Raw genomic sequence first — 72,089 nt, 5'->3', positions numbered from 1 at the left:
TGGACACCAAACCGAAAGTCCTCTCAACTCAAGGACAAAAGGACCCTGACAATGACTATTCTGAGGCTCTTTTTGACACTAAATCTGACAGTACTTTCCCTAATGACAATGATAAGCCTTTAACACATACTCATATGTATGAAATAACACCATGTACTCATTCTCCTTCACGACAAAGGCTTTCTGGATTGCTAGACTGGGACATGAAAAACGAGTCCTTTCTAGCATTCACTACATCACACCTGGCCTTAGCCAAACAAAACCTTGCCAGATATAAGCTCCAAATAGTTGAGCCACCTGACCCTAATAAAGATGGTCCAGATTTTGAGCCCAACATATGGATATGGGTAAACCCCAACCTTGTGTTCCCCCCTGAAAAGCTAAAAGTCAATTAAACCTGAAGATAGCCATACAAAAGTATTTCAAGGACCTAATGAAGCCTATGGTAATTTTTTAGCGAGATTGAAAGTTGCTATTTCCCATAATGTTATCAAAAAAGAGACCAAAATACAGCTAAAAAAATTGCTTGCTTATAAAAATGCAAACCAAAAATGTTAAAAAGCTATTGCTCCAATTCATGAGTTTGAGACTATTATTGATTATTTAAAGGCTTATCACAATTTAGGATCAGAAACTCAAAAAATATAAATGTTAACTGAAACAGTGGTTGCTACCTTTAAAAAGAGATATAAAAGATGTTTAACTTGTGGAGATAAAACTCATGGGCCAAAGAACTAAACAGACATTTCTCCAAAGAAGACATACAGATGGCTAACAAACACATGAAAAGATGCTCCACATCACTCATTATCAGAGAAATGCAAATCAAAACCACTATGAGGTACCATTTCACACCAGTCAGAATGGCTGCGATCCAAAAGTCTACAAGTAATAAATGCTGGAGAGGGTGTGGAGAAAAGGGAACCCTCTTACACTGTTGGTGGGAATGCAAACTAGTACAGCCACTATGGAGAACAGTGTGGAGATTCCTTAAAAAACTGGAAATAGACCTGCCTTATGATCCAGCAATCCCACTGCTGGGCATACACACTGAGGAAACCAGAAGGGAAAGAGGCACATGTACCCCAGTGTTCATCACAGCACTGTTTATAATAGCCAGGACATGGAAGCAACCTAGATGTCCATCAGCAGATGAATGGATAAGAAAGCTGTGGTACATATACACAATGGAGTATTACTCAGCCATTAAAAAGAATACATTTGAGTCAGTTCTAATGAGGTGGATGAAACTGGAGCCTATTATACAGAGTGAAGTAAGCCAGAAAGAAAAACACCAATACAGTATACTAACGCATATATATGGAATTTAGAAAGATGGTAACAATAACCCTGTGTACGAGACAGCAAAAGAGACACTGATGTATAGAACAGTCTTATGGACTCTGTGAGAGAGGGAGAGGGTGGGAAGATTTGGGAGAATGGCATTGAAACATGTAAAATATCATGTATGAAACGAGTTGCCAGTCCAGGTTCGATGCACGATACTGGATGCTTGGGGCTGGTGCACTGGGACGACCCAGAGGGATGGAATGGGGAGGGAGGAGGGAGGAGGGTTCAGGATGGGGAACACATGTATACCTGTGGCAGATTCATTTTGATATTTGGCAAAACTAATACAATTATGTAAAGTTTAAAAATAAAATAAAATTAAATTAAAAAAAAAAGGATTCTCCTAAAAAACACACACAAAACAATTAAAACTATTAAAAAAAAAAAAAACCTACAGAAATTTGCTGTCATTGCCATAAGGGGATATTTTGGGCCAGAAAATGTCAATCTAAATGTGATATTGTAAGGAAGCCTATTTTGGGAAACTCAAAGCTGGGGACTTCTCGGGTCCTCATCAACAAAAACCAGGGACAAACTCCATCTTTTCCCTCAAACCCTCAACATCCAACAATGCTACCATTGATATGCCAGCCCTAAATGATTTTCTCCTTTTTCCTCAAGTAGTCCCTACTGAAATACCTACTGGAGTTTTTGGACCCCTACCCCCACAAAACTTCGGTCTTTTATTTGGCCAATACTGTTCACCCTAGAGTAACTGATTCAGATTATAAGGGAGAAATTCAAATTATGATGTCATCTCAGATATTATGACAATTCAAAAAGAGAGACAAAATTGCTCAATTACTTCCTTTATCTTACATTTCTATTAACTCCTCTAATGATGTACAGACGGATGGATTGGACAATTCAGATCAAAAACAATCCTTATGGACATCAATAATATCTGAATATACCCAACCAAATGTAAATATCAAAATTAATGGCAAAAAATTTTCTGGTCTCCTTGATACTAGATCTGATATTACTATTATTTCCAAACATTTATGCCCCAAATCTTGGCCTATGTAGAAAATTTCTTGCCAAATTACAGGAGTTTCTCAAACCAAAATACAAGAGGTTTATCAAAATGTCCAAATTTATCCATATGAGGGACCAAAAGGCCAGCCTACAGCATTATGACCCTACATTATAGATGCACCTCTTAATTTAATAAAAAGAGATTTACTTGTGCAATGACAAACTCAAATATGCATCCACATTTTTCCCAGGGGCCACTGCTCACTTAACAAACAATACAATTATTAAAATAACTTGAAAAGGTGACAAACCTATTTAGACAAAACAATGGCCCCTTAAAAAAGAGAAACTAAAAGCTACTAAGAAGCTTATTGATACACATTTAAAATTAAAACATATTAAAAAATCTTGTTCTCCTTGAAATTCTCCTATTTTTGTAATAAAAAAACTGACAAATGACATCTTTTAACAGACCTTCAAAAAGTTAATGCATCTATAAAACCTATGGGTACATTGCAGCCAAAAATTCCATCACCTACATTTATTCCCCAAAACTGACATATTATTATTATAAATGTACAGGATTGCTTTTTTACTATACCTTTACACCTTCTAGACTGAGAAAGATTTGCCTTCTCTCTTCCTTTTCCTAATCATGTTGGGCCCCATAAATGATATCAGTAAACTGTATTGCCTCAAAAACTGGTGAATTCTTCCACCATATGTCAATATTATGTAGCCAAAGCTTTTGAACCTGTGAAAAAACAATTTCCTGACTTTCTTGTTATTCATTATATAGATGATGGTGGCTCAGAGATTAAAGCGTCTGCCTCCAGTGCAGGAGACCCGGGTTTGATCCCTGGGTCGGGAAGATCCCCAGGAGAAGGAAATGGTAACCCACTCCAGTATTCTTGCCTGGAGAATCACATGGATGGAGAAGCCTGGTAGGCTACAGTCCACGGGGTCACAAAGAGTCGAACATGACTGAGTGACTTCACCATATTGTTTTTGGCTCCATCTGTTTTAAAAACTCAACAAATTTTTGACATAGCTCAACAATGCTTAAAAGATTCTAGATTAATAATTGCCCCTAAAAAGATTCAAACCTCTAGACCTTACAATTACTTAAGATCTATTGTTAATAGACAACATATTACTCCCCAACTAACACAGATTCATGTTGATAAATTATCAACCTTGAATGATTTTCAAAAACTTTTAGACAATATAAACTGGATTAGACCCTCTTTAAAAGTGCAGTCTTTCAGTTGTGACCGACTCTTTGCAACTCCATGGACTGTAGCCTACAAGCCTCCTCCATCCATGGGATTTTCCAGGCAAGAGTACTGGAGTGGGTTGCCATTTCCTTCTCCAGGGGATCTTCCCGACCCAGGGATCAAACTTGAGTCTACCGCATTTCACGCAGATGCTTTACCATCTGAGCCACCAAATACTTTAAAAGGAGATCCTGATTTAAATAGCCCTCGCTCACTTTCACAAGACACACACACACACACACACACTCTGTTTAATACAAAATAAATTATACAAAAACAATTTCTTATTCATATTAGACTTGAATTACCTTTAGAGTTGTTTATACTCCTCTCTCTCCATTCTCCCACAAGACTTCTTGCCCAACAAGAACACCCAATAAAATGGATATATACCCATTTTGGGAGAAGGCAATGGCACCCCACTCCAGTACTCTTGCCTGGAAAATCCCATGGATGAAGGAGTCTGGTAGGCTCCAGTCCATGGGGTCACTAAGAGTCGGGCATGACTGAACGACTTCACTTTCACTTTTCACTTTGGTGCATTGGAGAAGGAAATGGCAACCCACACCAGTGTTCTTGCCTGGAGAATCCCAGGGACAGAGGAGCCTGGTGGGCTGCCGTCTATGGGGTTGCACAGAGTCAGATACGACTGAAGCGACTTAGCAGCAGCAGCATACCCATTTTGAAGAGACAAAGTCACTTATGCCCTATCTTGATTTGATCGCTCTAATAATTATCAACAAAAAATATATAACTAAGACTTTAATTGGCTCCTATCTTCACCAAATTATATTGCCTATTAATAAAGCTGAATTTAAAAATACATTACAAACTTCTACCGATTTCCAAATAGCCTTCTCAGACTATTTTTTTTTAATTTCATTTCATTATCCCTCTAATAAACTTTGAAATTTCTTCAAAAATATTACATTTATTATCTCTCACATTGTTGCATCACAACCTATACTTCAAGCTGATGTTTTCTATATAGATGCGACTAAAAACACCAAAGCCTCATTTTGGCCTCTCAAAAAATATAGTCTTTTATACTAAATGTCATTCTACTCAACAAAATAAATTATATGCTCTTATTCAGGTTATTCACCTACATCCTTATCCTATCAATATAATTTCTGACTCCTCATATTCAATTTTTGTATTTAAAAAATATAAAAACTTCTACAATAAATTCTAATCAATCTAGTATTCAACAACTTTTCCTTGAATTACAATCTATTATTAGGGACCACACCTCCCCCATTTCACACACCAAAACTACAAATAAAAACATTAAAAAAGGAGGAATACACAGGAACAATTCTATCTTCTCTATCCAGAGCAGACTTCACTAGATTCTAAATACAAGATATTCTTTAATCCTATAACTGTTGTTAATACAGCTTTATTTGTTTTAAATTTTTTTAAACTTATCACAAGGAGGCATCTTGACATAAGCAGAAACATTTCTTAGAATTGGAAGACACTTCTCTCCCTCTGCCTGGTTGGAATCAAGATGGGCTAACTAAACAATAGAAATCTAGGAAATTAATCTTACAGGGAAAGGGGTATGCCTGTATTTCTCCAGATAGGTCCAACGAAATCAGTTGGCTTTCTCTTTGAAAGATCCACCCCAGGGGAGCATCTGGTGTTCAAAATAGAGGGAGAAAACGGCTAAATTCCCGGGAAGAAAAAAATTCCAATACAAGCCATGCGACTCTAAAAAATCTGCAAGGAACACCGCCCTCAATGTCATCGACCTTATGATCTCCTTACCTAGGGATAAACAAAAACCCTTACCAATCAAGCTAGAAATCTGGTTTCTCAACAGGGAATGCCTCGGAATCCAGAAAATACTTTTGTTGCTATGCTTGCTTTGCTTGCTTTGCTTCCCCCGCTCAAGCTGAATTAATTAATCATACTTATTGGACCTATATACATAACCCCCTTTTTTACTACAGGTATTTTAGACAATAGACTGGTGAAACCCATCCTTATTATGAAAATGTCTCAGAGCAACCGATGGCTGGTGGTTGACTTTCTCTCTTACAAGCTTTCCCAGAAAGGATACAGCTGGAGTCGATTTAATGATGTGGAAGAGAACAGAACTGAGGCCTTGGAAGGGACAAAATCAGATATGGAAACCCCAATGCCATCAATAACAACCCATCTTGGCACCTGGAGGATAGCCCTGTGGTGAATGGAGCCACTGGCCACAGCAGAAGCTTGGACACCTGGAAAGTGATCCCCATGAGAACAGTAAAGCCAGCCCTGAGGGAAGCAGGCAATGAGTTTGAACTGAGGTAGCAACAGGCGTTCAGCGACCAGACGTCCCAGCTCCACATCACCCCAGGGACAGCATATCAGAGCTTTGAACAGGTGATGTATGAACTCCTCCAGGACGGGGTGAGCTGGGGTCGCATTGTGGCCTTTTTTTCCTTCGGTGGGGCACTGTGCATGGAAAGCATAGACAAGGAGATGCAGGTATTGGTGAGTCAGAGCACAACTTGGATGGCCACCTGCCTAAATGACCACCTAGAGTCTTGGATCCAGGAGAACGGTGGCTGGGACACTTTTGTGAAACTCTATGAAAATAATACAACAACCGAGAGCCAAAAGGGCCAGGAGCGCTTCAACAGCTGGTCCCTGACAGGCATGACTTTGGCTGGTATAGCTCTGCTGGGCTTGCTCTTCAACTCATAGTAACTATTCCTTTCATTATAATCACTCATATTTTATACAAGCTTGTGTTCCTCTTCCTTTTGTTATAGCTATAGAGAACTTACAATTTAATAAGCCTCTACGCTTTGTGACTTGTATAGATTACAAAATGTATACTTGTCTTAATTCCTCTGTTTCTTTGAAAAATGAATCCCTGGAAAGAGGGTCCCATGGCAGGACTTGCCTCCCAGCTGCTCACAAAATTACTCTGGCGATCTAAACAATTCATTGGATGGTTAAGTCTTGGCATTTTGGAATTAATAGCTATTTGCATTACTGCGGTTGTTGCAGACATCACTTTACAAACCTAAATTCAAACACAAAACTTTATTCAAAATTGGACCAAAGATGCTCATATTATGTGGGCCACTCAGGCTCAGATGAGGAAATTCAAGATGAAATACAAGAACTAAAAACAGCCATCCAATGAGTCAGAGATCAATTAATAGATTTACAAAAATAAGTAATACTGAAATGTGATTTGAATTCTACACAATTTTGTATCACTCCTGTTCAGTTCAACTATAGTTCTTACAACTGGGAACAAATTAAATTTCACTTGCAAGACATACATGATAATGCTTCCCTAAATGTACAATTATTGCAAAAGAAAATCTTTGAAACCTTCTCTAAAAGTCTTCCCTCTTCCAATAATTTGGAAACTTTAGCTGAATAGCTAGCTGATCAATTATCTGGGCTAGATCCTCAAAGATGGTTCCAAAGTATTACTCATAGTATTGGGTCTGATGCTGTAACATTGGTAATTGTCCTGGTAATTATATTTGTTGCATAAAGATGCCTTTCAACATAAATTGTTCCCACTAAACAAATTCAATAGGTCAGGGCCTTTTTCAAAAAAATAATAAAAAAGGGGGGAATTGTCAGGGAACGTTTAATTCTAAGGAAGCCTATATGTTGTTTTCTGTTTCTCAAGGGCCCTCGGTTCCTTATCAGTTCCTGGAAAACAGGACCAAACAGAGCTGCACGCAGTTCTCAGGACTGAGGTCATGAGGCAGAACAAATACATGGATTCCTTTCAGTAACCTTTTACTTTTCTGTAAAACTACTTAGTCTTGTTCCTATTTCCAATACATGGATTGTCTTCTGGCCCCATGACTATTGTTATTCCCTTAGTTACTGTTGTTATGCATCTGGTTATGGTGTTTTTCACTTTATTTTTTGCCTAAAGCTTCCTTGTATTGCAATATATAAGCACACACTGCTATGAATAAAGCACCCTTGTTCCACTAGAGACTTGAGTCCCCCACATCCTTCTTTTCTTCACCTTCTTTTCATTGACTCCTATCCCCAGGTTCTGGTCTGTCAAGAACACCGTAACATATGTATTAGCAAATCATCTCTCTTTGCACGCTTTGGGCCATTGAGTTTTTCTGTTTTGTTTCTGCCGCATTCTCCTGTCTAGAAGCCAGAGCTTCCTCCGTGGAATGCTTTCATGGTTGTTTCATAATCCACTGCTAAACCCATCCCAGTGTCCTTGACTGAGACAGACAAATCTCTGCTCTGGGTGGGCGTTTTCAACCTCTTCCGTAGCCCTGAGTTGTCTGGTTCACCTCTCACTTCCTGATGGTCCACCGGCAGCTCAAGGAAGGCCCTGGACAGGACTAAGCTCTGGACATATCTCAAACCCTGATCTTTGCACTGTGCCGCAGCTCTCTTCTGGGAGCCCTCCGAATTACCCACCAGAGGCAGTCCTTTGCCACTGCTCTGGTTACCTACTGCTGCATAACTATTTACCCCAGATCTAATGGCTTAAAGCAGTGACTCTTTGATTGTAATTTACTTTTTCTTTTCTTGCAGGAGGGCTCTAGGAGTAGCTCACTGGGTGCTTCTTCTGTTCTATGTGGCATTGGTGGAAGTCACTCATTGCAACTGGAGGATGGGCAGGTCTTGTGTCTAAGACTTAAATGTTGGGTGCTTTGACTGGGAAGTTGGCTGTTATCCAGAGTGTTTGCCCAGGGCTTCTCTAGGCTGGTGGTCTCAGGGTGGACAATTTATTACAGGCAGGGCTTCCAAGGAATGTTCTAAAAGAGATAAAATGGACCAGAAATTGGCACTGAATTATTCCTGCTGTGTCCCAAAATGGTCACAGAGCTTACCTGAATTCAAAGGGAAGGCATATAACTATCTCTATGTCTCCATGGGAGGACTGTTAAAAAACAATAATAATTGTGATCATCTTTGGCCACCATAGCCATTTGCAGGCTCTGTGAGAACAGGTCAAACTCCCGCACTATTTTCGTTTTGTTGCTGAAGCACTTTTTAGTTTTCTCTTCCAAGAGTCAAGCTCGTGTATGCTGCATCGCTCCACTACGTAGAACATATTTCAAAACTCTCCATGTGACCCCATGAAAGTCTGCATCACAAAGCTCCAGGTGGGAGTGGGGTACAGGGGCGGGACTCAATAGGAAGGCAGCTGTCTCTAAAGATATCCCCTGGCCCACCTTCCCCTCTCCCCACGCTCAAGCCTGCTGATACCCTCGAACTGGCCGTGGGTTCCTGGAGTTATGCAATGGTTCTGACACATTTCCTTTGTAAACTTTGCATGTGGGGATTTGTCTCACCCTGCATTTGGTCCATGACATACACCTACATGAATTGGCACCTTGAAACTAAAACAGAAAGAGTTTCATTGTAACTTGAGTGGAGTTTATATTTTGGATGATCGTCAAGGCAAAAATGGACGTGGGCCCAATTTGCTTCAAGTGTGCCAAGGAAAAAGAAACCCTACCATCCCCAGGATATGGGGGAGAGGAATTTGAATCTCTTCTCTCTTGATTCAGCTGTGGCCTAAAAATAGGGTTGTCACAGGGCAGGGCAGCAGTGGGGGTTTGATCACACTCTCCAGCTGCAACGTGGACCTGGGGCTGGAAAGACGGCAGTTTTCTGGGGTGTAACATCAGAGGTGGGGTGTCCGGGGGGTGGGGCGGGCTGCTGGGAAGGATTCAGGCTTCACTTGGGTCCCATGGTCAGGTGACTTGAGGAGTCCATCTCCAAGGGTCTTCCATTGCTACCGGGACTGAAGGATGGCTGGAAAGGTGGGCAGTTCCAGAGGGAAGGTGTCTGTGTCTGCTGACCTTGGGGAGAACACGGCTTGTGGCTGAAACTGATCATAGCCTGGTCAGGAGTGAGACCCCCCAAGAGCCAGCACACGTCACAGCAGATGCTTGCTAAAGTGACTTCTGAGTTGTGTAGACTTAAATGACTTCTGGACTTGTGTGGCTGAAAGAGGTATCTAAGTGGCCATTAGAGCTGAACTGGAGAAAGTTTCTTTTCTTGCAAATGTTTGTGTTTACATAGTGACTTCCTTTTAAAGAGAAGATCACAAAAAGGGTGAGAACAAGTTAAACGTGCAGTGGAGAAATCTGACAAATAGCTTTCTCAGCCAGGTGGTCAAAGTTAACAGCATCGGCGACAAGTCAGGTTGACAGCAGGTGCCCTTGATGTGATGAGAAATGGGATTTTACCCCCATGACCTTCCATCTAATCATGACCCAAATCCAGCCTAATCGAGAAAAGCATCAGCCAAACTCTAGTTGAGGGACATCCTGCAAAATATGAGACCAGTACTCCTCACATTTGTCAAGGTCTTTAAAAATAAGTCTGACAAATGTCACAGCTTAAGAAATGGTGACTAAATGTAATGCAGTATCCTGGACCCTAGAACAAAAAAAGGACCTTAGATAAAAACTAAGGAACTATGCAGTGTATATGGACTTCTATTAATAGTTATATGTAAACATTGGTTTACTAATTGTAACAAATGTACCATACTAATGTTAGATGTTAGTAGGGGAAACTGAGGCAGGCTATATGCAATCTCTCTGTACCATATTCAAAATAGTAATTTTTCTGAATTCCAAGTGTTCTAAAAAATAGTCTATTAAAAATGTGATGTGTGTGTGTACCACTTGTAAATAGAAATACTAAATAGTTGATTCAGTTCAGTTCAGTTTAGTTGCTCAGTCGTGCCCGACTCTCTGCGACCCCATGAACCACAGCACACCAAGCTTCCCTGTCCATCACCAACTCCTGGAGTTTGCTCAAACTCATGTCCATTGAGTCAGTGATGCCATCCAACCATCTCATCCTCTGTCGTCCCCTTCTCCTCCTGCCTTCACTCTTTCCCAGCATCAGGGTGTTTTCCAAAGATGTCAGCTCTTCGCATCAGGTGGCCAAAGTATTGGAGTTTCAGCTTCAACATCAGTGCTTCCAATGAACACCCAGGACTGATCTCCTCTAGGATGGATGGGTTGGACCTCCTTGCAGTCCAAGGGACTCTCAAGAGTCTTCTCCAACACCACAGTTCAAAAGCATCAATTCTTTGGTGCTCAGCTTTTTTTATGGTCCAACTCTCACATCTATACATGACTCCTGGAAAAGCCATAGCCTTGACTAGACAGATCTTTGTTGGCAAAGTAATGCCTCTGCTTCTTTATATGCTGTCTAGGTTGGCCATAGCTTTTCTTCCAAGAAGCAAGCGAAAGAGATCTAAGTCATTGGCCTGCCTGTGTTACTTACACAAAGGCCCTGTAACAGTCCTCCCCGCCCCTTCGCTTTCTGCCCTCACTCAGGCCCCGAGTGTGCTCCCTGAGCTGCTGCCGCCTCCTGATGAGTCCCTGTGCTTCAGCTTCTCCTTCCTCCTGACCCTGCACCCAGCAGTCACTTCACAATTCAGTTTCTTTCTGGTAGTTCATTTTCTGGTTTAAAAATCTCCTGGAGACCTCACCATTGCTCTCTGTGTAAAAGGCATTCTTCAGGGCATTTAATACCTTCCAGGATCTGGCCCCAAAGTTCTGACTGCTTTTCTATTATTCCTTATATGGCATCACCGACTCAATGCACATGAGTTTGAGTAAACTCTGGGAGTTGGTGATGGACAGGGAAGCCTGGTGGGCTGCAGTCCATGGGGTTGCAGAGGGTCGGACACAACTGAGCGACCAACACTTTCACTTTTCACTTTCATGGCTTAGAGAGACCTATGGAGAAATGTGTCTTGAGGGTTACTACACTGATTTCCCCACCTCTTCACCCCATGCTCTTAACACGAAGTCTAGTCCAATGCTTGGGCCATCATAGGTATTCGGCTTGTGTCTATTGGCTTATTGAATGCTTGAGATTGATTTTGGAGGACAGCATTTTCTTTTAAAGCCAGAGCTGACCATGCTGTTAGCCTGTAGAGTCAGCGGCTTCACCCAGGGCTGCAGCAACCTACCCGTGGATTGCAAGGACTCTTAACACTCTTTGACTTTCCAAGTCAGATCCCAGGCTGCCAGCTTGGCGCTACAACTCAGCACTCTTATCTGTAAAGGATTCGTCACACGTGTGATTTAGCCCGGCTTTTCCCTTGAAAGCTGTTTCTGATAATGACTTACACCTGTTTATTCCCAATAGAAGCGTTGGAGAGGAGACCCGTGTGTGACTGATCCCAGATGCCGCAGTCATTTCTGGGTGGCCCTGGGTGCAGCCACGGAGACCGGGGCGGCTGTGCCTCATCAGCCGGCTCAGTGAGAGAGCGTGCTTGCTTGGTGGAGTTTCCAGCAGTGGAGGTTTGAGGGTAAGGAAAAGTAAGATATTGTTTTTGGCCTGAGTGCTCACCTTTAAAATCATATGAAGGTCGTACCCTGAATTTCCAAAGTCATTCACCTGTTTTCCCGGCGATACCTGGAAAGCAGAATGCACTGTCACATACCCACGGAAATAAAGGAATTGAAAATGCTCGTTTCTTGATTTAAAATTATAAATACATTCATTGTAGAAGATTCAAATAAAGATTAGAATAGTGTCCAAAATATACTGAAGACAGTGGAGACTTTCCCTCTCATGCCCAGCTTCTTTCCTAACTGGTAACTACACTTCCAAGTTTGCTGGTCATCTCTCCAGTCCATTTTACACACATATCTACATCTTCCTTTGTGATTTTATTCTGATATATATTATACATTTTATATATATATATATATATATATATATATTTAAAATCAGGATTTAATTTGAGCTTAAAGTTCAAAAATAAATTAACCACTTAAGTATTTGCTTTCATCAAATAGCAAAACGTCCAAGACTGCCAGGAAGTCTGCAGTGCTGTGAGGAGCCCAGGCTTTTTCTGTTTTTCTAATTCTATCCTTATTTGTTGCTTTTGCCCACATACTTTTTACCTCAAGACTTCAGAATCGTTGCTACTTAGCATTTTCCCACATTCCATACGGAAGGAGGGAAAAGGGCAAAGAGCAATGGCTTTTCTTTGGGCGCGTCCCCTGGGAAACCAGCGCGCGAGAGGAGCCCGAGACCCACAGCTGGCACCACCTCCTAGCGCCTGAGACGCGGCCCAGTTTTGCCCCCTGGAAGCCAAGTCCCATCAGGAGGTAACAGTCAGAATGGAGTCAGCTCCTTGTCTCTACTTTTACATAAGCTGATATCAATAGTTTGTTTCCCAATTCTTGTTCTTTCTGATCCAGCTTCTTTCCTTTTGAGGTAGTAGAATTTATTTTACTCTTTTATTTTGAAATAATTATAGATTCAAAGGTGTTTCTAATATACCCTTGACCCAGTCCTCCCCAGTGGTTCCATCTTTCATAATTACAATGGAAAAACCAGCAATTTGGCATTGGCACAGTATATGTGTACAGAGGTAGCAGATTTTTGTTTTCCTTACTGTCTTCTTAAATGTTTCTTGTAAGATTCACAGTTTCTTGCTGTGATTAATCCCCAGATTTGGCTGACATTATGTAGAAGCCACAGTAGTTCCACATGTGTTCTGTGCCAATCTTTCTTGGGCACAAATTTTCCAAGATAAACATGTCTCCAACATCAGGAATCCTTTCTATGTAAATATTGATGAGACAGTTACACATGTACAGTGCATATAGAAAATGTGGTTTGATTAGGAAAGTCTCAAAATATTTGGTAACCTTGAATGCATTTTTGCCTTTTTTAATTTTTATTTTATATTGGTGTGTAGTTAATTAACAATGCTGTATTAGTTTTGGATGTACAGCAAACTAATTCAGTTACATGTATACATGTATCTATTTTCAAATTATTTTCCCATTTAAGTTATTACAGAATATTGAGCAGACTTCCCTGTGCTACATGGTAGATCATTGTTGGCTATCTGTTTTAAATATAGCAACATGTACATCAATTCCAAACTCCCAATCTCTTACCCTACTTCCTCTCTGGTCATCATTAGTTCTTTCTCTAGGTCTGTGAGTCTGTTTCAAATAAGTTCATTTGTACCATTTTTTAAGATTCCAGATATAAGCAATAGCATATGATACTGGCCTTTCTCTGTCTGACTTACTTCGCTTAGTATGATAATCTCCATATAGAATATCAGATCAGATCAGATCAGTTGCTGAGTCATGTCGGACTCTTTGCCAGCCCATGAATCACAGTACGCCAGGCCTCCCTGTCCATCACCAACTCCTGGAGTTCACTCAGACTCACGTCCATCGAGTTAGTGATGCCATCCAGCCATCTCATCCTCTGTCGTCCCCTTCTCCTCTTGCCCCCAATCCCTCCCAACATCAGAGTCTTTTCCAATGAGTCAACTCTTCGCATGAGGTGGCCAAAGTACTGGAGTTTCAGCCCCAGCATCATTCCTTCCAAAGAAATCCCAGGGCTGATGTCCTTCAGAATGGACTGGTTGGATCTCCTTGCAGTCCAAGGGACTCTCAAGAGTCTTCTCCAACACCACAGTTCAAAAGCATCAATTCTTCAGCACTCAGCCTTCTTCACAGTCCAACTCTCACATCCATACATGACCACAGGAAAAACCATAGCCTTGACTAGACGAACTTTTGTTGGCAAAGTAATGTCTCTGCTTTTGAATATGCTATCTAGGTTGGTCATAACTTTGCTTCCAAGGAGTAAGCGTCTTTTAATTTCCTGGCTGCAGTCACCATCTGCAGTGATTTTGGAGCCCCCCGAAATAAAGTCTGACACTGTTTCCACTGTTTCCCCATCTATTTCCCATGAAGTGATGGGACCGGATGCCATGATCTTCATTTTCTGAATGTTGAGCTTTAAGCCAACTTTTTCACTCTCCACTTTCACCTTCATCAAGAAGCTTTTTAGTTCCTCTTCACTTTCTGCCGTAAGGGGGGTGTCATCTGCATATCTGAGGTTATTGATATTTCTCCCGGCAATCTTGATTCCAGCTTGTGTTTCTTCCAGTCCAGCGTTTCTCATGATGTACTCTGCGTATAAGTTAAATAAACAGGGTGACAATATACAGCCTTGACGATCTCCTTTCCTATTTGGAACCAGTCTGTTGTTCCATGTCCAGTTCTAACTGTTGCTTCCTGACCTGCGTACAAATTTCTCAAGAGGCAGATCAGGTGGTCTGGTATTCCCAACTCTTTCAGAATTTTCTAGTTTATTGTGATCCACACAGTCAAAGGCTTTGGCATATTCAATAAAGCAGAAATAGATGTTTTTCTGGAACTCTCTCTCATTTTATTTTCAACATAATTATGAAAATAAAATGAGAAAATGGATATAAAGGTACCTTGTTAACTGCAAAGCATTCCACAATGCTTTGTAAACACAATAAAGTAAATAAAATAACATTACCATATTTCTTATTTTATTTTCATAATTATGTTGAAAAGGAAATATTGTTTTTCCTCCTTAACAACTGTAAAACCATGGTGGCTTCAGTTCAGCTCAGTTCAGTCGCTCAGCCGTGTCCGACTCTCGGCGACCCCATGGACCGAAGCATGCCAGGTCTCCCTGTCTATCACTGAATCCCGGAATTTACTCATGGTGGCTTAGAGACAATAAAGAAGATGAGTGGAATGGGGGAGAAGATGTTTAATTCTATGATAATTTTGCCCAATCCCCAAATTTACTAATTTACCAATTCTACTTTTATCTGAATATAAGCAATCTGGTTAAGAACTGGGGTGTGGTTTAAGTGTGAGTCCCGACACAAAGGTGCCTGTCCGCACACCAAGAAGGGGGCCCTGGCCAGAGAACTCTGACTACAGCCCAGCCATGTGGGCAGCCTGCTCGCAGACCTCCAGCCTCCTGAACCATGTCCTTGTTTACACTACCCATTCTATGATAGGTTGTTATCGCAGCCCAGCCTAACTACCGCAACCTCTGAGGTTTGGGGATAGTTGCCTCCAAATTACTATAAAGCCCAATGGAAAGCTCATGGACTCGCCTACTTTCTGATGTCTATGATAGTCACAATTCTAAATATTCTTGTTTCTTGGTTCGGGAGCCACAGAAGAGAAGAGAGATAGGCATCATGAGACCGGAGCCCCTGACTGAAACCGTGACGCTACTTGAAAGACACTAACCCTAGTTTTTTCAGGTACAGTTGATTTACAGTATTGGGTCAATTTCTCTTATATGTGACACATATACACTTTTAACACTGTGTATTAAGTAGATAACTGGTGATAGTGTATTATACAGCCCAGGGAACGCTGCTCAGCGCACTGTGGTGACCTGATGGGAAGGAAGTCCGAAAGGGTGGAGATCAGATCAGATCAGATCAGTCGCTCAGTCGTGTCCAACTCTTTGCGACTCCATGAATTGCAGCACTCCAGGCCTCCCTGTCCATCACCAACTCCTGGAGTTCACTCAGACTCACGTCCATCGAGTCAGTGATGCCATCCAGCCATCTCATCCTCTGTCATCCCCTTCTCCTCCTGCCCCCATCCCTCCCAGCATCAGAGTCTTTTCCAATGAGTCAACTCTTCGCATGAGGTGGCCAAAGTACTGGAATTTCAGCTTTAGCATCATTCCTTCCAAAGAAATCCCAGGGCTGATGTCCTTCAGAATGGACTGGTTGGATCTCCTTGCAGTCCAAGGGACTCTCAAGAGTTTTCTCCAACACCACAGTTCAAAAGCATCAATTCTTCAGCACTCACCCTTCTTCACAGTCCAACTCTCACATCCATACATGACCACAGGAAAAACCATAACAGGCAAATTTGGCCTTGGAATACGGAATGAAGCAGGGCAAAGACTGATAGAGTTTTGCCAAGAAAATGCACTGGTCATAACAAACACCCTCTTCCAACAACACAAGAGAAGACTCTACACATGGACATCACCAGATGGTCAACACCAAAATTAGATTGATTATATTCTTTGCAGACAAAGATGGAGAAGCTCTATACAGTCAGCAAAAACAAGACCAGGAGCTGACTGTGGCTCAGACCATGAACTTCTTATTGCCAAATTCAGACTGAAATTGAAGAAAGTAGGGGAAACCACTAGACCATTCAGGTATGACCTAAATCAAATCCCTTATGATTATACAGTGGAAGTGAGAAATAGATTTAAGGGCCTAGATCTGATCGATAGAATGCCTGATGAACTATGGAATGAGGTTCATGACATTGTACAGATCAAGACCATCTCCATGGAAAAGAAATGCAAAAAAGAAAAATGGCTGTCTGGGGAGGCCTTACAAATAGCTGTGAAAAGAAGGGGAGTGAAAAGCAAAGGAGAAAAGGAAAGATATAAACATCTGAATGCAGAGTGCCAAAGAATAGCAAGAAGAGATAAGAGAGACTTCTTCAGTGATCAATGCAAAGAAATGGAGGAAAACAACAGAATGGGAAAGACTAGGGATCTCTTCAAGAAAATCAGAGATACCAAAGGAACATTTCATGCAAAGATGGGTTCGATAAAGGACAGAAATGGTATGGACCTAACAGAAGCAGAAGATATTAAGAAGAGATGGCAAGAATACACAGAAGAACTGTACAAAAAAGATCTTCACGACCTAGATAATCATGATGGTGTGATCACTGACCTAGAGCCAGACGTCCTGGAATGTGAAGTTAAGTGGGCCTTAGAAAGCATCACTATGAACAAAGCTAGTGGAGGTGATGGAATTCCAGTTGAGCTATTCCAAATCCTGAAAGATGATGCTGTGAAAGTGCTGCACTCAATATGCCAGCAAATTTGGAAAACTCAGCAGTGGCCACAGGAGTGGAAAAGGTCAGTTTTCATTCCAATCCCAAAGAAAGGCAATGCCAAAGAATGCTCAAACTGCTGCACAATTGCACTCATCTCACACGCTGGTAAAGTAATGCTCAAAATTCTGCAAGCCAGGCTTCAGCAATATGTGAACCGTGAACTTCCTGATGTTCAAGCTGGTTTTAGAAAAGGCAGAGGAACCAGAGGTCAAATTGCCAACATCCGCTGGATCATCGAAAAAGCAAGAGAGTTCCAGAAAAACATCTATTTCTGCTTTATTTACTATGCCAAAGGGTGGAGATATACGTGTGCAAATGGCTGATCCATTCTGCTGTACAGTAGAAACTAATAACATTGTAAAGCAAATATACTCCAATAAAAATTAATTTTTTTCAATTTCTGCTGATTCGGTTCTATGTATATATATTCTACCTCATGTTTCCTCTTGTGGTTTATGACAGGATATTGAACATAGTTCTCTGTGCTATGCAGCAGGACCTTGTTGTGTATCCGTTCTGTATATGATAGCTTGCATCTGCTAATTCCAAACTCCCAACCCATCCCTTGCCCCCTTGGAAACCACAAATCTGTTCTATATGTCTGTCAACACATTTTTAATATTCCATTACATTGGACAAGGAGTTATACTTAGGATTTTAGGGAAACAAAAACTGAAGAAAATGACTATGCCACTAAATTGTTGGCCTTATGCCTTGGCCTTCTTTTTTTTAATGCCTTAATCATTTCACATTTAAGTTCCTTCATTTGTAAAATATAGATAATAACAGTATCTATTCCATGGAATCTTTGTAAGGACCAAGTTATTTATACACTAAGGCATGTAGAACAATACCCAGTACTTAATTATATGTATTAACTGTTATTAATAATGATTGTTATATCCTCTTTGGATAATGTGACGTATCAACAATTAAAATATGAAATAAATTAACTCAGAAATTTAGAAAGCAGTAGAAATATGGATATTGTCAAATATTTAAGAATAAATCCTAGGTGTTGTGAGGCTTGAAACTTACACAAGCCTCAGAAAGAGGCACTCCTCATAAGAAAATAAATACGAACTCACAACTATAAAATTAGGGATAAGGATGCTTACATTAGCAGAACTCAGAAAGTTAAAACCAGGTGTGTGGTCAGCAGGTGAGGTGTTAAAAAAAATAGTGGGACATTCAAACAATAGAATGCCAAAAAGTCATTTGTAATAATGAGGTTTGCACTAACATGGGAAGGGCTGAATATTAAGTGAGAAAAGCAAGGTGCATTTTAGCAGGTATGCTAAGTGGTCTAGCCAACATTCCTTGCTTCAATTTTGCTTACTAAGAGATCTTAGTATTCCTTAGTTGGAAGGCAATGTGCAATTTTTCTTTAAGGAAAGTTAGACAAATACCACAGATAGGCCAAGCAAAATCACAGGTAGACGTTTGGGTGGAAAACTGATATACCTTTCGCTGGAAAATACCTTTCTTTCTAGAAAGGGCAAAGAAAGTTGATTCTCTTGAGTTGTGCCTGTTTCCACGTTTCGTCTTTCTGTGATCGTACTGAGGTCAGTGAACAGGACAAGAGGGGTCAAGTAAACTAGACGGAGGGGAGGACACCTCACAGCTTGTTCCTAAGGCTTCAGGAAGGGCGAGTTCATACTAAGGGAAGGACACCTCCCAGATCGTTATCATGGATTCAGGAGGGGCAAGTTCATGTTAACAGAGTTCTGTGTCACAGACTCGAAGTAAGACCTTTATATTCCTATTGCACGAAAATTTTTTTCCATCTGTGACTTAAAGAATATTTTGTCATCTATTCTTGTTACTCTCTATTCTCTCCCCATGGAAACTGTAGAAAGAAAGAAAGTGAAGTCGCTCAGTTGTGTCTGACTCTTTGCGACCCCATGGACTGTAGCGTACCAGGTTCCTCCATCCAAGGGATTATCCAGGCAAGAGTACTGGAGTGGGTTGCCATTTCCTTCTCCAGAGGCCCTTCCCAACCCAGGGATTGAACCTGGGTCTCCCGCATTGTAGGCAGATGCTTAACCATCTGAGCCACCAGGGAAGTCTATGGAAACTGTAAGCTGCTTTCAAAAAAAATTTTTTTTCAAGATGAGTGCTTTAATCTTTCCAGTTAACATCATTTGTATCAGTAAGTACAATATTTTTAGATCACACATTAGTCAGTAAAGATTTATTTTTTTGAGGGTCTGAATAAGAACAGGAAGACAGGAAATACAGAATGTCAGACTTCACACTTGAATCAAAACTTAAAATTGTTTCCTTCTTTGCAGCAAAACTGTACTACAGACTTGTGTGTTTTAGCTTTAATCCCATGACTCATCATGGATTGGATTGGGACTTTGTGAAAAAGAAAATCTTGCTACATTCAGAGTGCTTATGCCCTGATAATTCTTTTCCATATCATCAGATGCAAACACATTTCCTCTTGTAATGTCACTGAAGCCAGGAAGACGTGTGCTCAAGGCATGTTCTTCCAGCCGTTCAGAGCACCCTGATGAGCTTCTGGAAGTACTTTCATTGGAGGCTGTGCCGCGTGGTTATCTGAGCATCAAAAAAGGAAATAGCTCTGCAAGGGTTCTCACGTTCACCAGTACACCAGATTCAATGAACACATTCATCAGCAGATCATCAGAATGGATAACAAATCAGACACTTTCAATATCCAGCTTCTGTAGTAGCTGCAAGAACTGGGCACTTTCCACAATGAAAATCCCCACGTTTGCTCTCTCTCTGTTCCAGGTCACCGTGAATATGTATGGTTGCTGCTTTTTCCTGGCAAAGAAAAGTTACAGTAAAATCTTCTTTCTTCTCAGTCTCAACAAAAGCCATAGTTTTTTTTGTTTGTTTGTTTTTAATCACCTATGTTTTACAGAATTTCTACAGGTTTTTCTTATTTTGAGTACTAGCCAGCTGGGAGAATGGTCTCTTGCTCTACTTGCTTATCCAACAGCCACAAACAAATAGTTTAACTTCCAAAACCCCTCAGCTAAGCTTTGAATTTCCTCTGGGAAAACTGCACTGAACATAAGGGTTTGATGTTCATTCAATTGCTGGGCAGGAAATTCGATTTTTATTTCTGGTCCAGAATCCATATCCAGCATGCAATCAGCTTCATCTAAAATTAAATATTTAAGTTCTCTGAGACTGGTGTTTTCTTTATCTATGATATCTGTTAGTCTTCTAGAAGTAGCACATAATAATCTCAGCCTTGTAATGTCTGAGAGAGACAGGGGCCACCATTCATGATTCAGGCACTCTGTTAGACAACCAACAGACTTCTTTGCTTTTATCCTTGCACATAAACAGAGATAGGGACTACTTTTTCACTTTACATACAATGAAACAGAGGCCTGGAGAGGTTAGATAATTTATCTTCTAAGTAGCAGAAGCAGGAACCATCTGGGATTTTATGGACAATGCTAATCTGAGAACTAGAAATGCTAACAGGAATCTTTATAAAATGGGTCTGCATTTTGAAGCATTCCTGTCTCTTGTGCCAAAGAGAGGTTGCCCCAACCTTCCTATGAAGTGAAAATAGAAACACCGCGCTCCCCTGTTTCTGTAGTTAGGATGGGCTTTAGTTAAACCCAAAGGCAGGCAAAGTGGGACTCTGGGCCTTCTCCATCTCTGCACTTGGCAACCTCTGCTTAGCACCATCCATGTGGTCACCCGGAACCTGAGTCTGGGCCAGCTTCCAGAATTAACTCCACTTCCCTTGTCTTAGCTGTTGGTCCTGGAGGGAAGGTAATCGCAGAAGAGCATTGTCATGAGGAAGTTTAGTTCATAGAATTTGGAAACAAACAGACTGGGTTTGAAAAACAGGTCCTCCACTTCTCAGTTCTTTCACTTTGGATAATGCAAGTACTCATTCCAAAAATTTGGAATATGGAAAGTTCCTCACATGGTTGTATAAGCATTAGAGATGATGTAGATGAATGATGAGGCTCACAGTAGGTACCATTAAGATATAGCTGCTACTCACAGTTGATAGCAGAAGTTTGGGTAGATATGAAACCAAGGAAAGAAGAGAAGGGAAAAGCAAGGGAGAAAGGGAAAGGTATGCCAAACGGAATGCAGAGTTCCAGGGAACAGCAAGGAGAGGCAAGAAGGTCTTCTTCTATGAACAGTGAAAAGAAATAGAGGAAAACAACAGAGACCTCTTCAAGAAAAATGGAAATATCAAAGGAACATTTCATCCAAAGATGGGTACAATAAAGAGAAGAAATGGTAAAGACCTAATAGAAGCAAAAGAAATTAAGAAGGGATGAAAAGAATACACAGAATAACTGGATGAAAAAGATCTTAATGACCTGGATAACTAAGATGGTGTAGTCTCTCTCTCAGAGCCAGGCATCCTGGAGCGTGAAGTCAAGTGGCCTTAGGAAGCGCTGATGCCAATAAAGCTAGTGGAGGTGATGGAATTCCAGCAGAGCTATTTAAAATCTTAAAAGATGATGCTATTGAAGTGCTGCACTCAATTTGTCAGCAAATTTGGAAAACTCAGCAGTGGCCATAGGACTGGAAAAGGTCAATCCTCAACCCAGTTCCCAAGAAAGGTGGTACTAAAGAATGTTCAAGCTACCAGACAATTGCACTCCTCTCCCATGCTAGTAAGGTTATGCTCAAAATTCTCCAAGCTAGGTTTCAGCATTATGTGAACCAAGAACTTCCAGATGTTCAAGCTGGGTTTATAAAAGGCAGAGGAACCAGAGATCAAAGTGCCACCATTTTCTGGATCATAAAGAAAGCAAAGGAATTCCAGCAAAACATCTACCTCTGTTTAATTGACTACACTAAAATCCTTTGACTGTGTGGATCACAACAAACTGTGGAAAACTCTTAGAGAGATGGGAATACCAGACCACCTTACCTGTCTCCTGAGAAAGCTGAACACAGGTCCAGAATCAACAGTTAGAACTCTGTATGGAACAGCTGACTGGTTCAGGATTGAGAAAGGAGCATGACAAGGCTGTTTATTATCATACTGTTTATTTAATTTATAGGCAGACCACATCATGCAAAATGCTGGGCTGGATGAGTTACAAGCTGGAATCGAGATTGCTGGGAGAAATATTAACAACCTCAGATATGTGGATGATACCACTCTACTGGCAGAAAGCGAAGAGGAACTAAAGAACCTCTTGATGAGGGTGAAGGAGAGTGAAAAAGTAGGCTTAAAACTCAATATTTAATAAACTATGATCATGCCATCCGATTCCATCAGTTCATGGCAAATAGAAGGGGGAAATGTGGAAGCAATGACAGACTTCCTCTTCTTGGGCTCTAAAATCACTGTGGATGGTGACTGCAGCCATGGAATTAGAAGGCGATTGCTTCTTGGCAGGAAAGCTATGGCAAACCTAGACAGTGCGTTAAAAGTCCAAGAAATCACTTTGCAGACAAAGGGTCATAAAGTCAAAGCTACGGTCTTTCCAGTAGTCATGTACAAATACGAGAGCTGGACCACAAAGAAGGGAGAGTGCTGAAGAACTGATGCTTTCAAACTGTGGTGCTGGAGAAGACTCGAGAGTTGCTTGAAAAGCAAGGAGATCAAACCAGTCAATCTTAAAGGACATCAACCCTAAATACTCTTTGGAAGGACTGATGCTGAAGCTCCAATTCTTTGGCCATCTGATGCGAAGAGTTGACTCATTGGAAAAGACCCTGATGCTGGGAAAGACTAAAGGCAGAAGGAGAAGGGGACGACAGAGGATGAGATGGTTGGATGACATCACTGATGCTATGGACATGAACTTGGGCAAACTCCGGGAGATGGAGAGGGACAGGGAAGCCTGGTGTGCTGCAGTCCATGGGGTTTCAAAGAGTTGGAAATGACTTGGTGACTGAACAACAACAACAAAATGAAGCCAATACTTTTCCAACAAAAAAATAAAAGAAAAAATTTAGAGATTTGTGATGTTACTAGAGTCAAAAGCATATCCTTAGATAATTTATAGTCACCCCAGTTTAAAATGAAAAATATGTACATTTGGAACTCTCTCTCAACTTGGGCTTACCTTGCCTACTTCGTATTGTCACCTTCATTTGCTCTTCTTTGGAGATTTTCTACCTTGAAAACGAGATTGCATCAGCCTCTCTTTAACAGATGTCCCTTTTATTGGCACTGAGGTCGTATAAAGTGAGAATGGGACACTGTCCAATGTCTGTCCTTCTCCCTCAACTTGGAAACAGAGGGAAAACTCCCATGCAAGTGTCCGGAGACAGTTCCCTATGGAGCTCTTGGGTTTCTGCAAAATTCATAAGCAGAACTAACTGCCCTTTCATTCTCATTTTAGAGGGAAAGCCTTAAGACAGCATTGGTGTTTCCACGTGGAGCAAAGCATGGGCTTGCTTATTGTCCTGTGTAAAGATAGAGCTTCCCTCAGGGACTAAAGTTGTCGGGTTTGCTCTGAGGCCATCAATAGATTCAGATTCTCTGTACTCCGGATTCCACTGCCTGCTCTGTATCCGCCTGGGCTCTCTGCCTCCACAGCTTGGGGCTGAGGAACAGGGAGAATCAATCTGAACATAAATCTTGGGTTGCTTGCTGTGCTGTGATTAATGAAGTCATTGTCTCTAATCCAGGACTCTCTTGTCTTCTGCCAGCATGAAACTGACAGGCCAACTTGTGAGCTTGAGAGGAGATAAAAATTTGCAGTTCTTGGACAGAGCGTGTGAAACTCTGAAATGTGCCGTTGTCAGCTCAGAGGACTCGGGAATTTCTTCTGCTTACGGAGTACGAGTGGCTGAGGGCAACTGCCGCAGGAGAGGTGACACCTGAACCACATCTGAAAGATGAGAAGTTGGCCAAGTGGGAGGAACACCAAGAAGAAGAAATGAGACATAGGTATGCACGCGTTTTTGAGAAACTGGAATGTTTGAGTTCAAATTGCAAGGGAGTGGGCATGGCAGGAAGTTATCTAAAAAGCAGTCTGGGATTACTCTGAGTAAAGAAAGAAGAAAGCCTGATCTCTAGATTTTCTGCTCTACTGAACAGTCTCGTGTGAACAGTCTCACTTTACTAGCACCGCAGCTTTTTTAGGTGTTACTTGCCTGGAGAATCCCAGGGACGGGGGAGCCTGGTGGGCTGCCGTCTATGGGGTCGCACAGAGTCGGACACGACTGACGCGACTTAGCAGCAGCAGCAGCAGCCTTTTTGAAGAAATTAAGTCTCAGAAAGTTTAACTTCTCCAAGAATAGTCAGTTAATAAATACTAGAAGGATGATATAAAACCACTGTTCTTTCTTTCAGCCACTCAGTGAGGAGCTTTCGATTCTTACTCCGTAGGTAACATCAGGAACCGCCTGTTTTCTGTTGCTGTTGTTTGTTCACTTTCCTTTTTCTTTCAGGTCAGGGTGTCCTAATCAAGAACATCATAGTTGGACAATTTAGAAGCAGCATGAGGCTTTTGAATAGGGGTAATCTGGCAAGAGTAGGTAGTTACAAGATAATTTTAATGATGCACTTGAGTATTTTTAAGGGGTCTGGAACTGGGTATATGGAGAAGAGAATAATTAATGGACTTTGGAAATGTAGTATATCAGTTCAGTTCAGTTCAGTCACTCAGTCATGTCCGACTCTTTGTGACCCCATGAATCGCAGCACACCAGGCCTCCCTGTCCATCACCAACTCCCGGAGTTCACCCAGACTCACGTCCATCGAGTCAGTAATGCCATCCAGCCATCTCATCCTCTGTCGTCCCCTTCTTCTCCTGCCCCCAATCCCTTCCAGCATCAGAGTCTTTTCCAATGAGTCAACTCTTCGCATGAGGTGGCCAAAGTACTGGAGTTTGAGCTTTAGCATCATTCCTTCCAAAGAAATCCCAGGGCTGATCTCCTTCAGAATGGACTGCTCGGATCTCCTTGCAGTCCGAGAGACTCTCAAGAGTCTTCTCCAACACCACACTTCAAAAGCATCAATTCTTTGGCACTCAGCCTTCTTCACAGTCCAACTCTCACATCCATACATGAGCACAGGAAAAACCATGTAGTATATAATAAAGATGAAATGATTTTAAAAAGGCACAGAGTTTATAGCTGGAATGACTGTATAATTTCAATTAACTGAAATAGGTGATTGTAGTTAAGGAATTTTGAGGGACAACATTACTAAGTTCATAGAACAAGGGAAATGACAAACAGTACATTTCTTTATTTTTAATTAATTAATTTTAATTGGAGGCTAATTGCTTTACAATATTGTGGTAGTTTTTGCCATACATTGACATGAATCAGCCATGGGTGTACACATGCCCCCCCATCCTGAACCCCCTCCCACCTCCCTCCCCATCCCATCTGTCAGGGTTGTCCCAGTGCACCAGCTTTGAGCGCCCTGCTTCATGCATCGAACTCGGACTGGTGATCTATTTCACATATGGTAATATACATGTTTCAATACTATTCTCTCAAATCACCCCACCCTCGCCTTGGACACCCCACAGAGTCCAAAAGTCTGTTCTTTATGTCTGTCTCTTTTGCTGTCTCCCATGCAGGGTCATCGTTACCATCTTTCTAAATTCCATATGCTAATATATTGTATTGGTGTTTTTCTTTCTGACTTACTTCACTCTGTATAACAGGCTCCAGTTTCATCCACCTCAATAGAACTGACTCAGATATGTTCTTTTTAATGGCTGAGTCATACTCCATTTTGTATATGTACCACAGCTTTCTTATCCATTCATCTGCTGATGGACATCTAGGTTGCTTCCATGTCCTGGCTATTATAAACAGTGCTGTGATGAACACTGGGGTACACGTGTCTCTTTCCCTTCTGGTTTCCTCAGTGTGTATGCCCAGCAGTGGGATTGCTGGATCATATGACAGTTCTCTTTCCAGTTTTTTAAGGAATCTCCACACTGTTCTCCATAGTGGCTGTGCTAGTTTGCATTCCCACCAACAGTGGAAGAGGGTTCCCTTTTCTCCACACCCTCTCCAGCATTTATTGCTTGTAGACTTTTAGATAGCAGCCATTCTGACTGGCGTGAGATGGTACCTCATTTTGGTTTTGATTTGCATTTCTCTGATAATGAGTGATGTTGAGCATCTTTTCATGTGTTTGTTAGCCATCTGTATGTCTTCTTTGGAGAAATGTCAAACAGTATAAGTTTTGGAATAAGAAATGTTCAGTTTTTCATTGAGTAGACAAGTTATTGTTTCCATTGGTAATTACAGTCTAATAATTAAAATTATTAAATCTTGCAGAGACAGCATTTAACAAACGTGTTTACCTCCCAGCGAGAAACAAAAACACATGAGAAATGTTACTGAGTTAGTTGCCTGGACCTGTGCTGGGGACCTAACCAGGGCTGAGACCCCTTGTTTCAGCCATGGAGGTTCTTTTTCTGCTCAGATTCACACCGCCAGTAATGAAATGAATGCTGAGACTGAAACAGCACAAGTTTTATTCAATGTTGAAAGAATGCTGAATCAGAAACTTAGTTTGCAAATTAACTTCTCAATTCAGTTGGGATAGAGGTACTGCATGAAAATGAGGGTCAAGATAAAGGAGAGGGAACTGGAAAAAGTGGGAGGAGCATTCCTGACCTATCTGAGAACAGAAGTGTGGTTTGGACCTGGAACTGATGCAGCACCACTCTTGTCTTTGTGTGAGCTTCTCCGGTTGTCATGGATTCAATTGCCAAGCATTACGGCGCTGGTGGGTGCCTCATTCAGCATGCTCACATTATTACATTGAGTGCATAATGAGGATGCAATCTAGTGGAAGCCAGATCTTCCGCCGCCTTGGTCCTATTTGGTTCTAACTTCTTGTTGTTCAGTTGCTCATTCATGTCTGACTCTTTGTGACCCCATGGATTACAGCATGCCAGGCTTTCCTGTCCTTCACTATCTCTCAAAGCTTTTTCAAATTTATTTCCATTGAGTCAATGATGCCATCCAAACATCTCATCCTCTGTCTCCCCCTTCTTCTGCCTTCAATCTTTCTCAACATCAGGGTCTTTTCAAATGAGTAGGCTCTTCGCATCAGGTGGCCAAAGTATTGGAGTTTCAGCTTCAAAATCAGTCCTTCCAATGAATATTCAGGACTTATTTCCTTTAGGATGGACTGGTTGGATCTCCTTGCAGTCCAAGGGACTCTCAAGAGTCTTCTCCAGTGCCACAGTTCAAAAGCATCAATTCTTTGACACTCAATCTTGTTTATGGCCCAACTCTCACATCTGTACATGTCTACTAGAAAAACCGTAGCTTTAACCGTATGGACCTTTGTCAGCAAAGTGATGTCTCTGCTTTTTAATATGCTGTCTAGGTTTGTCATAGCTTTTCTTCCAAGGAACAAGTGTCTTTTAATTTCATGATTCTAACTAATTCTTGTTTTTCTCTTTGCAACTTCCTCCTGAAACTTAGATAAAAGCAATTGGTTTCCATTTGAGGGAGGAGCATGATTGCAAAGCAACAGAGTTGGTAACAAATAGACTTTGTAAGAAGGATTAGAATGCTAATTTACCCACTCCACCTTTTACTGTATTTCATTAAATACAACTAGTAATATTATTACCTGGCTTGTGGCTCAGGCGGTAAAGAATCTACCTGTAATGCAGAGATACAGGTTTGATCCCTGGGTCTGGAAGATCCTCTGGAGGAGGAAATGGCAGCCCACTCCAGTATTCTTGCCTGAAGTATCCCATATTATTTCAGTTTTTCACTGAAATAATGGTTTCTCTCACCAACTAAACAATTTTGACTCAAAACAATGGAGGGATTTTCTTCTTTTTAATACCCTCTCATCACTTCTCTCTGAAACTCCCTGCAAGAGTTGAGTTCTGGAAAATATCTGAAGTAAGGATTTCTTGTGAGGAGGAAAAAGACCAACATTTCTGTAACTTTGGTGATTGACTTTAGTTATTTTTTAAATAAAGCCTGAATTATTCATACTACCTGTGGATTTAAATGTATTTCTCTTATAATTTTTAAAAATGTAGCTTTTCTTTGAAAATGAAAAGTTTTTTTTAACAAATCTTGTTGTCAAGTCCAAAGAGTTTGTATATGCACACAGTAAGTTTTAGATCACTGTTTAATCAGTGCTCCAGTTAACTGGCTGATTCACCACCTCCACTAATGCCAGGATAAAATTTCTCACTTTTTGATAGGGACAACTGGCTGAATGTAAACCAAAGTTCATTCAATCTGATATATTGTTAAGAGCTGACTCATTCTCAAGTATTTTTTTCCTCTGTGTGTGTAAACCACAAACAAATATAAGAAAGAGAGAGAAATAATAGCACAGTGGGAGCTATTACATGGTGTGTATGTTAGTCACTTAGTCATGTCCAACTCTTCATGAGGCTCCTCTGTCCAAGGAATTCTCCAAGCAAGAATACTGGAGTGGGTTGCTCTTTCCTTCTCCAGGGGATCTTCCCAAACCAGGGATTGAACCCAGGTCTCCTGAATTGCAGGCAGATTCTTTTCTGTCTGGGCCACCAGGGAAACCCTGGGGGGTAGAAATGAGCACTTGAAAGGGTGATTTCTTTATCACCCTGCAATGCAATTTACTCCTCAAATTACTGTATACAAATATTCTTGATGATGGTTTGAATATTTACATTTGAAAGTAAGAGTATTTCTTTTTTACATTATAAGCTTAAAATTAGCAGTGCTAATGTCCTCAGTAGAATGGTGATTTCCTCAGTTCTTGTCCTCTTGAGGGAAAGAATTCAGATGAGAGACATAGAAGAATTTTAGGTAGCAAGAGTTTTAAGCAAAGCAAAGGTATGCTCCTGAGAAAGGACGGGAGTGGGCTGTATAGAAATGAGAAGCAGCCTTGCAGTGGGGCAGGATTGGGTTTTTTTAGAGTGGTAGTCCCTTCCTGTGTCCTGTTTCATTTGACTGACAACTTGATTGATAACTTTAGGTTATATTGTATAACTTTTCTCCTAGTGCACAGGTGCTTACCCATAAGCACCCAAGTGAAACAGATGGTTGGATGGGGGGCAAAAACCATAAGGCTAAGTTATTACAAATATGGTTAAGGAACCCCAGGTTTGAGTTACCTTTTAGGCCTTGATGCACCTGAACCAACCTGTCCTGGTGATTTTATCTCGCTTGGTCCTTTTATGGCTGCAAACTTAGTGGTGGTCCTCAGCCACAAGGGGACGTCTCTGGGTATGTTCTGATCACGAGTGTCCATGTAGGGGAGGGAAAGATGACCCCATCCAAGAAAGGGCGGGACCTGCTTATGTCTGACTAACTACTTAGTAATCTCCCCTTGGAGTTGGGACCCTAATATCTCTCCCTGGGAGTTGGGACCCTAATATCTTTGGGAAGGTGAATGTTGTCTCTCTCTGTCTACTTCCTGCTGAAAAGGATTGTAGAGGGGTTTAGGGTCGCTCCTCTTGTGACTGTTGGGTCCCTGTCCACTTGTTCTAGGGGCTGATCCACGGTCCCACATAGAATGATGCTGTCTCTTGGGTGTTGATAGACCAATACCCTTGACTGAGGACCATCTGAAGTCATTGCCTGCTATATCCAAAGTTGCTCCAGGCTCTGTCCTCTTGATGATGGTCCTTGATTAGGAAGCTGGCCAGAGCTGAGGGGCACTTTAGCTCAAGGCCAGCCTTCAGTCAGTGGCTGACCCAAGGTCCCTTTAGACTAAGGGCAGTCTCTCTTCCAAGGGCTGAACTTGTTTGGTGCCGTGGCTTACAGGGCTTCTGTCTCCAGCCGGTCTGTCTTCCAGTGTCCCGGTTTCCCACAGGGATGGTTCTTGCCGACGGAGCCTTCTGGGGGCACCCAGGAGTTGAGTGTCAGGCTTATAATGTTGCCAACAGTTGGGCCTGCCTTTTATCCTTGTGTTTCTCCTTCTCCTTCTCCCTCTCCTTCTCCTGTCTCCATTGTACAGAGATGGGTGCCCTAAGGAGCTCTGGGGAGGCAATGTTTGGTCCCAAGGTCATCTTTTGTATTTTCCTCCTATGTCTTGGGCAGCCCACGAGATGAAGCAGTCAATAATCCAAGTTAATATACTTTATGAGTGCTTCTCTCACTCAGTTGTAGGTGGTGAGATTTTCTTGTGGTCCTTGGTCTATAGTGGCCCGTTGCCTATAATTAACAGGTTTTAATTAATTTAAATCAATTAGTTTACATTTACATTGTTTATATTTACTTTACATTGTTTTAGTCCCTCAACCAGGCAGAAGAGAAAGTGGTCCATCCAGGTTAACTTGAAGCAGGAGATAGACGCAAGGCTAGGCATTTACAACTAGCCTCCTGTTTTCATTTCTTGGGGCAAGAAAAAGATAGTTTATCCTGGACACTTGTAACTAGACTCCTGTTTGCATTTCCTGAAACAGGAGATAGGTGGGCCCCAGGTTAAATATTTACAACCAGCCTCCTGTTTGCTCTCCAAAATGGAAGTAACAACTAAAGGAGGGTAAATAGCCAGGTTTTGTCTCCTACAGAAACCTTAAGATAACAGTTATGCCAGGTGAAGAGGGGATAACCCTCGTTTGAGTAAAGGATCAAGAGGTCATACGTTTCCCATGCTTGGGGCAAGGGAGACACATGGGGTCCAAGGAGTCCAACACAACTTAGTGACTGAACAACAAGAAAGGCTCCTTGAGGGTGGAAAAGGAGGGGTTGCTGTTCAGTCCCTAAGTCATGTCTGACTCCTTGTGGCCCTGTAGACTGCAGCACACCAGGCTTCCCTGTCCTTCTCTATTTCTTGGGCTTTGCTCAAACTTATGTCTATTGAGTTGGTGATGTCATCCAACCATCTTATCCTCTGTCATCCCCTTCTCTTCCTGCGTTCAAACTTTCCCAGCATCAGGGTCTTTTCCAATGAGTCAGCTCTTCACATCAGGTGGCCAAAGTACTGGAGCTTCAGCATCAGTCCTTCCAATGAATATTCAGAGTTGATTTCCTTTAGGATGGACTGGTTAGATCTCCTTGCAGTCCAAAGGACTCTCAAGAGTCTTCTCCAGCACCACAGTTTGAAAGCATCAATTCTTTGGCTCTCAGCCTTCTTTCTGGTCCAACTCTCACATCTGTACATAACGACTGGAAAAACCATGGCTTTGAGTATATGGACCTTTGTCGGTAAAGTGATGTCTCTGCTTTTTAACATGCTGTCTAGGTGTGTCACGGTGTTTCTTCCAAGGAGCAGGCATCTTTTAATTTTGTGGCTGCAGTCCGTCCACAGTGATGCTGGAGCCAAAGAAAATAAAATCTATCACTGTTTCTATTTTTTCCCCGTCTATTTTTCATGAAGTGATGGGACCAGATGCCATGACCTTAGTTTTTTTTTTTTTAATATTGAGTTTTAAGCTGGCTTTTCCACTCTCTTCTTTCACTCTCCTCAAGAGGCTCTTTAGTTCTTCACTTTCTGCCATAAGGGTGGTTTCATCTGCATATCTGAGGTTATTGATATTTCTCCTGCAATACTGATTCCAGCTTGTAAGTCATCTAGCCCAGGGTATTGCATGATGTGCTCTGCATAGAAGTTAAATAAGCAGGGTGACAATATACAGCCTTGACATACTCATTTCCCGATTTTGAACCAGTCCATTGTTCCATGTCTGCTTCTAACTGTTGCTTCTTGTATTGCATACAGGCTTCTCAGGAGACAGGAGGGGGCACACCTCATAATATGTGATGCTAATTTGTGATCCCATAGGCCTTTTGGGCTAGAATCCATCTTGGGAAAAAAAGTTGAGCTCAAATGTTGGGAAGGGTCCTAAACTCAAAGGTCATGGTTAGATGCCTAAATTTGTCTAGCTATGTAAGACAAATGTCATAAAAATTATAATCATATTTAGCAATTCATTTAATCCCATGTAGTTAATTTTTGTTCTCTTTGAGTGCAGTTTTTCCGTTAGTTTTGTTGACCTTGTCTGGTGATTGAGAATGATAGAGACAGTGATGACTTAAGAACTTTGTGAGGTTTTGTTAAGGCTTATGTAATTGGCCCGGTGAAGTGGTTACCTTGATCACAGGAGATTGTAGAAAGTACACCCCAAGTGGAAAACATATTTTATAGCTGTTTCTTTTTCTGTGTGAGGGCATTGATAGTTTCCAGTGAATGGTGTTGGATTCGTGATCTCCAAAGGAGAAGATGTACCTTCGGGACCAGAGGCCTGGCTTGATCACTCAAGAGCTTTTGTGTAGCAGAGTTTTATTAAAGGAAGAAAAGGGACAGAAGAAGCTTCTGACACAGACATCAGAAGGGGGATGGAGAGTGCCCCCCTCACTAGTCTTATCAAGGTTTTATATACTTTTACCAGACCCACTCCCACAACATACATCTTAAATTAACAAGATTGAAACTAACAATAGAAAGACCTCACCAGATCTACTCTAGTCAGAAGGTTGTTGTTAAGGAGAAACATGTCCTGAACAAGATACATTGTAGGGACTTCTCTGGTGGTCCAGCGGCTAAGGCTCTGTGCTCCCAACACAGGGAGCTTGAGTTTGATCCCTGGTCAGGGAATTAGATCCCAAATGCTGCAAAAGACAGAAATAAAAAATAAATATTTTTTTAAAAAGATACATTGTTATATTGACTAAGACAAAGCAATGTAGAAAAAAAGCATGTCCTTTTCTTCTCCTTGAGAACTCCAGACCCTATCTCCTCCTTGAGAGCTCGGGACCCCTTTCTCCTCCTCAGGGACCCCGGACTTCTTATCAAGTTGCCTAGGGATTGACTCTCTCATTATTAGCCCTACAGCCAAGGAAGGCTTTAACTCATCAAATAAATAAACGACGTTTGCCAGGGAGCCCGGACAAGCGAAGTGGCCATCTTGGCTTTCCCATACCCCTGGCTATTTGATTTACAGTTCTTGTTTACATGTTCAAATTCTCTGATTTAGGAGTAGACTGTTGCCATGCTACAAGGACATCAGGATGGCAAAAGTCTGACAATAAGGGGTTAATCTTTTCATAGAAGTGTCAAGAAAAACTTCCTTCTCTTAACAGAGAGAGAAAAAAGTCAAATTCCAGCATTGTATTAGCTCATTATTAATAACAAAATTCAATTACCTAATTAAATTCAATCTAGTCTTAATCTTGAAAATGTACAGATTTTTTCCTCAAAGTTCCTTATTCACAAATTGTCTTTACTTTCTGGATCCTTATTAATTTGTCCTAGCTTTTCCCCATGCATAGGGTTTCCCAATAGCTGAAAGCTCAATGGGTAAAGAATCCTCCGGCAATGCAGGAGACTCGGCAGATGCAGGTTGGACCCCTGGGTCAGGAAGATTCCCTGGAGGAGGGAACGGCAACCCACAGCTGTATTCTTGCCTGTGAAATTTCATGGAAAGAGGAGCCTGGTGGCCTACAGCCCACGCGGTCACAACGAATCCGACATGACTGAATGACTGAGGACACTCACTCACGCACACGCACACAGGCAACCAGCTATAGGACAAGCTCTTTTTTCCTAAACAAAAGTATCTCTAGTCTACATACTTTCTCTCAAGGACAACATATCCTAATAGTTTGAAACACTGAAATGCTTCCCTTATCATTTAGCAGCTTTAATTATGTATTATAATTTTTTAAACTTTAAAAGACCTTAACAAGACTGGGAAACAAGTAACTGAACTATTATATTAGCATTTTCTGATTAGCAAACTTAAGAAAAGACACTTAAAATTTGTATTTGACTTTGACAACTCAAGTGTTTAATTATCTACCCCACTTTTTCTGAGGAATTGATGCTTTTGAACTGTGGTGTTGGAGAAGACTCTTGAGGGTTGCTTGGACTGCAAGGAGATCCAACCAGTCCATCCTAAAGGAGATCAGTCCTGGATGTTCATTGGATGGACTGCTACTGAAGCTGAAACTCCAATAATTTGGCCACCTGATGCGAAGAGCCTGCTCATTGGAAAAGACCCTGATGCTCACAAAGATTGAAGGCCGGAGGAGAAGGGGATGACAGAGGATGAGATGGTTGGATGGCATCACTGACTTGATGGACACGAGTCTGAGTAAACTCCGAGAGTTGGTGATGGACAGGGAGGCCTGGCGTGCTGCGGTCCGTGGGGTCGCAAAGAGTCCCACACGACTGAGTGACTGAACTGAACTGAACTGAACTGAACCCCATTTTCATAATTTCATTTTGAGAAAAAGATGGGAAGGTAAGGTTTCTGGAAGACTAGGTAGGACATTTGCATTTCAAAAGCATAGGAGGAGAAAGGCAACTTCCCTGTAGGAAGGTGTCTTTGTGTCCTAAAAGACAAAAATTGTTTGTTTGTTTTTTCTTAATACTTACAAGCCTCTTAGATAAGTAGGAGAGATTGTAGGAGTAGTAAAAATGTTGGTGAGCTTTGATGAGTCAAGGAGAGGAACAGGAGCCAGTGGGAAAAAGCTTCCTGAGCTCCAGGGCCTAAATTCTTCAGAGAGGGAGGGAGGGGACCTAAGCACTAAGCCAACAAAACAGATTTTTGTCTTGGAAACAAAAGGAAGAAAAACAAATAGAGCTGAAGGGTAGGGCTGGACTGCCACAAGACCGTGGTAACAAGGGAAAAGCTTCCCTCAGTATATGGTTTTTGTGACACTGAGAAGGGCTGCTCTTTGAAGAAGTAAAAGAGGCAACACCTGACCTGCTGGCAGAGTTGTCAAGGAGGCTTATGATCTATCCACAGTCTAAGGGGTTAGAAGAGCAGGAAGACACAGGGGAAATCCAGGACAGGAGCGAGGTGTGCCCTGCCAGGACGCTTCCTGGGCCAGAGGTTTGTAAGCCTGCTGAGCCTGACCACTGAGGACTGGGGGGTAAATCTGCGGGAGGGTGCACTGGGCCCCCCATTTTGGGCCTTCAGTGCTATTCCAGAATCCTGAAACGAGACTGGGAGTAAGAGTGAGTGGTGATGCCGAAAATTTGATCCAATCTAGGGGAAAAAACTTTGGGTGCAGCAGAAATGAATAGGTTTAATTGCTTTCAAAGGGGAGACACAGTGCCACTCAAAACTGTTTGGTCCCTTCTGGGAGAATGTGGTGTGGGAGCTTTGCAGCAATGAAAAGACCCTGATGCTGGCGAAGATTGAAGGCAGGAGGAGAAGGGGATGACAGAGGATGAGATGGTTGGATGGCATCACCGACTCCATGGACATGAGTCTGAGTCAACTCCGAGAGTTGCTGATGGACAGGGAGGCCTGGCGTGCTGCGGTTCGTGGGGTTGCTAAGAGTCAGACACGACTGAGTGACTGAACTATACAGCAGTGATTCAAGGGTGGGGTTGCTGATCAGGATCAGGGGACTCCTCTGCTTTAATCTGGTCTTAGATAGTCTCCTAATAAAAAGGCTTCCCGAGTAGCTCAGTAGGAGATGTGGGCTCAATCCCTGGATCCGGAAGATCCCCTAGAGAAGGAAATGGCTACCCACTCCAGTGTTCTTGCCTTTGGAAATCCCATGGACAGAGGAGCCTGGAAGGCTTTAGTCCATGGAGTCATTGAGGGTCGGACACGACTGAGCGACTTCACTTTCAATTTTCACTTTCCACTTTCATGCATTGGAGAAGGATATGGCAACCCACTCCAATGTGATTGCCTTGAGAATCCCAGGGACGGGAGAGCCTGGTGGGCTGCCGTCTATGGGGTCGCACAGAATCGGACATGACTGAAGTGACTTAGCAGCAGCAGCAGCAGGTTGGTCATACCTTTTCTTCCAAGGAGCAAGTGTCTTTTAATTTCATGGCTGCAGTCACCATCCACAGTGATTTTGGAGCCCAAGAAAATAAGATCTGTCACTGTTTCCACTTCATGATGCTTAAGTCTTCCCATATCTTGTTTTGCAATGTGTCTAATTATCCATTTATTTGTTTCTGGTTGCGATGGATCTTCACTGCTGTGCGTGGGCTGTCTCTAGTTGCGGCGAGTGGTGGCTAGTCTTTGCTGTGACGCATGGGCTTCTCCTTGCGGCGGTGGCTCCTCTTGTTGCAGAGCACAGGCTCTAGGAGCTTGGGCTTTGGCTGCTCCACAGCTTGTGGAATCGTCCCAGACCAGGGCCTGAACTCACGTCCCCTACACGGGCAGATGGACCCCCATCCAATGTACTAATTCACCCTTCCTCCCCCTCTTTTCCCTTTGGTAACCCTAAGTTCGTTTTCTATGCCTTTGAGTCTGTTTCTGTTTTATAAATATGTTCTTTTGTGTCATATTTTAGATTGTACTTAAAAATGATGTCATATGGTATTTATCTTTCTTTTTGTGACTTCGCTTAGTACGATAACCTCTAGGCACAGGCGTTCGTGTTGACACACATGGCATCACGCAGTTATTTTCTATGGCCGAGCAGTATTCCATCGTGTACAATGCCATACCATTTACCCGTTAATCTGTGATGCACATTTAGGTTGCTTCCATATCTTGACTATGGTAAATAGTGTTACTATGAACATAGGAGTGCATCTATCTTTTCAAATTTTAGTTTTTGGATATATATCCAGGACTGAGGTTCCTTGATTATATGGCAACCTTTAGTTTTTTAAGAAGCCTCCATACTGTTTCCCATAGTGGCTACACTAATTTATATTCCCACCAGCAGTGTAGGAGGGTTCCTTTTCTCCACATCCTTTCCAGCATTTGTTATCTGTACACTTTTTATGATGGCCATTTTAACCAGTGTGAGGGGGTGCCTCATTGAAGTTTTGGTTTGCATTTCTCTACTAATTAGTACGGTTAAGCATTTGAGCATGTTTTTATGTGCCTGCTGCCCATCTTTATGTTTTCTTTGGAGAAATGTCTACTTAGTTTTTCTGATATCTTGACTGGTCTCTCTGCTAGTAAATGGACCTTCCAGGGTGAGGGAACTTTTCCTCTTTTACAAGTTCTCCCAGAGATGGAGGTCCTATCCTGATTCCTTTTTCCTTTCACCCTTCCCAGTTACATGATGATCTTTCTTGCAACTTTGGATATATGAGATCTTCTGGCACCGTTCAGCAGGTGTTCTGTGAAGATTGTTCCTTGAAGAGTGAGAGTGAAAGTTGCTCAGTCGTGTCCGACTTTTTGCGACCCCATGGACTATACAGTCCATGGAATTATCCAGGCCAGACTACTGGAGTGGGTAGCTATTCCTTCCTCCAGAGGATCTTCCCAACCTAGGGACTGAACCCAGGTCTCCTGCATTGCAGGCGGATTCTTTACCAACTGTGGATGAGCCTGTGGATGTATTTTTGATGTATTTGTGGGAGGAGGTGAGGTCCACACCCTTCTATTCTGCCATCTTGATCTTGCCCTTCTAGGATCATCTTATATTACACACACACACACAACATTTTTGGTTAAAATTATATTGATAGATAAAATTGCTGAAAATTTCTATCATTAAAATATGGAGTTTTTTCATTTATAAACATTACATCTCTCTCCATTTACTTAGGTCTCCTGTTACATATTTTAATACATTTTCAGATGACATAGCTACATAAAAAGGATATGCTTCAGTTATTTTTGGTTATCAGTTCAGTTCAGTCACTCAGTCGTGTCCAACTCTTTGCAACCCCGTGGACTGCAGCACGCCAAGTGTCTCTGTCCATTGCCAACTCCTGGAGTTCACTCAAACTCATGTCCATTGAGTCGGTGATGCCATCCAACCATCTCATCCTCTGTTGTCCCCTTTTCCTTCGGCCTTCAATCTTTCCCAGAATCAGGGTCTTTTCAAATCAGTCAGTTCTTCACATCAGGTGGCCAAAGTATTGGAGTTTCAGCTTCAACATCAGTCCTTCCAACGAACACCCAGAGCTGATCTCCTTTAGAACGGACTGGTTGGATCTCCTTGCAGTCCAAGGGACTCTCAAGAGTCTTCTCCAACACCACAGTTCAAAAGCATCAATTCTTCGGTGCTCAGCCTTCTTCACAGTCCAACTCTCACATCCATACACTACTGGAAAAAACTATACCTTTGACTAGATGGACCTTTGTTGGCAAAATAATGTCTCTGCTTTTTAATATGCTATCTAGGTTGGCCATAACTTTCCTTCAAAGGAGCAAGCATTTTTCAATTTCATGGCTGCAATCACCATCTGCAGTGATTTAAGAGCCCAAGAAAATAAAGTCTGTCACTGTTTCCATTGTTTCCCCATCTGTTTGCCATGAAGTAATGGGACAGATGCCATGATCTTAGCTTTCTGAATGTTGAGCTTTAAGCCAACTTTTTCACTCTCCTCTTTCACTTTCATCAGGAGGCTCTTTAGTTCTTCTTCACTTTCTGCCATAAGGGTGGTGTAGCTTTATGGAAACACATCATAATTTCTGTGTGACTTTACTGCCGGGACCAGCGTGAGGACTCCGCCCGTGGCAACGGTCATGAGGAAGGAGGCTCTGCATATGCAAAGGTGGGATCGAGCCTCAAGAGTTCCCCCTGGAAATTCTCGAGCATCTACCCCCGAAACCAGAATCTGCCTACTTTCTGCTTTGTGCTCTTACCTACACCTCTGACTTTACGGGGGGCTGTCCCCCACTACCTCTCTCTGAAAAAAGAGTTAGCTTACAGCTCCAGTTAATAATTCCTGGGTGTGACAGTGCTTCAACCTACAAACTCCTTTGGAAGTCCTCTAGCCTGCCTGAATAGGTTTTTCCGGCCACATGTGATTGTTCAGAGCCTCCCAACTGTGAGAGGCATGAGATGTTCTAAACTGTCTAAATACAGATTCCTTTGAGCAGTTAAAAAATTGATTAGAAATTGTATTGGTGAAGGGTTTTTCACTTGTTGGGCCAATGTTTGCTGCTAAGTCTCCATATCCCTTATCTGCTGTGTCCCTGGCAGTGTATTGATTAATATAATTGGTGTAAGAAGTAGCTTTAATGTTTGTAACCTTGGACCCTTGAGTTAATTCTTTTTCTTGTTGCAGCCCACCACACCTTTGCCCTATAGGAATGCAACTTTATCTAATGCTTTTGGAGGGTGGCGCCTGACTAATCACCTTTAGAGAAAAATAAGTTTTCTGAAGAAAGGGTCTTAAAATGTTAACAGGCCTCTGGGCCAGAAGATGATGCAAATCAACTAAATTTTTGCATACGATAAGTTTGCAGGAAGAAAGCCTGGCTTACTGCATGACTCTACCCCTTCCCCCATTATCCTCTATGCATAACTTAAGGTATAAAAACTACTTTGGAAAATAAAGTGCAGGCCTTGTTCACCGAAGCTTGGTCTCCCCATGTCGTTCTTTCTCTCACCTTCTGGCTGAATTATTCAGCCTCTTTTCTCCACTGAATTTCCTCACTGAGCTATCCTTATTTCAGCCTCTTTTCTCTGCTGAATTTCCTCACTGAGCTATCCTTATTTAACCACTCTTTATATCCTTAATTAACGTTTAATTAAGCAGTTGTTTCCTGATCCTCGCCTACACCGTCCCCGCTTCGAATTCCCTGGATCCACCGGGGCTGGACCCCGGCAAGTGACGCCAGGACAGGCTTTTTGAAGGTAGGTCCCTCAGAGCAATTAGGGTCATCAGCCCTGTTGCTCCCCCCTCGGAACAATCTGGGTCATCAGCCCTATTGTTCCCCCTGTGTTGAGTTTTCGGGACGGCTAGGACCCCACTCAGGGTGCCGCGGACCCCCCTGTAGGATAGACAGGGCGAGAGGAGTGGGAAGTATTGAAAGTGTTAAAGGGTTAGAGAGAAAACCCGGTTTCTAGAGTTAAAAGGTTGAAGGAAAACCTGATTTGAAAACTAAAACTATATCTTCTACTATACTTAATTTTCTGACATGGGTAACACTGAATCAAATGAAAGACCGCTCTTTATAGGAGTAATTTTTCAGTTATTAAGAGAGGAATCAAAGTTAAAAAATCTACCATTCAATCATTTTTTTTCATTTGAACAAGAATAGTGTCCTTGGTTTCCAGAAGAGGGTACTGTTAATTTAGATACTTGGGTGAAAGTAAAAACAACAACAACTAAAAACTTATCCTACAAATATGATTAAAAATGTTCTGGACCCCTGTCATGAGGCTGTTGGATAGCCTATGGGAGAGGCTATAGCGGTGGATGGTAGTGGGTCTCCACCTTCTGATCAGATCATGTTTTCTGCCATTGAAAAGGAGGGAGACTGTGCTCTACCTCCCGAGGAGTGAGAGGGCTTGCAGGACGCTGCGGCCAGGTGCCCTGGAGAGCCCCCTCCCCCTCTACACAAACCTATAAAATTTATCCAACAATTTCTGATTTAAGGCAGCTAGCCCACCTCCGCTTGCACCTCCCAGGGCCTAGGAATTCCCCAGTTTACATCCAAAGCCTCCCAGAGCATTGCCTAAGTCTGAAAAAGATAAAAAACAGTTTTCTTTTAAACAAAGGAGCTTTTAAAGAATACGCAATATACAGAGCCTGCTCCTTGCAGAAAACCCCCTGGGGGCGGGGGGGGCCTCACCCAAGCAAAAAAAAAAAGAGAGAGAGAGAGAGAAAGAAAAAGAAAAAGAAAGTGAAAAAGAAAAAAGGAAAGAAAATAGAGAAAGATCTAAAGATAGAGAAAGAGCTAAAGAGTGAAAAGGAGAGGAACAGAGAAGGAAGGAATCAGGGAACGCAGCAAGATAGAGAAAGGAAGTTAGAAAAAGAGATACAGAGAGAAAGAGAGGGAGGAGGGAAGAAAAAGTTAGAGAGAAAGAGGGTAAAGGGAAAGAAACGAAGGAAAGAGAAGGGTAGCGAAAAAGGAAGGGGGAGAGAAAAGTGAGAAAGGCAGGAAGAGAGGGAGAGAGAGAGACGGTAAGAGACGCTGTGACCACGCGCCCTGGTGAGCTCCCTCCCTCTCTGCGCAAACCTTTAAAAAAAAAAAAAACAACTTATCCACCACTTTCTGATTTAAGGCGATCCGATCGCCGCCGCCTCCGTTTGCGCCTTCCAGGACCCAAGAGTTCCCCACTTTGCCCCCAAAGCCTCTCAAAGTGTTGCCTAAGCCTGAGGAAGATAAAAAGTTTTTTGAACAGTGGAGCTTTTAAGACTGCGTGCACAATATGCAGAGCGTGCTCCTTGGAGAAAACCCCCTCAGAGGGGTCTCACCCAGGCTAAGGAAAAAGCTGGCCGGTAGGGGATTTAGCAACAATTTTAACCCCTGACTTGTCGGTTGCTCCGATTCCAGTGGGAGTGGCTGGCCCCCTGCCTGAGGGCATTGTAGGATTTGTGCTAGGGCGTAGCTCGCTTTCTTTTCAAGGAATTTCGGTGGTGCATGGTGCAGTAGATTCTGATTATATTGCAGAAATTAAAGTTTTGATCTCGCCCCTACCAAAACTGTGCAAATTAATAAAGGTCTAAGAGTAACACAGCTTTTGCTTTTACCTTATCAGACAGGAAAAATCTTGACTTCTCAAGCTAAGAGCCACAGAGCCTTTAGATCTAGTGATCTAGCCGTTTGGGTGCAGGAAATTACAGCTCCGAGGCCTTTAAAAGATCTTTTAATTCAAGAAAATAAAATGTCAGGGCTATTAGACACAGGAACAGACGTCTCTTAACATTTCTGGGAAAGACTGACCCAGCTCCTGGGCAACACATACTACTGAAAATGAGCTGGGATTAGAGAAAGTGGTATGTGGGGTGGGAATGCTGTAGAGAAAAAGGTGATCAGATCAGATCAGATCAGTCACTCAGTCGTGTCCGACTCTTTGCGACCCCATGAATCACAGCATGCCAGGCCTCCCTGTCCATCACCAACTCCCGGAGTTCACTCAGACTCACGTCCATCGAGTCAGTGATACCATCCAGCCATCTCATCCTCTGTCGTCCCCTTCTCCTCCTGCCCCCAATCCCTCCCAGCATCAGAGTCTTTTCCAATGAGTCAACTCTTCGCATGAGGTGGCCAAAGTACTGGAGTTTGAGCTTTAGCATCATTCCTTCCAAAGAAATCCCAGGGCTGATCTCCTTCAGAATGGACTGGTTGGATCTCCTTGCAGTCCAAGGGACTCTCAAGAGTCTTCTCCAACACCACAGTTCAAAAGCATCAATTCTTTGGCACTCAGCCTTCTTCACAGTCCAACTCTCACATCCATACATGACCACAGGAAAAACCATAGCCTTGACTAGACAGACCTTTGTTGGCAAAGTAATGTCTCTGCTTTTGAATATGCTCTCTAGGTTGGTCATAACTTTCCTTCCAAGGAGTAAGCGTCTTTTAATTTCATGGCTGCAATCACCATCTGTAGTGATTTTGGAGCACAAAAAAATAAAGTCTGACACTGTTTCCACTGTTTCCCCATCTATTCCCCACGAAGTGATGGGACCCGATGCCATGATCTTCGTTTTCTGAATGTTGAGCTTTAAGCCAACTTTTTCACTCTCCACTTTCACTTTTATCAAGAGGCTTTTGAATTCCTCTTCACTTTCTACCACAAGGGTGGTGTCATCTGCATATCTGAGGTTACTGATATTTCTCCCGGCAATCTTGATTCCAGTTTGTGCTTCTTCCAGCCCAGCCTTTCTCATGATGTACTCTGCATATAAGTTAAATAAGGAGGGTGACAATATACAGCCTTGACGAACTCCTTTTCCTATTTGGAACCAGTCTGTTGTTCCATGTCCAGTTCTAACTGTTGCTTCCTGACCTGCATACAAATTTCTCAAGAGGCAGATCAGGTGGTCTGGTATTCCCATCTCTTTCAGAATTTTCCACAGTTTATTGTGATCCACACAGTCAAAGGCTTAGGCATAGTCAATAAAGCAGAAATAGATGTTTTTCTGGAACTCTCTTGCTTTTCCCATGATCCAGCGGATGTTGGCAATTTGATCTCTGGTTCCTCTGCCTTTTCTAAAACCAGCTTGAACATCAGGAAGTCCACGGTTTACATATTGCTGAAGCCTGGCTTGGAGAATTTTGAGCATTACTTTACTAGCGTGTGAGATGAGTGCAATTGTGCAGTAGTTGAGCATTCTTTGGCATTGCCTTTCTTTGGGATTGGAATGAAAAGTGACGTTTTCCAGTCCTGTGGCCACTGCTGAGTTTTCCAAGTTTGCTGGCATATTGAGTGCAACACTTTCACAGCATCATCTTTCAGGATTTGGAATAGCTCAACTGGAATTCCATCACCTCTACTAGCTTTGTTCGTAGTGATGCTTTCTAAGGCCCACTTGACTTCACATTCCAGGATGTCTGGCTCTAGGTCAGTGATCACACCATCGTGATTATCTGGGTCGTGAAGATCTTTTTTGTACAGTTCTTCTGTGTATTCTTGCCATCTCTTCTTAATATCTTCTGCTTCTGTTAGGTCCATTGCCGGGGTCCAGCCCCAGCTGATCCAGGGTATTCGAAGGAGAGACGGCATAGGCGAGGGTCAGGGAACAACTGCTTAATTAAACGTTAATTAAGGAATAGAATAAGGATAGCTCAGTAGGAAAATTCAGTGGAGAAAAGAGGCTGAGTAGCTTGGTTTACGCGGGGGACCAATAAAACTTCAAGACAAGAAGCTTGCACCACTTACGTAGGCCGCAGGCGTCCTTCCGTTCTCCCGAAGGAGAGGAGACACTGAGGCCTCCCCAGTCGGATCTTAGAAGCCCAGGCATAATTAGTAAGCATGGTGGGTTCCGCGCTCCAGATGGAGACTCAACCAGAGTGAGAGAGAGAGAGAGACATGGGGAGACCAGTCTTTCGAGGAACTGATCCCAATTCTTTATTTTCCATGGTCTACTTTTATACACTGAGATGTTATGCAAAAGTCATGCGGGGTCAGCAGTCCTGACTTTTATCAAAGTCAGGTGCTTCATACAAATGTATACAGAGGTCTTAGGGGTGTTACATCATCTTCTGGCCAGGGGGCCTGCTGACAATTTACGACCCTCTCCTTGTGACAGCGGTCAGTCAACCAGGACACTTATTTCTCCAGGGGTGATTATTCTTAAAACAGACGCCACCCAAATAAAGTTACATTCCTATAGGGTGAGGGTGTAGTGGGTTTTAGTTAAGGAAAGAATTTACTTAGCCTAAGGTCTAACGTGATTTATATCAAACGTTAATACTTATTTCTTCTATATATTCATTAATGTGTATAAGGGCAGGGGATGTGGAGACTTAGCAGTAAACATCAGCTCAACAAATGAAAAACCCTTCACCAATATGATTTCTAATCAGCCCATTATACTTATACTAATAATTTTCTAACTTTTCTAAGGAACCTGTTTTTAGAAGGTTTAAAGCATCTTGTGCCTCTCATGGTTGGGAGGCTGTGAGCAATCACATGTGGCCGGACAAGCCTGTCAGGCAGGCTAGAGAACCTTCAGAGGAGTTTGTAGGTTAAAACACTCTTGTCACGCCCAGGGGTTTTTATCAACTGGAGCTCTAGGTTAACTCCTTCTCCGAAAGGGGTGGTGGGGGACAGCCCCCCGTAAAGTCAGAGGTGTAGGTGAGAGCACAAAGTAGTAAGGTAGGCAGGCTCTGGTTATGGGGGTAGATGCTCGAGGATTTCCAGGGGGACTCCTGAGGCTCGATCCCGCCTTTGCGTATGTCAAGCCTCCTTCCTCATGACCTTTGCCATGGGCGGAGTGCCTCATGCCGGCCCCCAACAGTCCATACCATTTCTGTCCTTTATCGAGCTCATCTTTGCATGAAATGTTCCTTTGGTATCTCTAATTTTCTTGAAGAGATCCCTAGTCTTTCCCATTCTGTTGTTTTCCTCTATTTCTTTGCATTGATCGCTGAAGAAGGCTTTCTTATCTCTTCTTGCTATTCTTTGGAACTCTGCATTCAGATGTTTATATCTTTCCTTTTCTCCTTTGGTTTTTGCTTCTCTTCTTTTCACAGCTATTTATAAGGCCTCCCCAGACAGCCATTTTGCTTTTTTGCATTTCTTTTCTATGGGAATGGTCTTGATCCCTGTCTCCTGTACAATGTCATGAACCTCATTCCATAGAGAAAAAGGTGAGGGAGAGTTTAAAACCTTGGAGAGTAGTGAGTTCCCCATTGCTGGAAGTATTCGAGCAAAGATTAGATGGTTGCTTGTCATCTAAAAAGCTATAGACCAGATTTAGGTTCAAAACAATAACTAGAGAAGCTTATAAAGATGTTGTGCAGCACCTGTTTACTTGCTTCTCATATTTAGGTCTGCCAAAAGTTTTGAAAACTGATAATGCCCCTTTGAAGCTGCGGAGAGATTGTTTACTAACTTTAAATGATTTCCAAAAATTATTAGGGGACATTAATTGGATACGCCCACATCTAAAACTGACTACTGCATATTCAAAGCCTTTGTTTGAATGCTTAAAAAGCGATCCTAATTCCAGTTCTAAGAGAAAGTTGACTAATGAGACAGAGTCGGCTCTTGTTTAAGTAGATGAGACTTTAAATGATCAGTTAGTTAGGATTAATATTACCAAAAGATGAGATTAAATTATTCTTGCCACAAAACGTGCACCTACAGGGTGCGTGTGACAAAAAGGCCCACTGGTTCCATCAACCAGTGACCCCAAGAAAAACAGTTTTATCTTATCCCAGCTCGGTGGCAGAATTAATTATAAAAGGAGGAAAAAAGAAGTGTGGAACTTTTTAGAAAAGAAGTAGCAAATATAGTAATTCCATTCAATAAGGATCACCTGCAAGTCTTTTACAAAATAGTGATGATTGGCAAGTTGCCCTGATAGATTTCAGGGGTCAAATTTTGTTTCATTTGCCCTCAAGCCCCCACAGTGGTTAAAAGTTCAAAAATGTTAGATTGGCAGTTTGGGGATACCTGTGGAACTTTCCCAACCCTATGTAGTTCCTATGCTCCCCTTTACCCTATGGGGGAGGGACGTGCTGTCTCAAATAGGAGATACTCAGAGAAGGGTTTTCTCAATTTCTTAGTTATCAACAGGTGGTACAATTAACAATACTTTATATATTGTTATAAATACATAATATAAATATATTTGCCTAATTACAGTTTGCCTAATTAGGTATGGGTATAAATAAAATATAATAAAGGTATACCTAATTCTATTTATGGATCTATACTTAATTTGTATATAAATTAATATATATACTATATATGCATATTATATATAACTGTATAATTAAATATATATTGCAGTAATATAATGTGTGTGTGGCTGATATTAATTGGTATGGATTGATGTTGTGATGATATATGTTCTATATACTGTATAATTATATATGTGTGACATGTATTATTGCAGTGCATTGGTTTGTGTTGGTTGGTATTAGCCGTGTACGTGTTGTATTGCTGTAATATATATTAATTAATATATTAATTATAAAGATTAATTCAAGTATATTGATTTATATATATTATATGTCAATAAGTTTATACTTGTTGCCATGTATAAATACATATATAAATACATTTTGCATTTAGGTATATCTGTATACCAAAATGAGATAAGGAGGTTATACATTTATTATTTAAATTTATACAGAGGCCTAAACTAAACATTAGACCTAAATTAACATAACCCTAAATTTATGTTGTTAAAATGTAAATTTTAAAAATTTAAAAAATTAAATTGACAAATGTTTGACAATTCCTTTGCCATAAAACCCCCATAGGTGTAATTGGGGTAGCTAGACAAAAAATTGGTTTTATGGCAAATCGGCCCCCTAGAGTGGGTCCATCTTCCCACTCAAACTAAAAAAGTAGCGGCTTCTTATCCAGGATTGATAGCTACTTTGATATTAAAGGAAATTATTTGAATTATTTGGTAAAGAGCCATCAGAAATTGTAATTCCATATAATAAGGAACAACTTGATGCTCTTCTAATGCTTGATGAGGATTGGCAGATTGCTATAGGAAACTATTTTGGTCAAATTTTTGCATCATTTACCTTCACATGTTTTGCTGAATTTTATATCCAGACATCCAGTTAATTTTCCTGTCAGATGTAAACAGTCTCCTGTTCCATATGCTCAAATAATTTTTACTGACAGGTCAGCAAACAGTAAAGCCTCCATAGTTACTAAAAATCACCAAAAGGTTTTAGAAACACAGGAAACTTCAGCTCAAAGAGCTGAAATAACAACAGTCATAGAGGCTTTTGCTATGTTTGCAGATGAGGAATTTAACCTTTATTCTGATTCTCAGTATATTGTCAGGTTGTTTCCACACATTGAAACTGCGGTTTTGCCTGAAAATAAAACTACCATATTTCATTTGTTAACTGAATTACAGCAACAAATTTGGAAAAGAAATAAAATATTTTTCATTGGACACATTCGGGCTCATTCCGGATTGCCCGGCCCTTTAAATGCCTTTAATGATTTGGCTGACTTGTTAACCAGAAATACAGTGGCCACTGTGATTGAGGAGGCCCGAGCCTCTCACTCACTTCATCATCAATACACTACTGCCTTAAGATAGCAATTCCAAATTCCCAGAGAGACTGCTCCAGAGATTGTGCGTTCTTGCTTACACTGCCCCACTGTTTATAATAGTCTACCTATGGGGGTTAATCCTCGCCATCTTAAGCCCAGTGCACTCTGGCAGATGGATGTAACTCATGTCTCTTCATTTGGAAAACTGTCCTTTGTTCATGTAACTGTAGATACCTTTTCTCATGTTATTATTGCAACTGCTCGTACCGGAGAGGCAGTTAAAGATGTGATACAACATCTCTTTACTTGTTTTTCATATTTGGGCCTGCCAAAAGCTCTGAAAACTGACAATGCTCCTGCTTACACTTCTAAATCTTTTCAGGAATTTTGTATAAAGTTTCGAATTAAACATAATACAGGCATCCCTTATAATCCACAGGGACAAGCCATTGTGGAAAGAGCACATCAAACATTAAATATCCAAATTCAAAAATTAAAAGAAGGGGAGTTTAAGTATAGTTCTCCCTATCAAATCTTGCAACATGCTCTTTTCCTAATAAATATTTTAAATACTGATTCAGCGGAACTACTGCAATGCTTCGCCATTGGTGCTGGGAGCAATTGAATGCAAAACCATTAGTCAAATGGAAGGACCACCTCTCAGGACAATGGAATGGTCCTGACCCATTATTAACTAGCGGTCGAGGATGTGCGTGTATTTTTCCACAGGATGCAGGTTCTCCAATTTAGATCCGGGACAGGCTGATTCGCCATGTTGCAGTCCCCCAGACATCCGGTTCCCCCATTGCTTCGATCACAAAAGAGGAGGGGCACTCCTCTGCACAGAACAGCCGCGCATCGGGAGCCGCTGGCTGGACCAGCCTGGCTGCGGGGCCCAGCGCACAGCGCTCGCAGCAGATAGCCCCGCCAGCGTCCGTTTGCGCTCGGTTGGCCGCTGCTGAGCCGGAGGCCGGTTCAGCGAGGGAGCGGGGGCGGTGCCTGCAGGAAGCGGAGGCAAGATAAACATCGAGATCCCGGCGAGACCGACGGGGCTGCTGCAGTGTGAACTCCAACCAGAAAATAATTCTACGTATTCTGTTTTGGCTTGTCTACCCTCTCCTTATGTTTTTCTCTTTACCAACGATTCTGGAAAACTTAATGTACATATGACTTTCACTGGTGGACCCAATGTAGTATCTTGTGAACAATGTATGCTCTCATCTTGTTTAAACCCTCAATATAATGTTTGCTCCTTTGTAGTGTTACAACGTCCACCTTATCTTATGATGTAACCACTTATTGATATAACTATAGTCTTGCTGTATTACAACAACTTCAGGATTTAATGGGATCGCGACGGTTTGTGGGCTTGCTTATCCTGGGAATAGCAGCTTTAATAGCAGCAATTGCTTCTGTTACTGCGGCAGCAATATCATTGACTCAACAAGTGCACACTGCCCAATATGTTGATACCATGTCTAAAAATGTTTCTCTAACTCTAGCAACACAGGAAGCTATAGATAGAAAGTTGGAGATGAGGGTAGATGCCTTGGAAGAGGCAATAATGCATATTGGGACTGAGTTACAGGCTTTAAAAGTGAAAATGGCTCTGTCTTGCCACACTGATTACCGGTGGATATGCGTGACATCTTTAAAGGTAAACGAGACAGACTATGAATGGGAAAAAATCAAAAATCATATCTCAGGTGTTTGGAACAGCTCTGACATTGGCCTGGACTTAGGGAAACTTCATAATCAAATACAGACCCTGGAGCACTCTCTGGATTTTACCGCCGCTCGAGCAGCTAACGACTTTTTTCACACCTTCTCTAACTTTATTTCTGGAAAAAATATTCTGTCTAATCTCATAATCATTCTTCCTATATTGTCAGGATTCTTCAGCAGAACATTCAGAAGCTCGCAACTGAGCTGCATCTGGCTGTTTTAAGAAATAAAAAAGGGGGAGATGCCGGAACCAGCGTGAGGACTCCGCCCGTGGCAATGGTCATGAGGAAGGAGGCTCTGCATATGCAAAGGTGGGATCGAGCCTCAAGAGTTCCCCCTGGAAATTCTCGAGCATCTACCCCCAAAACCAGAGTCTGCCTACTTTCTGCTTTGTGCTCTCACCTACACCTCTGACTTTATGGGGGGCTGTCCCCCACTACCTCTCTCTGAGAAAAGAGTTAACTTACAGCTCCAGTTAATAAAGTTCCTGGGTGTGATAGTGTTTCAACCTACAAACTCCTTTGGAAGTCCTCTAGCCTGCCTGAATAGGTTTTTCCAGCCACATGTGATTGTTCAGAGCCTCCCAACTGTGAGAGGCATGAGATGTTATAAACTGTCTAAATACAGATTCCTTTGAGCAGTTAAAAGATTGATTAGAAATTGTATTGGTGAAGGGTTTTTCACTTATTGGGCCAATGTTTGCTGCTAAGTCTCCATATCCCTTACTTACTGTGTCCTTGGCAGTGTATTGATTAATATAATTGGTGTAAGTAGTAGCTTTAATGTTTGTACTTGGACCCTTGAGTTAATTCTGTTTCTTGTTGTAGCCTATCACACCTTTGCCCTATAGGAATGCAACTTTATCTAATGCTTTTGGAGGGTGGCGCCTGACTAATCACCTTTAGAGAAAAATAAGTTTTCTGAAGAAAGGGTCTTAAAATGTTAACAGGCCTCGGGGCCAGAAGATGATGCAAATCAACTAAACTTTTCATATGATAAGTTTGCAGGAAGAAAGCCTGGCTTACTGCATGACTCTACCCCTTCCCCCATTATCCTCTATGCATAACTTAAGGTATAAAAACTACTTTGGAAAATAAAGTGCAGGCCTTGTTCACCGAAGCTTGGTCTCCCCATGTTGTTCTTTCTCCCACCTTCTGGCTGAATTATTCAGCCTCTTTTCTCCACTATATTTTCTCACTGAGCTATCCTTATTTAACCACTCTTTATATCCTTAATTAACGTTTAATTAAGCAGTTGTTTCCTGATCCTCGCCGACGCCGTCCCCGCTTCGAATTCCCTGGATCCACCGGGGCTGGACCTCGGCACTTTACTGCTTTTTCATTTCTTTAAAAGTCTTTCTGTTTCACACCCATTCTTCTCCCACTGATTGCTTTAGTATCACTGCCCATGTCAGAAAAGGGTCCATGCTGTAGAAGAAGCCAAAAGCAGTCTTGGTCCTTCTACCAGACAGTCAAGTGTCAGTTTGTTTGGTCAACTTGTTACTTCTGCACCTTCTTCCTCCTCGTCTGACCCTGGTTTGGAAGCCCTAGACCATCAGGTCGCCTTTGGTCAAGTCCTCTGGTATGACCTCTCTTAGCTTTTGACTTTCTCCATGATTTATGTCCTGAGCCCTTCCTGTCCCCCACTGTTATCCCCTGCATATCTATAATCTCTTTCATAATTCCCTTGACAGCTCTGTTGTAAGTTGTGTGAAATTATGCACAACATCTGGACAGTTTTCTTGAGTATAATTTTGTTGTTGGGAGTTTGCTGGCTTTCACAGCTTTTTTGGTAACAAATATAATGTGTTCAGTGGTATGATCCTTCCGGACTTTCACAGTGTTCTATCAGAGTTCTCTTCCATACATTAACAGTCTTTCCATAGAGGACCATGAGTGCCAAGCCTTAAAGCACTTTATGACCCCTTGATCTAGAGGCCAGAATTAGAGATATTGTGTTTGGGAGCCAGAAGACCGCTTCAGGGCCTTCAGTGTTGAACTCATAGTGTTCTGGATGACCAGTGGCATTATCCAAAATAATAAAAAAAAAACTTCAAAAAGCAGTCCCCTGACTGGCAAAGTACTTCCTGACTTCAGGGGCAAAGCACTGATGGGACCAATTCAGAAAATGGGTACCCATTGTCCAGGCCTCCTCCCTGCAACCAGAAAACGGCAGCTAGTGCTTTTCTTTTCCCTGCAAGACTTGGGGATTAGCAGCTGTATAGATCAGGGGAGTCCTGATCAGACAGCCAACCGCAGTTGCACCAAACACAGACTCTGTCTTCCCTAAATCCTGGTGCTCACTCCTTCTTAATAAATGTCTTTTGTGACCTTCCTCCCCACCCTCTCCCCCAGATAGGACATATTCGTCTTCCTTAAAAACCTATTCAGGCAGATATCTTTTTTCCTCAATGACTTTTTTAATGACATCTGGGAACTGTTCTCCTTTTACCTTGACATTTTTTAAGCCAAACTTCTTTCTAAAACTATAAAACCATCCTTTGCTGGTGTTAAATTCTCTAGCTTTAGATCCTTCACCTTCCTTTTGCTTTCAGTTGTCAGATGACTTCACTTTTTCTTGAATCATATTTTAGTCTATAGGTATGCCATTCTTTTAGTAATCCTGCACTCACATAAAAACTACATTTTCAATATAGATAAAAAAGATATTTCACAGTTGCAGACCTCGATCTACTGTACACATCAAGCAGTTCAACCTTTGCTTGTCACGTCCCGACTTTTTCTGCTTCTTAGGAGCACATCCAGCATCACTAGCGTCATTTCGTACGGATCCCACAGGGTTACTTAAGGCTTATGGTGTTGCACTAAGTACTATGAAAAATTTGTGAAAACTGTGAGAAATCATTTTTTAATGCCACACATAATTTACTGGAGATGAGCTTCTCACTTGGTTGATTAGCATCACATGGTGTTTTAAGCACATGCTTACAAGACAAGCTCATAGCAATAGCAACAGGAGGTGGCTATGAAATTATTAGAGTAGCACAGTATATACTAGTTAATTTTATGAAGTTATCATTTAATATTGCACCTTTGCATTCATTTGCATGTCTCTATTGTAAAACACTTTATATACAGTGTGTAAATGTTTGTGTGCATAAGTTTGATAAATTTTAAGTTTTGTAATAGATTTGTGTATATTTTATGGTAACAAATGATAGACTAGTGTCGACATATGGTTTATGTTTTCATGGCATACATAACTTTTTATTAATTTATGTTTCTAGGCTATGAGGTTTGTGAGTTTTTTCAAATTATTGGAAATCTCAAAAATTTTACCAATATGTATTATTCAGAAAAATTAATGTATAAGTGGACCCATTCAGTTCAAACCCATGTTGTTCAAGATGGGTTTCTCTCTCTACATCACACACACACACACATGTGTATATATACAGTTGTATATACATGTATACTGTATATACATGTACAGTTGTGTATGTGTATGTGTGTATGTGTGTGATGTAGAAAGAGTAACAACCACAACTTTACAGAAGAGAAAATAGAAAAAAAAAATTTTGTTTTCCTGAATTCTTTCAAAATAAGTTGCAGATCTCATGGGTCTTGATACTTCATGATGCTTGGTCATTACATACTTCAAGAATGTTGGTCGTTAAAGGAGACTCCAGGCTGGCAGAGTAATTGACATTAAAATAGTGACCCTAAAGTAGGGCTGCTTTTACACAACGGGAGCAGGGAAGAAGATGTATTGTGGCTGCATAATCCACAAAATTATCAGCAGAATTATTCTTCATACCACCCTGTCCAGTTATGATGGTAAATGGGCAAGTACAATCGCCACAGCCTGGGGAGGGCATCACGACGGGACGCTCAGCCATCTCAAGCAACAAGGTGGGTAAAGTGAACAGAAGCTCCCAGACTCAAAGGAGCAGCATTTGACACTGAAGTGAGGTAAATCGGCTATTTTTCTCAAATAATAAGCAAATGAAAATAATCGATCCAAGAATGAGTATAAACTAAACTGTTTGCATCAACTAAAATGTTTTGCTAAATTTACAAATGGAAGGGCCAGCCTTTTAAAAGAATCAGAGTTACACCTCATTAAAAGTTGTCATCAGGAAGAGCATCCGTGCACCAGAGCTTAGTATTGGCCAGATACTGTTTGGTCCAAATGTACATGGGTCTAAATCACATTCTAATGTGTATATTCTTAAGCACTTGTGTAAGGTCAGATTAAATTGTTCTAATTGGACAGTTTTAAAGCAGTGGCTTAATGGCTTTGTGCTTTAAACTTTAGTTCCAGATATATTAGGATAAGTCATCCATTCCTTCCTGGAGAAGGAATTCCTTGCCTGGGAAATACCTTGGACAGAGGAGCCTGGTGGGCTTCAGTCTGTGGGGTTGCAAAGAGTCGGACACAACTGAGCACGCACACACGTCTATTCCTTAATGTTAATAATGGAAAAGATTTGTCAAGTTGCTTTTTTTTTCATATGGCATTTTACTCTTTACATCACTGTGAGATTTATGCCTGCTTAACCAAACAATTTATGATATGTGTTGTCTAGACATGAAATTATTGGAAAGTTTTCCTAACATACAGTGACAAGTTTTAGATTCTCATTTACATTTTTGTATGATAATAATTTATATTCTTTAGCATTATTAAGCTAATTGCAGTGCAGCCAAAAACAATAAATCAAAGGACGTATGTAGTACAAATTTAGACTACTAGTAATATATAACATCAGCATGCTGGCAAGAGGACAGGCTGCTTCTTAAGAGAACTTTACGTAGAGTTCTACCACTGTATCGAGTCTGACAGTCTGTTATCACCATAATCTCTTCGCAGTCCAATTTCTATCTTATCTGATTTTTGTTGAGACATAATTGTTAAAAGTCATGTCCTAAGAAGTATTACAAGAAAACAATCTATAATCCAAAAACTGGCATTGCAACAGTTTTTTGTCTAGACAGTTAAGACATGTCATAAATTATTTGGGCTTCCCTGGTGGCTCAGATGGTTCCTGCAATGTGGGAGACCTGGGTTTGATCCCTGGGTTGGGAAGATCCCCTGGAGAAAGGAACAGCTACCCACTCCAGTATTCTTGCCAGGAAAATTTCATGGACTGAGGAACTTGGCAGGTCGCAAAGAGTCAGACACAACTGAGAGACTTTCACATAAATTATTTAGTGAATTGTTTATTTGAGACAGTTAAATCCAGCACTTAACTGTTACTCTTTCATGGTCAAAAGTGAAATAGTTAGAATGCAACCTTAGAATCTTGAATGTACGTGTAAATTGTGATGCCTCTGGAAATTATCTCATATGAAGAGTATGGAAGAAGCTCAATCTGATAAGATATGGAATTAAATGTCTGATTCCTTAGTGGCATACTCGTTTACAAGCTACTCAGTTTTTATGCAAAATGAAATTCCTTTAAATGATGCAAATTATGTTATACACATAATGACAGAATGTCACAATTCAAACAAAAATCTTCAAATAAGTTTTTAAAAATAAATATCATCTAAGTACTTCTTATACTTGTAGCTTTAAACTCTTAATACATGCTGAGCAGGATAAGAAAAACAATCTTTTGTCTTCAGCATATCCATATTTCAACAAGCATATGTCACCTAAAATTTATTTAATTTAAAAAGGAGCTCACTATCTATCTTACTATCTTCCTAAATGGTACCACTTCCGCCAGTAACAACTCTGCTCAAATCTCAGCAGTTCCTTTAATAGTTAGTTAACTAACACATTTCTCTATTTCCTCCTGCAGCCTCTCTATCCTTCCCTTTCTAGCCCACCCAAAGACTTTAAGGTTTTCATACTTTTGATAGGATTCTCATTCTTGGACTTCTTATTCTTGGTTGCTTGCTTACTCAGTTAACCAAATGAAATATTTTAAATGTTTTATTTCATCTTTCTAATCCCTTGTGTGGCTCTGACTTTCCTGTAGCATCAGATCCAGAATCTCAGTGTCTACTCATCACCTCACTTAGACACCATCCCAAACTCTCCCTAGGCATCTCACTGTTCCTTGTAGTCAGATCTTTTACTTATTCTGGTCCTAAGATCTCACATTTCATCCCTGGGTCTCTACAATTGTGTAAACTATCTCTACAACTACCTACCCATTCTCTGAGGCATAGCTCAAGCTTCATTCCTCGTCTCTCTGGACTTGGTAATCCTTGATTTCAGTCTTCTCTGACTCTATCATTTAGATTATCTCTCTATGCCTGAAAAACCATGTAAACAAAGTTCAGTTCAGTTCAGTTCTGTTCCGTTTAGTCACTCAGTCGTGTCTGACTCTTTGTGACCCATGGACTGCAGTACGCCAGGCCTCCCTGTTCATCACTCATGTCCATTGAGTCAGTGATGCCATCCAGCCATCTTATTCTCTGTCACCCCCTTCTCCTCCTGCCCTCAATCTTTCCTAGCATCAGGGTCTTTTCAAATGAGTCAGCTCTTCGCATCAGGTGGCCAAAGTATTGGAGTTTCAGCTTCAACATCAGTCCTTCCAATGAATACCCAGGACTGATCTCCTTTAGGATGGACTGGTTGGATCTCCTTGCAGTCCAAGGGACTCTCAAGAGTCTTCTCCAACACCACAGTTCAAAAGCATCAATACCTTGGCACTCAGCTTTCTTTATGGTCCAACTCTCACATCCATACATGACCACTGGAAAAACCATAGGCCTGACTGGACGGGCCTTTGTTGGCAAAGTAATGTCTCTGCTTTTGAATATGCTGTCTAGGTTAGTCATAACTTTTCTTCCAAGGAGCAATTATCCTTTAATTTCATGGCTGCAATCACTATCTGCACTCATTTTGGAGCCCCCCAAAGTAAAGTCAGCCACTGTTTCCCCATCTATTTCCCATGAAGTGATGGGACCAGATGCCATGATCTTCGTTTTCTGAATGCTGAGCTTTAAACCAACTTTTTCACTCTCCTCTATCACTTTCATCAAGAGGGTCTTTAGTTCTTCTTCACTTTCTGCCATAAGGGTGGTATCATCTGCATATGTGAGGTTATTGGTGTTTTTCTCAGCAATCTTGATTCCAGCTTGTGTTTTTCTAGCTCAGCGTTTCTCATGATGTACTCTGCATAGAAGTTAAATAAGCAGGGTGACAACATACAGCCTAGACGTACTCCTTTTCCTATTTGGAACCAGTCTGTTGTTCCATGACCATTTCTAACTGTTGCTTCCTGACCTACATATAGATTTCTCAAGAGGCAGGTCAGGTGGTCTGGTATTCCCATTTCTTTCAGAATTTTCCACAGTTTGTTATGATCCACACAGTTAAAGGCTTTGGCATAGTCAATAAAGCAGAAATAGATGCTTTTCTGGAACTCTCTTGCTTTATCAATGATCCAGAGGATGTTGGCAATTTGATCTCTGGTTCCTCTGCCTTTTCTAAAACCAGCTTGAACGTATGAAAGTTCACAGTTCACATATTGCTGAAGCCTGGCTTGGAGAATTTTGAGCATTACTATGCTAGTGTGTGAGACGAGTGCAATTGTGTGTTAGTTTGAGTATTCTTTGTCATTGCCTTTTGCCAGAGTCCAGCTCCAGCAGCCAGGGATTCAACCTCAAGGGGTGAGCGGTGTCGGCGAGAGAGAAACCGAGGCAGCCTCTCAGTTTTCTTGGACTGCCTGTTTATTTCAAGCTTATGATTTTCTTTTATACTTTTACAAAAGCATTAAGTCAGAGGTTTGATATTTTTAGTTTCCATGGACCCAGATTTATTTTTCTCCAAAAACCATTGTTGCCCCTCAAAAGGAGTTCCTTCCTCAGCGATTCTCTTATCTACTTTTTCTCATGTGTCCTTGTGAATACACTGTAACTCATGCTAATGTCTGGGCTGCATACCACATTCCTCAGTTTAATTCTTATCTTTCTAAGTACTGTTTGCCCCTAGTATCCTCAGCTCACTATTTCTTAGAAAGGGCTTCTACCTAATAATATTTCTAAAGTCCCTAATTTCTATAAGCTATAGTAGAATATGCTAACACTACAGAAATCCTTAAATCTTTAGCTTCTAACTATTTTAATTATTCCTAAGCCCTAAATTCAGCAAACTCCTTTGCCATAAACTTTTCTCACAAATGGGCTTCAGATAGCAATCCCTCCCATGGCCTCAAGCTGTGGCCTGTGTGTTCACCCTGGAACGCTTTTTTGTAAAGGTCCTTGAACAAATGTCAGTGATTAACTTTATGAATTATTCTTTGAGCACAGCTGCAGAAGGCTTTATGCCTTCTCATGCTCCTCTCAAAAACAATAAGCACCTTAATATTCTCTTCAGTCAACTCAGCCGAGGAAAGGGAAAAACAAGTCAGAATCACAAAGCCTAACTCCTTCATTCTGGGTCCGTGCCTATGGAACAAAGGGAGGTGTTTAGGGCCGCGCCTCTATTTTGTCAGTAATGCCCAACGCGGCTCCCGACAGCCTTTCTTAGGGGTTGCAATGAAAACTGACTTTTTCCAGCCCTGTGGCCACTGCTGAGTTTTCCAAATTTGCTGGCATATTGAGTGCAGCACCTTCACAGCATCAACTTTTAGGATTTGAAATAGCTCAACTGGAATCCCATCACCTCCACTAGTTTTGTTTGTAGTGATGCTTCCTAAGGCCCACTTGACTTCACATTCCAGAATGTCTGGCTCTAGGTGAGTGATCACACCATCATGATTATCTGGGTTGTGAAGATCTTTTTTTGTACAGTTCTTCTGTGTATTCTTGCCACCTCTTCCTAATATCTTCTGCTTCTGTTAGGTCCATACCATTTCTGTCCTTTATCAAGCCCATCTTTGCATAAAATGCTCCCTTGGTATCTCTAATTTTCTTGAAGAGATCTCTAGTCTTTCTCATTCTGTTGTTTTCCTCTATTTCTTTGCATTGATCACTGAGGAGGGCTTTCTTATCTCTCCTTGCTATTCTTTGGAACTCTGCATTCAAATGGGTATATCTCTCCTTTTCTCCTTTGTTTGTCGATTCTCCTCACAACTATTTGTAATGCCTCCTCAGATAGCCATTTTGCTTTTTTTGCATTGCTTTTTCTTGGGGATGGTCTTGATTCTTGTCTCCTGTACAATGTCATGAACCTCTGTCCAGAGTTCATCAGGCACTCTATCAGATGTAGTCACTTAAATCTATTTCTCACTTCCACTGTATAATCATAAGAGATTTCATTTAGGTCACACCTGAACGGTCTAGTGGTTTTTCCCCAGTTTCTTCAATTTCAGTCTGAATTTGGCAAGAAGGAGTTCATGGTCTGAGCCACAGTCAGCTCCTGGTCTTATTTTTGCTGACTGTATAGAGCTTCTCCATCTTTGGCTGCAAAGAATATAATCAATCTGATTTCGGTGTTGACCATCTGGTGATGTCCATGTGTAGAATCTTTTCCTGTGTTGTTGGAAGAAGGTATTTGCTATGACCAGTGCATTCTCCTGGGAAAACTCTGTTAGCCTTTGCCCTGCTTCATTCTGTACTCCAAGGCCAAATTTGCCTATTACCTCAGATGTTTCCTGACTTCCTGCTTTTGCATTCCAGTCCCCTATAATGAAAAGGACATCTTTTTTGGGTATTAGTTCTAGAAGGTCTTGTAGGTCTTCATAGAACTGTTCAACTTCAGCTTCTTTAGCATTACTGGTCAGGGCATTGAATAGTTTGCCTTGGAAACGAACAGAGATCATTCTGTTTTTTTGAGATTGCATCCAAGTACTGCATTTTGGACTCTTGTTGACCATGATGGCTACTCCATTTCTTCTGAGGAATTCCTGCCCACAGTAGTAGATATAATGGTCATCTGAGTTAAATTCACCCATTCCAGTCCATTTTAGTTCGCTGATTCCTAGAATGTCAATGTTCACTCTTGCCATCTCCTGTTTGACCACTTCCAATTTGCCTTGATTCATGGACCTGACATTCCAGGTTCTTATGCAATATTGCTCCTTACAGCATGGGACCTTGCTTCTATCACCAGTCACATCCACAACTGGGTATTGTTTTCGCTTTGGCTCCATCCCTTCATTCTTTCTGGAGTTATTTCTCCACTGATCTCCAGTAGCATATTGGGCACCTACCTACCTCGGAAGTTCATCTTTCAGTGTCCTATATTTTTGCCTTTTCATGTTGTTCATGGGGTTCTCAAGGCAAGAACACTGAAATGCTTTGCCATTCCCTTCTCCAGTGGACCACATTTTGTCAGAACTCTCCACCATGACCCGTCCGTCTTGGGCGGCCCTACATGGCATAGCTTAGTTTCATTGAGTTAGACAAGGCTGTGGTCCGTGTGATCAGATTGGCTAGTTTTCTGTGATTGTGGTTTCAGTCTGTCTGCCCTCCGATGCCCTCTCTCAGCACCTATTGTCTTACTGGGGTTTCTCTTACTTTGGACATGGGGTGTCTCTTCACGGCTGCTCCAGCAGAGTGCAGCTGGTGCTCCTTACCTTGGACGTGGGGTAGTTCTCTCCCTGCTTCTCGCTCCAGCTCTGAGGAGCTGCCACTCACCGCTCCAGCGCTGTAAACAAAGTGCTTAATACTCATTAAGTGAGTAATACCCCGTACCTAGACACAAGCATTTTATAATCTGTAAGTTTTGTAGCATCAATTTTTCATCTTTCCCAGAAAAAGATTGGATTTTCATTTATGGCCACTTCGGTAAAAATAACTTCCTAAGTAATCACTACTATTTCTAAGACTACTAATACACAGAGTGGGATCAGTATAATTCACAGCCTCAACTTATTTATATGAAATAGAGATATTGAGGTTTGATCTTAAATAGTCCAGAAAACCCACCTTATCTTCAAGTTTGCTTTTACACAGTATATTCTTTGCAAGAGTTTTTCTCATTCTCCCCAAATTAAAATGGCAGCCAAATGGCCAAAGAAGATGAGGTATTTTGAAACAATTTTTAAAAAACTAGCATTTCCCAGCCTGGGATGTGATCAGTGTAACGAAAGGTCAGTGGTTGCCTACATAATACCCATAGTCCACATCTGAATTCATGGGTACTTGTGTCGTGATCATCAACTTTATTTTCAACTCTTCAATATCAGGCCCCCAAAACATATCTAAATCTTTAAGATTCTATTAATATGCTTAACATTTAAAACTGTAAAATTTCATAACGTTTACATTTAAAAATGTAATAAGGTCTTCATCACTACAGCATCATGATAATCAGCTACATTTACTGTGCACTCCTCACCATTCCAGGCCTTATTTAAGTGCTTCCTTTATTAGCTCATGCAATCATCACAATAGCCCTAGGACTTAGGTATTATTATATTATCCCCAATTAAAAGATGAGTATCATAAGGCAAGAAAATGTTAAGAACTTTGCCTAAGGACACACAACTAGTAATGGCAAAGTTGAGGTTCAGAACCAGGCAGTTTAGTCTATGGATTCAGGCAAAACTCACAGCCAATATGCTTATTTCTTTAGTAAAAAGTATCTTTGGTTTTTAATTCTATTATATTAATTATTACTTATCATAGTCTTTGTCTTTCAATGGTAGTTTGATCTTTGTCTTACTTGAGAAAAGTTGGAGCCAGACACTTTTCTTATATGCTGAATTGGGTTGCTCAGGTTGCTTCAAGATATCATATTTTTGTTGGGGGATAAAGCTGTATTTAATGTCTAAAATTAACTTAAAGCAGAAGGAAAGTAATAATCATTTTTAGAACTTTTCAGTTACAATGGACAAATAAGTGTTAAAATTTCTAAGACTAAAGTAATATGGAGGGGGGAAAGAGTGGCAAATAAAAGGTGGAAGCAATGACAGATTTTATTTTCTTGGGCTCAGAAATCACTGTGGATGGAGAGTGCAGTCATGAAATTAAGACACTTACTCCTTGAAAGGAAAGCTATGATGAACCGAGACAGTGTATTAAAAAGTAAAGATATCACTTTGCCAACAAAGGTCTGTATAGTCAAAGCTATGGTTTTTCCAGTGGTCATGTATGGATGTGAGAGTTGGACCATAAAAAAGACAGGGCACCAAAGGGCTGAGCACTAAGGAACTGATGCTTTTGAATTGTGATGTTGGAGAAGACTCTTGTGAGTCCCTTGGACTGAAGGGAGATCAATCCAGTCAATCTGAAAGGAAATCAACCCTGATTTTCATTGGAAGGACTGATGTTTAAGGTTTGGCCACTTAATGCGAAGAGCTGACTCATTGGAAAAAACCTTCATGCTGGGAAAGATTGAAAGCAAAAGCAGAAGGGGGCGACAGAGGATGAGATGGGTGAATAGCACCACTGATTCAATGGACATGAGTTTGAGGAAGTTTTAGGGGATAGTGGAGGACAGAGGAGCCTGGCATGCTGCAGTCCATGGAGTTGCAGAGAGTCAGACATGACTCAGCAAATGAACAACAGCAACAGTGATGTGGGCTGGATTTCCTAACCTACATCAAAGTTTATCTATTTAAATTACTGTATTATTCTTATAGATCAATTATAAGTCTCTGATAGCACTTTGAGAGGGTTCAAATAACTGGAAGATTAGCTGATACTTTCAGTAAGCTCAAATAAATCTGACTGATATTTAGTAAAAAAAAATTCCAAATGACTTCTCTATCATAATCAGGTAAAGGAATGCCTTTTATACTGCTTCCTGTTAAGCATTCATACATTCAAATGTGGCTGCATTCTGCCTTCCTGTAAGGAACTATGGAATGTGACCTATTTAGTGTGAGCCATTTGGTAGTTTCATTTTCTGATTTGGACTCCTTTAACCAAATTGCACTGGAATCTAGTAAAAAATTAGAATGTTATAACATTTTGATGTGACCTTCAACTAAAAATACAAAAATCAAGAACATAGAGTTACTCATACTGTTTTTTTATTTGTAAAGAAAAGAGCAAAACCTAAAAATGATGAACCCGGTTAGATGTCTTTTATGACCCTACTTGCCTCCCTATCATAATATAGTATCGTATGATATTGATTTTTAGAATATAAGTGGCGCTTCAAAGTTTTCCTAATAGACCACTTTAAATAACAAATGATAAAATAAGGAACCCTAAGCAAATGCTTTCTGAAACAGTTAAGTGTCTATGTCCTTGAAAAGACATTGGTTTGGATTCTAGTTCTTCACAACCCATGGAGCACACACATTTATTGATCCTCCCCACCGGATCTCACTGCAAGAAGCATGAAAGTGCACTGAAGGAAACAAAACCCCAATAGAATTAACAGGAAGTGTAGACATCAGTAGACTACAGAGTTTGGAGGCATAAAGCAAATGAAGTAGCCATTCCTTATATGAGCAGAAATGAAAACCAAACTGCATCTGAGAGGGACCACAAAGAATCAACAGATGTGAAGATTAGGATTGTGCTGTGGGACAATGGTAACTCTACGCCACGCTGCAATGCCCTGCGTATAGCCCACCACCCCCATTCCTGTAGCTACAAAGAGATGGCACCTGTGAGAATAAACAGGGTGGAAACAGCAGATGCACAGTTTGAAAAGAGCTCAAAACTGTCCAGGCTATTATGTTATAATGTTTATGGCCAATCATGATCTCTTATCTTTTAATTCAACACTTTCCCCACAATGTTTGTACTCTATTGCTAGTGGTAGTAGTTATGATTTTAGTGTGGTTTTTGCCTGAAAGATAAATGGCACTATGGCATCATAATTGAAACTGCAAAAATGGATGGGACTCCCCAGGAAGAATGTATGACACGAAAAAAGGAAGGCAGGCTTGAGTGATGCTTCTCAGGAAGACCAATATTTAAAGGGAAGGCAAACAGCATAGAAATGGAGAAGAAATGGCCAAGTAAATAGGAAGCAAACTAGAGACATGAGCTGAAAGACAAAGGATGGAATATTTCATTAAAAAATATAAAGTGGTCTAAAGGATTCAACTATGTTAAGAGAAAACATTCATTGGGTTTAGGAATAAAGAAGTCATTGGTGTTTCATCAACACAAATTTCAGTAGGGTGGCAGGAGCAGAAGTGGATTGTACGACTGAGTGGCAGGTGGTTTGGAGAATCAATGTTGATAATAATTTCATCTGAGAAGAAAGGAGAATGATGGGGAAGTCACTAGAGGAGAGTGCAGAGTCATGGGCAGATTTGGTTTTGTGTTTTAAGATGATAGAAACTTAACCAAACCAATAAAGAGGAAAAGGTTGAAGACACGGGAAAGAAAAGTAACTGTTGGTAGATGAGGTGTCCGAGTGAGGAGGCATTCAGACGATACTTGTCAGAGGACACCTTATGTAGAAGAGGGAGACCATTTCCATAAGCAAGAGGAAAAGAAGAATGGATGGTATGCATGGAAGAAATTGCATAGATCCGGTAGGGAAGGAAGTTTGCATAAGATGACTTTTATTAATTTTGAGAAGTAATAGAGGAGGTATCAAGGAATTTGATGAAGACCACTGAAAATGGAAGCAAAAACTTATTTGGGAAACCAGGAAGTGTTCTTAGCATCAAGAATCGAGCCAGAGTTGGAGAATAAGAATTTACAGAGCCATTAAGCTTCTTTGTTTTCTCCTGCAGCAATGAGTAAATGAGTAGGTGGTGCTGTTCACTAAGTCGTGTCCAACTCTTTGTGACCCCCGTGGACTGCAGCACGCCATGCTTCCGTGCCCTTCGCCTTCTTTTGTTCAAATTCATGTTCGTTGAGTCAGTAGTGCTATCCAACCATCTCATCCTCTGCCACCCTTTTCTCCTTTTGGCTTCACTCTTTCCCAGCATCAGGGTCTGAGTAGCTGGCATGAGATCATAATCTTAAAAAAGTACAAAGTGACTACCTACTGAAATGTGTAAATGCACGTCAAATTCAGGTAAATTGGAAGGCTTTCAAAAATGTCTCTGTAGCTCCTGATAATCAAATTTCACCCAAGTATCTAAGAAGCATGTTTACTCATGTCAGTAATTTATTCTTATAACCATTCTGAAAAACTAAACTGGAAACTTAAGTCTAATCTAAGATTACTAGAATTATATGAAAACCTATGAAAAGAATATTTTTTCTTGTCTTTATAATACATTCTGGATTTTCTAAGTGCCCTAATAAAGTTCTAGCAACAGAGTTTGCTTTGTGAGGAGGGAAATTGCTGAGGCCATGGGCCACATGGCTTGGTTCCCCTACTTAATGTTTTAGATTTTTCAGATTCTTTACTCATAGTAGAACTTAAAACAATTTTTTTTTTTTTACCTAAAACCAACATAAAAGTGGTTTTCAAAATCTGACCAAAAAAAAAAAAAAAAAAAATCTGACACAGCATTGAACATCGTTTTTAAGATTTAACACACTTGACCACTCCCATTTTGTACCTCATCCTGCACTTGGCTTCCAAGATAATCACATCTCCTGAATTTTCACTTTTCCTGACTGCGACCTTGCGTTTCCTCCCTGTTTGACTTCCCTATATTTCTGTCCTCTAAATTCTGAGACTCTACATTTACTCCTAGATGCACTCATCCAACTCAGGTGTAAAAAATAATCTTTTGTAGATTATTTCCCAATTTCTGTCACCAGCCTAGATTTCTCTTTTGAACTCCAGACTCATCCACTTGACATCCTTATGCATATATATAACAAGCATCACAGATTCAACTCGTCCAAAAACTAGCTCTCAATTCCTCCCTACTACCACCACCGATTTCAAATGAGCTCTAACCACAGATTTCCCCATCTCAGTAAATTGCAACTCCATTCTCCTGTGTTCAAAGATGCTTGAGATCAAGGATTCCCCCACCTTTATCTCATCAGTCAGCACATCCTGTTAAATGTGTTCACCAAAATAGACTAATTTTATTAGATGAATTGATTTTGAATTCATCCTCCACTGATTTGTCCTCCACTGATATCACCAAAACTCAAAGCTAGGATGTTCTTTCCAATTTGGCTCTTACAAATGAAGCTATAATCAAACATTCTTGTGCAAGTCTCTGTTGACATACGCTGGTATTTCTGAAGGGTAGGTAGCTACATTATGGGTAGATACATTATGCTTGGTCATAAGGTATGGGTGTTTTGACTTCTAATAGATAGGGTGTGTTTGCCCTTCAGAAAGTTTGTACCAATTTGCATATTCTCCAGGGGAACGTGAGAAGGTAATGTCTGATCTGATTCAGTCTCCCCCTAAAAGGTAAGCTGCTGCTGCTAAGTCGCTTCAGTCGTGTCCAACTTTGTGCGACCCCATAGACGGCAGCCCACCAGGCTTTCCCATCCCTGGGATTCTCCAGGCAAGAATATTGGAGTGGGTTGCCATTTCCTTCTCCAATAAAAGGTAAGCTAGTTTGAGTCATCTTGGTATTCAACACAGATCTGATATTGACTCTTTCCCAGAGATAGTGCAGTAATGCTACAGCTAGGCATTCAGATAATCTGGAGTTTCATGCTGTCCTTTATCTAACTAACCCATCATTATAAAGGCAGTTTTTTCACTGCTTCACACCTCATATTCTTTCCATTTGTAAGATGAAGAGGTTAGACAAGATGATCTAAAATTTTTCAACCTCCACATTCTGAGATATAAATTTTGCATACTAAGTGTTTTGGGACTGATTCAGGCTTCATCATGTGTTAGCTGACCATTATTTATCTGCATCCATCTGTGACTATCATTTCTTCTTTCAATTTTAATAGAAAAATGCTAATTGAAAGCAAGAAGAAAGACATCATTTTTATAAGTATGGATCATAAAATGGATTACCTCAAAATAAAGAAAAGCTGAGGCTGAGGAAGATAGAGAAAATCTTATCTAAAGTCTTCATGCCACTAATATGGAAACTGTGAGCCAAAGGAGGCATGTGAAGTGTCAGAGATCACACCACTGAGGTTCCAGAGCCCCAGAAAACACAGCAGATTCACTCTATCAATCCACTGCTTATTTCATTATATTTTGTGTAATATGTTTGCAGGCAGCAGAATTTGGAGTTGACATTCCTTTTGCTTTATCACATTTACTGCTCTTGCTAATTGTTTATTTCCTTCATGTTGTTTCTTGCTAGTTCCCTGGTGTACTCTGGGTTAGCTCTGCAGCAGCCTGGATGCCTACACTTTGGCTGCCAGGAGAGGATCTGTAGCAACCTGTTTGAAGAGTGTCTAGTTCCTTCTTCTCTCAAATCAGAAAGGAACATGACTTCCTGATGGAATTATCTCAAGTGTGGGCTGCAAGCGATAGCATGGTGTGCTCTGGGCCCATCTGAAGCTCGACATCTTGGAGGAGAAGAAGCTTCAATACAAAGTTGGGGAGTGCTCGGGATGTAATTCTTCATGTTGCTCTCCACTTCTTTCAACTATAGGCACATTTGGTCATGAAAGCTTGGAAGTTCTATTGAAAACATTTTTCAGCTTAAAAGAAGAGTAATATTAATAGTTGCCATTCATTTTGCTCTTACAGGGTAGCAGGCAACTCTAAGCATCTTACATTTATTATTTCTTCTAACAGCACAAATCTTATCAGTATACTACTTCTATACCCCCATGGTAGTGGAAAGTTGAAAGAAATCTAGTTGTCTTCATTTTCAGGCTAAATAATTTTATAGCTAAATAATATGTGGTAGACGCATTCCATAGGAGAAAAAAATTAACTGGACACTCACAAAGCACCATACAGAGATCTTAAAAATAAGATATGAGAAAAAAAAATAAAAGAGAATAGCATTTATAGAGTACCACCTGTCTCTTGTTGGACTCTTTGTGACCCATGGACTGTAGCTCAACAGGCCCTTCTGTGCATGCTATTCTCCAGGCAAGAATACTGGAGTGGGTAGCCATTCCCTTCTCCAGGGGATCTTCCTGACCCAGGGCTCAAACCCAGTTCTCCTGCATTGCAGGCACATTCTTTACCATCTGAGCCAGCTAGCAAGGTAATGCTCAAAATCTTTCAAGGTAGACTTCAACAGTATTTGAATGAAGAACTTCTAGATGGACAAGCTGGATTTAGAAAAGGCAGAGGAACCAGAGCTCAAATTGCCAGCATCCAGTGGATCATGGAAAAAGCAAGAGAATTCCAGAAAAACATCTACTCCTGTTTCATTGCCTGCACTAAAGCCTTTGACTATGTGGATCACAAAAAAACTGTGGAAAATGCTTACAGAGATGGGACTACCAGACCACCTTACCTGCCTCCTGAGAAACATGTATACAGGACAAGAAGCAACAGTCAGAACTGAACACGGAACAACAGACTGGTTGCAAACTGGGAAAGGAGTACGTCAAGGCTGTATACTGTCACCCTGCTTATTTAACTTCTATGCCAAGTACATAATGTGGAATGCTGGGCTGGATAAAAACACAAGCTGGAGTCAAGATTGCTGGGAGAAATATCAACAACCTCAGATACGTAGATGACACCATCTTAATGGCAGAAAGTGAAGAGGAACTAAAGAACCTGTTGATGAAGGTGAAAGAGGAGAGTGAAAAAGCTGGCTTAAAGCTCAACATTCAGAAAACGAAGATCATGGCATCTGGTCCCATCACTTCATGGGAACTAGATGGGGAAACAGTGGAAACGGTAAGACTTTCTTGGGCTCCTAAGTCACTGCAGATAGTGACTGCAGACAGGAAATTAAAAGACAGTTGCTCCTTAGAAGAAAAGCTATGACAAACCTAGACAGCATATTAGAAAGCATCTGATGTGAAGAGCCAACTCATTGGAAAAGACCCTGATGCTAGGGAAAATTGAGGGCAAGAGGAAGGAGGCAACTGAGGATGAGATGGTTGGGTGGCATCAATGGACGTGAATTTGAACAAACTCCAGGAGATGGTAAAGGACGGGGAAATCTGGCGTGCTACAGTCCTTGGAGCCACAGAGAGACATGACCGAGTGACAATCACCTATGTAAAATAAAAACTATAATTAAACACTCTATCCAAAGATACATGCATATTAAAAGACAAATATCAACACACTAGAGTGGATGCCGTAAGGGAGAAGTGGCTGGAGTGAGGAGTAGAGTTGAAAGCAGAAAAATAGTAATAAAGAGAAAAGCCTTATACAGAAGGATTGTGATAGTTTACAGAGAACTCTCTGCAAGTGCAAAAGCATTTTAAAATGCCTTGGGTCATGGTTAAGATAATACATACAAAGAAGTATGTGCAGCTATAGCTGTATATAGAAGAGCATTTATAGCTTTAAATTTCATGGTAGAAAAGAACTCTTAAAATTAGTAATATTCAACTCCAGAAGTTAAAAAGTGAACAACAAAGTAAAACAAAAGAATTTTAAAAGGAATAAAAATAATCAGCATAAATTAATGAGAGTAAAAAGATAAGCTAAAGAATGTAAAACCAAATATGTGCTCTTTGATTAGGACTAATAAAATTGACAGATTTCCTACTCTATGAACCAAGAAAAAATTTAAAAAGAAAAAGAGTAAAAATCATAATGGAAATGAAAATGGAGTATAACTACAGATTCAGAAGATTTCTAAAAATAATTGGGGGCAATATGAAGATATTGTGTATGTGCCTTTCCCCTATGCCAGGCCCATGGCTCTTTTTCCTTTGCTCTGGCTGCTGTAGGATTGCAATTCTCAGTAAACCATGAGCACAGAAGCTTTGCTGAGGGCTCCAATGTTTGTAAAAATCGTACTAAAGCAAAGAGCAACATGAAATCTTGGAGGGATATACAAGTTGATCCAACAGTCTATTTGTTTGAATATTTACCTTAAATGTTTAGTGTAAAGAACAAAATATTTCAAATTAACAGGGCTAGGTGATGAGTACACAGGTGTTCTGTATTATTTTACTTACTTAAAGACTTTAAAAAGTGCCTAGGTATAATTTTTAAAAAGTAAGCTTTCTCTACTAGGAATTTTTTTTAAAATTGATTATCATTAGCTGTTACCTTCCATGTGGGTATGTCCTCTGAAGCTTCCTTTTTCTGTATAAAAACAATTAAATTCTTTTAGATCTCACTAGCCTTTTGTTCTGAATATAGCCTTTTTTACTCCCGACAGAGATTTCTTTGTCAGGATGCAAATGGTGACTCTGTATTGGGAAACAGGCGCCTTGAGGAAATGCACACTGTCTGCCCTGCTCTGCTCCCAGCGCCCCTCCACACTGAAGGACTTCTTCCCCAAGCTCCTTGTAACGTTGCTGAACGACAGCTCAGCCTTCAGCCCTTTTTGGAAGTTGCTTCTCTGAAGTGAGTTTCCTTGCCCAAGTTCGAGTCCCCTTCTCAGGGCAGACCATTTTCATTGACTTATTGACACATGAGTAAGAGGCTGACCCTCATTAGACTCAGACAAGTCTAATGGGCCATTCCAACATCACCTGATGTTTCAAGGTCATCTGAGGCATTACTATGACTTCATTCCAACCCAGCTTCTCCCCTCTTCCCTATTTTGCTTCATTCTTCACAAATGGTGACTCCAAGAGCATTCCTTAATAAGCTTTTTCCTTGCTAATTTTGCATTACGCAGTTTACCTCCCATGAAAGCCACTACAACCAGGGACAGTGCAGCATGTTGGAAAGGGAACAGATATTGAAATCAGACATGCTTATTTTAATCCTAGCTCAGCTCCAATTTCACAACTTGGACAGCCTAAATCTTAATATCTTCATGTGTAAAATGAGGATAAGATTGTCCTCATAGAATTTTTTGAGAATGTATTTAAGTTCTTGATAACTATGACAATGTTGATGTTGCTATTGTTAAAATCAGGTCATATCACAGAGTTTTGTAAGAGCAATAATTCTTTCAATCTACCTCCCTCCCTCCCTTCCTCTTTCCCGCCCTTCCTGTCTTCTTTAACTGAAATTATATGTAGGATCCTAACACTTAACCTCTAAAGTACATCTTCACAGCCCTAGGATTCCTCAGAACTCAATAGTAAAACCATCAACCCAGAAACTCTCTAAGACAATAGATCTGTTATTTCCAAAAAAACACGCTAATCATGACACAGTGGTATGTCACAAGCCAGACATCAGGGGCATTAAGCTTCTGATGTATTTCTGCACAACCACTTCCCTGAGAAAGTAAGCACATACCTTTATCCGAATACTTTGAGCCTGTTGAAACTTCTATATGCATTTCAATATATTCCTTAGCTCATCGTTGTTAAAATTCTTTTTAGAGAGGAAGGTATGAGTCACTTAGACGTGAGTCATCACTTTCACTATTTTAGTTAATTAAATATTTCTTTGGGCTCCACTATGAACAGAAGGGCTTACAAGTTAGCTTTACTTTTTAACTTTAAAAATGTGTAAAAACTCAAAGATTACAGTTCTTTGTTTTCTTTATTAGATTTAAGGCTTATTTATCGAGTACCTATACAACAGGTCTTAGTTGTGGTGATCCTGCACGTCACATCTAAGACCTGCTGGTGGCATATTCAAAAGCAGAGACATCACTTTGCCAACAAAGGTCCGTCTAGTCAAGGCTATGGTTTTTCCGGTGGTCATGTATGGATGTGAGAGTTGGATTATAAAGAAAGCTGAGCGCTGAAGAACTGATGCTTTTGAACTGTGGTGTTGGAGAAGACTCTTGAGAGTCCCTTTGATTACAAGGAGATACAACCAGTCCATCTTAAAAGAAATCAATCTGAATATTCATTGGAAGGACTGATGCTGAAGCTTAAACTCCAATACTTTGGCCACCTAATGTGAAGAACTGACTCATTTGAAAAGACCCTGATGCTGGGAAAGACTGAAGGCAGGAGGAGAAGGGGATGACAGAGAATGAGGTGGTTGGATGGCATCATGAGCTCGATGGACATAAGTTTGAGTAAACTCCAGGAGTTGGTGATGGACAGGGAGGCCTGGCGTGCTGCAGTCCATGGGGACCAACAAAGAGTCAGTCGTGACTGAGTGACTGAACTGAACTGATTGAGTACCTATCAACTTCTCTACCTGTGATACTTACTTGGCCTCAAAACAATCCTTTTAGGGTTATTACCCCATTTCAGAAATGCAAAAAGTGTAACTCAGTAAGGTCCAGTAACTTTCCCAAGGTCACAAAGTTTAGAGAAGAAAGGTATAAATTCACAGGATTTGAACTCATATATATTGACACCAAGATTTATACCACCTTCACTGTGCCTCTCTCCTTCATAAATTAAATATTTATACTATCCACATGAAATAAGAAAAAATGATTTAAATTCTAAAACAAAATCTAAAGTCTTAAAGTCTAAAATCTTAATAATGCTGGATTACTATAGCTGAATTATGGTTGCAGATTAAATCTAGTTGTGATGGCTATTTTTTATAAGGACTGTGAAAGTTGCTTAAAATTGAAAAATTGTGTTGTATTATATATATTTTTCTATGTACAGTATTGTATAAATTAGTTTGTAAAGTCTGTGTGTGTGTGTGTGCACACATGTGTGTGTGTGTGTGTTTCTGTGTGCATCAGTGAGAACTGCCAAGTAATTCTGACATATTGTTCAACCTCCCAGGTGTGATGATGAGCTGCCAGGTATAGTAAGAACATTTACACCATCTCTTATATTTTACTTGATATGACCTTTAAACAGAAAATTCCTAAAAAGTCACCGTTTCTAAATGTGTTGGAATAGCTGCTGTTGAACTTAACCCTCCCACCATATACAACTCTAAACGTGGGTGAAGTTTATGTGGTAACTCTTTAGACCATGCAGGACTGTGACCCTTAAGAAAGGTGTAACACAGAAGGTGAGCCCCCCATTCCTTCAGCTTTTTGCCTGAAGGCACTTTCCAAACCAGAATTTGAGGAGGTAGAAATCAAACTGGAAGATGATGGCGGCACTGAAAGGAGGTGGTGAAGGCTGGAGCTCAGCCCGCTGAAGCAGCATGCTATCTCCACAAAGGGAGCTCTGAAGAGACAAGTTCCACAAGTCCTTGTGGGTTTTTTTCTTCAGACTTTTTGCCATGAACTGAGCTATGTATGTATACAAGACCCCATAAAGTATAGCAGAAAGTGGTTAATGATGG

General features: G+C 41.1%; 1 long non-coding RNA gene and 2 pseudogenes across 1 annotated transcript; 2 read left to right on the top strand and 1 right to left on the bottom strand.

Annotated features, from left to right (window-relative positions):
* The first annotated feature begins 5,607 nt into the window (after window positions 1–5,607).
* On the top strand, window positions 5,608–6,305 carry LOC129633578 (bcl-2-like protein 1; annotated as a pseudogene).
* A 13,309-nt stretch (window positions 6,306–19,614) lies between these two features.
* LOC129633420 (probable ATP-dependent RNA helicase DDX4) lies at window positions 19,615–23,356 on the bottom strand (annotated as a pseudogene).
* A 12,125-nt stretch (window positions 23,357–35,481) lies between these two features.
* On the top strand, window positions 35,482–69,556 carry LOC129642320 (uncharacterized). The gene is made up of 3 exons (XR_008709623.1): window positions 35,482–35,902; window positions 49,364–49,507; window positions 69,130–69,556. It is a non-coding gene; the product is annotated as an uncharacterized LOC129642320 (long non-coding RNA).
* Window positions 69,557–72,089: the final 2,533 nt, after the last annotated feature.

The sequence above is a fragment of the Bubalus kerabau genome, chromosome 1 (genome assembly GCF_029407905.1).
Source record: "Bubalus kerabau isolate K-KA32 ecotype Philippines breed swamp buffalo chromosome 1, PCC_UOA_SB_1v2, whole genome shotgun sequence".
NCBI classification, from domain to species: domain Eukaryota; kingdom Metazoa; phylum Chordata; class Mammalia; order Artiodactyla; family Bovidae; genus Bubalus; species Bubalus kerabau.
Note: the sequence above shows the minus strand (reverse complement) of the source record. Positions and strands in the feature narration are given on the sequence as shown.